This window comes from Olea europaea, unplaced genomic scaffold (genome assembly GCF_002742605.1).
Source record: "Olea europaea var. sylvestris unplaced genomic scaffold, O_europaea_v1 scaffold393, whole genome shotgun sequence".
NCBI lineage: Eukaryota > Viridiplantae > Streptophyta > Magnoliopsida > Lamiales > Oleaceae > Olea > Olea europaea.
The window spans coordinates 483752-555840 of NW_019258828.1; the positions used below are offsets into that span (position 1 = coordinate 483752).

A 72089-nucleotide genomic window follows, 5' to 3' on the forward strand; every position below is an offset into this window, starting at 1 on the left:
AGTTTCTAAGTGGACCTCCTATTTGTCCAACAATCAAGCTATACTAACATAATTGTTGACATAATTCTTGACATACATACAACGTCCCATAATTGGACTATTTTAAACACAGTCAACGCTCTCATCAAATATCTATTGCCAATTAGGATTATGTCATTGCATCAGTTACAATTGTTCTATCAAAGTGGCAAAATCCTTTGTCCAAGGTAAATGAAGTGGCATGAAATTGACCAATTGATTGGTGATGAGATCGGGGTCCAAGATGGACTATGAGAGTCATTCATGCGGGGTCGAAGACCTAGATGACTCTCGGTCGAGCCTAAGAATTATAGCATTATCAATACCCAATCTAATCTTGTGAATTAATTCTGCAAATTTTATCACTCCCAATTTTATTTCTTGACATTATTCAAAAAAATATGAGATAATGGCATAATGCTCCAATACGATTGCAAAATATGTTATTTGGAGTGTGGTCTATCATTTGAGAATGTTTAATTAATTAAAAACGATTTTGGCGCGTGATTTTACGTAGAGGAATTCGTGGGGGGAATCTGTGCGGTTCTCATTAGTTGATCAGGCTTTTTAAATTAGTGTTTATGAAAGAATAATAATATGCTTACCTAAATATAGAGCGTGCATGAAATGTACTTGCTCAGACAGTGGCACTTTAGGAATTTTAGTTAAAAGTGGCATTTTAGGAATTTTAGTTTGTACTGTTAGGACGGCTGAAGGGGCATGAATCGTGTGGTTTTGCAACTTGCACGATTAACTATTGTGGCGTTTAGCAATTTTGTTGGTGTTATATATTATATGGGCTTTTTAATCATTATTAATAAATTAATTTACGATATTAGATATATTAATTTTGAGATAATCAGAATCGGTCTTGAGATTTTAGGTGCTCTGTGCGAGATTTTAAAATGGTGCCTCCTTCAAGTAACTAAAACATATATTTAAAAAAATATTTCAATAATATTATTTCATTGTGAAAATATAATAATTAAATATTTTTTTTTAACATACATGAACAAGAAAAACATAAGTAAACCTAAAAAAAATCTCTCGAACTTTATCATAATTCATATGTTATCAAAAAAGAACCATCCTAACTAATTAGTTAGTAATTATAAATTATGAACAGTAAACCCATTTTCATAGTTAATTGATTTCACATATTAAATTAGTAATTATAAATCATGAACGGTAAACCCATCTTTAGAACATTCAAAAAATATTAATGAATTTATATTTTCTTGAATATTTAGAGAAATTGTTGAAGAAGAGATATGTTGAGGAAACAAAAACTCACTTGTAAGTGTTCAACTTCTCCGGAGGAAATTTATGTCGTGCTTCCTCAATCCTCAGCCCCCAAATTTAGGCAAAGCGAATTCAGATTTTAACAAGTTCTTGCAAAGCGAATTCAAATAAGTGAAATCACAGAATGAGATTGACGAAAAGATAATAAAGAAAAGATAACATGTAATTTAGATTTTCAGCGAGGGTTTACTGAAAAATATGAATCATTAATCGTCGCTTAAGGAAAAGAGAGAAGTTTTTGGAGTCAGATCAAAGATAATTGGAGAAAAAAACGATTTCTCCAAAAAAGGCGATTGATTTCTTTCTTTTTTGAGGCAATTGGAAAATACAGTTTGTTTATTTAATTCTTTTTTCCAAAAAAAAAAAGGCGATTGGAAAAGGCGGTTGCTCAATTTGTTTTCTCTCAGTTCTCTGGCCGTCCTGATCTATTTTTGACTTTTCCCTTTTTCCTCGCATTATTTAAGGTAAGAATATTATTTAAGAATATTATATTAAAGGAAATTATAATTATTTAGTCACATTATTCTTAATTTTAATATCTTATGCATAATAATAAAAAATTTATATTTTAAATATTTGATTATAAATAAATACACAAATATAAAAAATATAAATTTGGTGCCCCTACAATTTTGAGGCCCTATGCGGTTGCTCAACTCGCTTATCCTCAGGGCCGCCTTTGAAGAGAATATTATCACTCTTCATAATATAAGTACTATGCCATAATTCTGAGGGCAGCGACAGGATTATAGTTTGGTGGAAGCGAGATAGAAAATAGGCTAAAATAAATTGTGAAAGAAATTTAAAAAAAATCTGAATATTTTAAGTTAAAAAAAAAAAAAACTTGGTCGAAGGTATTTGAAAATTTAGTGGGAATGACTGCACCCACTTGACCCTTAATGTGTCCGCCCTTGTCCTATTCAAAGAATCATCTTATTTCTTAAATTTACAGTTTACTTGTTTTTGTTATTAATTTTGGTCAAGAAATTGAATATCCCAAAAATTTCTACGAACAAATCGCAGAGATGCCTTTTTCACAAAATCAAACTTAACATGAATAAGCTATAGAGTCAACATGTACAAAAATAATGGAGTTATCAATCAAGCACAAGTTCATAATTAATTACAACTTAGTACTTAAGCACCATGGTGAGCTAAGAACACTGTGTTTTGCGAAAAGACTTTGTGCATACTTTAACGATTTATGTCACTTGTGCAAATCTTATCGAAAGTCCTAAGAATATAATAACATATAAAGTTTCATTTTTGGAACGCACAAGTACGATTTAATGTCTTCCTCATTTGCTAAAAAAAAATTAAAATTCATTTTTTCTCAAATTCATATGCAATCACATATTCTTTCTATAAAATAAATTTTCAGGTAAAACTATAATTTTTTATTATTTTTGACCTCATAGTCTAAAATAAATTAAATAGAATCCATTTTCATAAAATTAGATATTAGATATTAATTTCCAGTCTTGTTATGTCTGAGATTGTAAGCAGAGTTTGGCATTTTATATAATGCTCTTCCAAACATAATACAAAACTCCCATAGAACCGAGTCCCAAATAATAGTGATACATGGAGAATATCTTGTCTAGTACGAACAATAAAATGAAAATATAAAACAACTGAATTGGGCCAATCAATGACCTGACCTCTATTCTGGATATATGCTTCATGATCTAGAATTATCATTTTTTTTTACACATAAAGCATGCACGTCCTTCCAATATTCACACTAATGAATCCAATTCTAATTATGAATCCATGTGTAAAAATATTTTATTAAGAGAATGTGTGATTAAAAATGAATTTTGAGAAAAATGTATTTTTGAAAATAGGGACCAAACAAGAACCGTATATTCTCATATTATCGCCTCTCAACAACTACCATCTTCATGTCCTACAATCGACATTGGATGGCATGTGTAATAACACATATTTACATTTTGTGATCCTCTTTATAAATTTACTAAATAGCGACATAATCTTCTTTATATAAAATCTCAATGAATTTTTGAAAAAGATTATTACACTTTAGGTCTATAAGGGTTATGACCAGTGTTCTAATAAATAGCGAAAGTGTACAAAAATCGTTGACAAGTAATAAGTGATGAGATGAGTATCGTCCCACGAGAAATGAATTCTTATTGAAGTGTGTTTGTTTTCTATCAAATTCGAGTTATTATAACATAAAAGAGATGATTGTTTTGTAATTATTCTAAGTTATTCTATGAATTCTGAAAATGCGTTGCTCTTTTCAATTATCAACTTATGCAGTTTAGTGTTTTGACAAGTGATAATCTACTTATATTTAATTATCTTTTTCAAGGTAAGTTAAACATATTCCAAGTAAGATTCGATCATATTCTTAATCCGAATTCATCTATAAAGTAATACATTCAAGCGCATGATACTTTGATAAAATTGCACATGTCATACATGTTATTCCTAACATTTATGCTACGTGTGTTAACCATGCAGTATTATGGACCAAACAAGAATTGTATAATCTAATTCTAATTATGAATCCACGTGTAAAAGTATTTTATTAACAGAATGTGTGGCTAAAAATGAGTTTTGAGAAAAATTAATTTTACAAAATAGGGACCAAACAAGAGCTGTATATTCTCACATTATCGCCTTTCAACAACTAGCATCTTCATGTCCAACAACTTACATTGGATGGCATGTGTAACAACACATTTATTAATCATAAATTTCATGATCCTCTTTATAAATTTACGAAATAGTGACATAATCTTCTTTGTATAAATCTCAATGAATTTTTGAAAATATTAATAATGAATAGCGAAAGCATACAAAATTGTTGACAAGTAATACATGACGAGATGAGTATCAACCCACGAGAACTAAATTCTTATTGAAGTGTGTTAGTTTTCTATCAAATTTGAGTATTATAACACAAAAGAGATGATTGTTTTGTAATTACTCTAAGTAATTCTATGAGTTATGAAAAAGCGTTGATTTTTATAAAATTATGAAATGAATGTATTGAATTTTCGAATCCACTTACTGATATCTCTTTTCAATTTTTGACTTATGCAGTTTAGTGTTATGACAATCAATAATCTACTTATATTTAATTACTTTTTCAAGATGAGTAAAACATATTCCAAGTATGACCCAATCATTTTTTTAATCCAAATTCATATGTAAAGTAATACTTTCCATCACATGATTATCAATAAGATTGCACATGCCATATATATTATTCCTAACATTTATACTACGTGTGTTAACCATGCAGCATTAGTAGTAAGCAATCAAATAATAGAATATCAATGCAAGATTAATCAAGAACGCGCAAATACTCTGAATTACTTGTCTTTAAATTAAAACTTGGATAATCAATGGTTTCATCTTCATCCAATATATTAAATAAGTTAGCCTAGCACGTTCTTATAAAGATTGCACCACAAAGTTATGAAAAAACATTGCCCGGAATAAAGAACAATAAAAGAAAGTTGATAAATCAATTCCTTCATCTTGAATATGAACCTTGATTCTTCAATTCTTGTGTTAATTGCCTTCAATTCTCTTGCTAGACTTCTTCTTGATGTTAGAATATTATCTATCTTGTTCAACATTTAGATTGATCAAATCTCCACTACAATCAGACAAATAATCAAACATTCTTTTTAGATTGTATGTTTTGCATAAGTCTAGTTTTGAAAATACAAGGATGGGCTTTGGGGAGAAAAAAAAAAAAACCTAAAGCAGGTTGTGAAGGACTTGAGCCACTACTTTTGGTAGTCACCTTTGATGTAGCTAATGGTGGCGTGACTGGAGTCACCATTCCTCATAGCATGCATACATTCTATAGAGTGTATCTTCACCTCTTTTTAATAGCATTTTTACAATGTCTACATTATAAATAAGTTCAAACCCGACCTTAAGAAGTTTCAACTTACATCTTGGGTCAAGACCTACTGCAATGAACAACAATTGATTAAACTTTTCAACATTATCCCAATACATATCATATTTTTTTCACATACTAGTTGTAATGGATCCCATCAATATGTTAGGTTCTTTACTTAATTCATTCAACTCTCCATGAATTTCACTTATTTTATGAAAGAAAAGTTGGAAGTTACATACTTTGAACTACTAAATTTTAAAGTCATTTCATAGAAAGTCATCAAGAATCTAACTAATACTTTTGCTCAATCCCAATCAACACATGTTGGTGGTCCATTTATATTTTTTCCCATTGGATCTATCTTCACTAAAATAGTTTTCATCATTTTCCAAAACAACATATGCCTTTTAAACTTCATAGCAGCTTACAACATCAAGTATATGGAATTCTATCTAGTTGTAACATCCAAACACAACAAAGCTCGAGGCTCAATATTTGCTTCTTTGCAACTCTTCTTGAACCTTTTTAGTCATTCTGGGAAGATCTAACAAACCTCACCGTATTAAAAATAGCTAAAATAGGATGGCTTATTTCTTTCAAGCCATCACAAACAATAAGTATACGACCACAGCACCTCATGTGAAGCATTTCTCCATCAAGCACTAGATCATTCTTCTTCTCCTCGTAACAACTCTTCAATTTCAGTAATGCTATATCATTGGAGAAGGCTTTTTTAACAGATACGCAAAAAATATTGCTGGTTTTCCACCTTTTAAGACAAGAAATCAACTCATTTTCCCCATATGTCCCTTATGGCTTAGGACTTGAATAAAATTAAGTCTCCAATCATTATCAACCCAATGAGCAGTTAAACAAAAATAACTAACATTATGTATAGACATCCAACAATCAATAGTCAAACAAACTCTATGTTGACCTAAACCTTTCTTTTTCTTTAATGTCTTTTTCTCATTTAGGAACAAATTATATATATCCATTGCCACTGTCATCTTTAAAGGAAATACAAATTTGGAGAAAAAAATACATTGCATAACACTCTAAATCTTCATCTTTCGCATGTTTAAAATGTAACTCAGACACTATGAAGTACTTTATAATTTGTTCTCTAACCTCTTTTTGAACAAGCTTGATAGGTTCTTCATGGTTACAAATAATACCCTTAGATAGCTCAACAGTTTTATTCATACTATAGCCAATCATTCTTTTGCTTTTTGTCTTGAACCCTATATGGATACTTTTTGTACAACTACGTGAGATGATTCCACAATATACTAGTTTAGTAGTTTTTATTATGATGCTTGTATGTTTGTTTACAATAATTACTTTCATCTCCACGAATTTTAAAATGATCCTAGACCTTAGACCTTTTGTTTCCCTTCTTGTCGTTTCCATCGATTTTCATATATTTAGGGTCATCCACTATTGAAATTTCATCATTGGATTATTCTAGATTGGGATCCATATTTGTAAAAAGAAAATGAAACAATGGAAGAAGCTAAGCTACAGAAAAAAAAGGGTAATACTGGTTAGTAGTAACTAGCTAAGAAAAAGAACAAATAGATAGTTAAAATAGTCAATAAGTATATAGTTAATAGAACAAATATATAGTTATAAATGAACCATAAATGCAATAGCCAACAAGCCAAAATGAAAAAAAAAAAAATTAAGAAACTAATCGCAAAAATTCGTAGAACCAAAAAATTGAAACAATATCTGAAATTTTAGAGGTGCTAGCGCGACGGAGGCGCGATGAGCCGGATACCAGAGTAGCATAAGCGTTGTTGTGCAACAGGTGGAAAATGGTTCAAAAATAAAAAAATAAAAATTTGAAGTAAAATTTATAATTTAATATAATCAATCTTTAATTAAAAAAATTAGAAAAAGGTTTTGTTCGATTTTGTATTTTTGAAAATTGAAGCATAAACCAAACCATTTTGAAACAGTTTGGTTCGATTTGAAGGAAATAATTTCAAGTCCACATGGACCAAACCAATGGATTTGTTTTGATTTGCGATTCTATTGATCAGTCCTAATACTATATTTCATTTGAGTATAATAGTGATCAACCGAAACATTTCATCACATAATCGCGTCGAATTCCCAATAAATTTCACATTTCGTTATAAAGAACCCAAAAGAGTTCACATTTTATTATAGTTCCACTGATAATTCATGTATATATCATTGAATATATAAAAGTATAAGGAAACAAACCACTTGTACGTTAAGTATCTTTAGGGCTTGACAAAACTTTCAAACCGAATTGAGTAGTTCTTCTTAAGTTAAATCTTCAAACGGGTATCTGAATCGAGAATCGATGGGTTCAGTTTGGGTCTCAGTTCTAGATCAAGAACCGAATAAGAATCGAATCTCCATAATTTTTTAATTTATCTATTTTAAATAAGTTAAATTATTTTATTTTTTCTAAATAAATAAATAAATTTATTAACTAATTAATTTAGTTCAAACCTAAAAATATGATTTTCCTATTTCTAATTTTTAGTTTAAAGCCAACTTAATTAAATTGACCTAAGTTTTATCCAACTATGTTACTCTACCGTAGTGCTATTTCTACAATTTTGGAGAAATCGCATTGAAACTCGACAATGCCACTCTTAATTATTTTGAGCTCACTATATTCCTCTTTCTGTGATTTTAACAATCAAATTTATGAAGAACTTAGTAAAGAGATTTACAAAAGACACATAAGATTAGACTACGTTATTTTGTAAGAGCTAAAATTGAACATATCATTAGTTGAATTAATATCACTTTGTAAATATAAAAAGATTTAATTATAATACGGAACATGGGAACCGAATGGAATCGAACCAATCCGAATTCAAGGAGAATTGATTGGAGCACATAAGAGACAAGACTACACCAAAGGAAGCATGAGACATTTTGACCTCACTGTTCTCGAAGAAAAACGATATGAGGTTACAATTGTTGGAGAACGAGCTTCTCTTGATCACTCAAGTAGAATTAACGGTAAGTCAATAATAAAGTTAAATCTCTATGTTGTGAAATTTCAGAGTTAGATGCTTCAAGTAAAATTTCGGAGTCTCGAATGAGATAAATAATCACGCACGGTTTGAGACATGAATTTAGAAGTTTTATAGCTATAATACAAGGTTGGCTAGAGCAACCTTCATTAATTAATCTCGAAAATTTGCTGACCAATCAAGAAACGTTAACCAAACAAATGTTAGGGGTCTCAATAAAGAAAGAAGCACTATATAGTTATAATTATAAAAGGAGAGGTCGGCCCCATCAACGAAATAATGAAGAATTTAATGAAAATAAACATGAAGAAAATTCTGTGATAAAGGGAGCCCAACAAAATCGCAATAAAAGAGGCCAATTGTCTAAGAGATTTCAATGAAATAAAGTTCCACGCTTTGAATGTGAAAAACGAGGTCATTATACCAGAGACTGTTGATTCAAAAAAAAGACTGACAGAAGGAAATATGGCAACCTCTAGTGACTGAGAAAAATATAATAGTGAAAAGAGTAGGATGCTGTAGCATTGTTCGCAGAAGAAACACAAGAGGGAAAATGTAGTCAAGCCTCCGAAGAAGAATCGACACTAGTAGTTATGCTTCCTAGATAAATAAATTATGAAAGTGGTTGGATTGTCGATTCTGGATGTTCTAACCATATGACAGGCGATAAAGAGAAGCTGCTAAATACAACGGAGTACAAAGGAAGTCGAATGGTGGTAACTGCCAACAATATAAGATTGTCAATATCTCACATTGGTAAGACAGTTATTACGTCTTGCTTTAGTTCTAGTCAGGTACAATTACAAGACATCTATCATGTGCAGGCATGAAGAAAAATCTCCTATCAATGGCGATTTAACGTCATTAGGTAACCATGTTCTGTTTGGACCATAAGATATCAAGGTGTATTAAAATATCACAATTTCAGTTATATCAATAATAGAGGGACAAAGATTAGAGTCCATCTACATAATATCATTAGAGTCTGCATACGTAGATAAGACTCGAAAGAACAAGACAACAGATTTATAGCATGAAAGACTAGGACATGTAAGTTATCATAAACTAAAGGCGATGATGAAAAAGTCGATGCTCAAGGGTCTCCCTCAACTTGAGATCAAAGATGACATAGTATGTGCTGAAAATCAATACGGTAAAGCACATCAATTACCGTATCAAGAGTCAAGTTATAAAGCAAAGAAACCATTGGAGATGAGATGTGTTTAGACCTGTCAAGCAATCATCAAATCGAGGGATGCGCTACATGGTGACATTTATTGACGACTTCTCAAGGTGTGTTTGGGTTTTCTTTATGAAAGAAAAAAATCGAGACATTTAAAAATTCAAGGAGTTTAACGATAAAGTAGAAGGAGAGGTCGAACATAAGATTCGATGCCTACGTACAAATAATGAAGGAGAGCATGCATCAAGAGAATTCTCCTAATATTTAAGAGAACAAAAGGTACACCATCAATTAACAAAGGTGTAATATAGAAAGAAAGAATCGACACCTTGTAGAAACGTGTTGAAGTATTTTACACTCAAAGAATGTGCCGGGAAGGTTTTGGGCTAAGGATATGAGGACAGCAGTACATGTGACCAACATGCTACCACAACCTAAGCTGGAGTTCACTTCACCATTTGAGAAACTATGGAAAATGAAGCCAACAATAAGCAAATTTCGTGCCTTTGGTTGTGTATGTTATGTTTCTATAGCTGATCACTTAAGGAGCAATTTTGATAAGAAGGTAATTAGGTATATATTTGTGGGATATGACAGTCAAAGAAAAGGATGGAGATGCTGCGACCCTACAATAATCGTTGTTACACATCAAAGAACGTGGTGTTTGATGAAGCATCTTCATGGTGGACACCGCAGAAAGTAGAGTTACCAGATTTAAAGGAAAGAGATGGCAAATTGGAAGAAGATATCACAAAAGCACAATGAAGCCCTAAGAAAACAAAAGATGTACAAGAATCAAGTGACGAGAAAAAGTCTAATGGCGCAATACAAAGTGCTTGGCAAACAGGTGTACATCAGACTACACCATGAGAGAAAAGGCTGAGCCAACAAGAAGATGTTGAGGTAAGCCCACAACCACAGTTGAGAAAATCAACTAGACAGAGAAAACCAAACCCCAAGTATGCTAATACAGCAGTAAAAAAAGATAATAGTGCCAAAGAGCCAGAAACCTTTGAAGAAGTGATCCAACACAAAGAGTGTAGAAAGGCAATGGAAGAAGAGTTCATGGCTCTAAGGTAAAATGAGACTTGGGATTTGATGCTAAGGCCTAATGGAATAAAGCCTATATCCTACAAATGGGTCTACAAAGTAAAGAAATGTTCAGATGAATCAATTGAAAGATACAAAGCTCAGCTAGTAGCTCGTGAATTTTCTCAGCAATGTGGTCTAAACTATGATGAGATATTTAGTCCAGCGGCAAAGATTACAACAGTAAGAGTACTTATAGCTCTAGTTGCAAGCAAGTCCTAGAAGTTGTGACAGATGGATGTGAAAAATGCATTTCTCCATGGAGAACTTGATCGAGTAATATACATGGAGTAACCAAAGGGATTCGAAAGTAAAGGAAAACCAGGATATGTTTGCAAGATAAAGCAAGCTTTTTATGGGTTGAAGCAGGCACTATGAGAATGGTATGTAAGATAGTTGAATTCTTAGTTCAAAGTGGATACTCGATAACACCAGCAGACTCGAGTCTATTTGTTAAAGCACAAAGAGGAAAATTAACAATAGTGCTAGTATATGTGGATGATTTTATCATCTCTAGAGACGATGAAGATGAAACCCAACGGACCAGAAAGAATCTATCAGTAAGATTCCAAATGAAAGAGGTTGGAGAACTAAATCATTTTCTGGGACTCGAGATGGAAAAAATGAAAGAAGATTATTCTTGTGTCAACACAAATATAGCAAAGATCTCTTACAAAAGTTTGGAATGATCGACTACAAACCAATATCGACACCAATTGAAATTAACTCCAAGCTATGTGTAGTTGAAGGCAAGGACTTGGAGAATATAACCATGTATCAATAGTCGGTAGGAAGCTTAATCTATTTGATGCTAACATGACTTGATATTACATATGTAGTAGGATAGCAAGTAGCTTTATGGAAATGCCAAAGAAGCCACACCTTGAAGTAATGCGACGGATCCTAAGGTAAGTAAAATGAACAATTGATTATGGACTACTTTATATGAAAAATAAAGATAGCAAGGTCATTGGCTATTGTGATGCGGACTATGTTGGATGTCGAGATACAAGAAGATCAACAACTGGGACGTGTTTAATCTTGGGTAAGCTGTAGTATTATGGTGCAGTAAGAGATAACTAACCGTGTTCTTGTCAACCGCAGAGCCTAAATATAGAATAGTAGTAATGGCAGCTCAAGAAAGCACATGGCTAATATAGTTGATGAAGGATGTACATCAACCAGCAAGCTATGCAGTACATTATATTGCGATAATCAATTAGCTATTCGTATAGCAGGAAATCCAGTATGCCATGCAAGAACTAAGCACGTTGAAGTACACTACCATTTCATTAGAGAAAAGGTGCTCAAGGGGGAGATAAACTTGAAACATGTTAACACTAAAGAACAAGTTGCAGATACGTTAATGAAAGGACTCAATACTTCAAAATTTGAAGAGTTTCGAGCTCAACTGGAATTATAAAAAGAAAAGAAAAGAAAAGTCGGTGCTGAAGGGGAGGATTGAAGAAATCATCATCGACTTTGGCATGAGTTTTCCAGATTCATCTAGGATTTTACCAACTTTATTATCCCTTCTCAACCATAGAAAAATCTAGAGAATACATTGAAGACATTGTCCATCACCATTCTAGATCTCTCTAGAAAAATAGCTTATAATCAATCAATGGAATTATCTAGAATCATCATCTTTTATGTAGAAGATTTGTCACCACCAACTTCCACCCTATAAATAGGGGATGGTGCATAGTGAAGCTATATAGTGTTTAGTGATGGGTGATTCCATATAATTAAAGTGTGTCCAAAAGTGTGTAAAACATATTTCATAAATAAAATAATATCTCTCTTTAAGTCTTAAATACAACACTATTAACAACATTAATTGGAGGTCGACCCTGAATGCTTAACAAGGCGGACAAAGATGCTTACCCAATAGGGGCAAATAGACAAGGCCTAGAACTTTCTTAGGGGTCATCAAGAACATCTTACACTCAATGTCGTTACAATACTCCTCGACAAGGTGCAATCTGTCACTTCAATTTTTATAAGTATAGGATTGAAAAGTGGTACAATCATATTACCTCATGTGATGTCGGAGACCTACTAGAGGTGAAAATGCCCAGATTACTTGGATATTGGGAGTGGACGTAGAAGCTTGAGATCTATTAAGGATCTACATAGGTAGAAGCGAGAAATAACTTAAAAGGCAGCCAAGAAAGCTAAAGTTATGGCTAAAAGCTGCCAAATTGAAGCAAATCGAAGTTGAGGTAAAGTTGAACTCTACAACCGTTGAAATAGATCATTTGAGGGAAGAAGTCTACAAATCTCAATGTGAGTAGAGGCCTCCAACAATTATCAAAAGATAGTAGGCCAATGCTTTGGAAATGACCAATAAAGAAAAAGGAGAGCTGAGGTTGAAGTGGGAGGTTCAAGAGAGGAGGTCGAATACTTGAGGCTTCAACTGCAAACACTGGGAAAGACGCTGTAAAGAATCATATCTATAACTTTCATTTAATATAAGACTATAACTACTTCAATAGTTACTAGAGGAACTATGCTTATAAGAAATTGTTGAACCATACTCAAGAACTCCTTTTTAGTTTGGACACTGGTCCCTTAAGCATGAAGTTCATTGGCATTGATGCGCCTTCCACCCCAATGAAGGTGAGGAAGACGCAATTGACCCTCAGAAGATATCGTACAAAAGATTTTTTGGATGAAGCAGTACTATAGAAGACGCCTTGTGGAACAAAGGCTTGTCGCTTCGAAAATATACTGCAGTAGTTTGTAACACATCGCTTCAGACATGGGAGTTCGACTTCTACATATCTCTTCGGTTGAGGTGCTTAGTTCACTTTGACTTCCTTTCTTTGATGGAATCGGTTAGGTTAGGTAAGGAAATGATGTGTAGTGTGAGCCTTAGGTAACTTCTTGTTATTTCCTAGATGGCTATCACATGGCCAACCTTGTACACGAGGCATAACAATATTCATAAAATTTTCTCCAAAATATGTTACTAGTATATCAAGTGTTATCCTCAAGCCACTCTTTTGCAGTGGTTGTTTTCTTACTTTTCAGGGACATTTGGTTATTGGAGATGAAGAAAGACGATGATCCCTTTGCTATTTCTTCATTCTTGAGTTACATTTTATTTTTATTTTTTTGTTTCTCTTTTTAATTTTTCTTTTCTTTGCTTTTGTCTTTTCTTTTTCATTTATTTAAAGAGAGGGGCGATTTTATCTTTTTATTTTTTATTAACAGTTGAAATGGATGAATTCTGTTGTTAGGGATCTTCCATGCCCATTTCCTCAAACGTTGGGATGTTTACTGCCATTTTATAAGGTTCGGAGTATTTCCCATACAATTTAATAAATGAAAAGATAGAGTCGTATTAATTAAGTAGATTTCATAGAATTTACTTTAAGATAAAGATAAATATTATGTAACACTATTGGTGTGAAGTAGTCATAAATAACGACGAGGTTCATTGCATCGTTATCCGAATTATGAAACAATACGATTCCAAGGAATTTATTTAACAATAAGGTTCACCTCACTATAACCTACACTTAGCAACAGCACCAATAATGGTGCGTGACATTATCCTAAAATAAACTTTATTTGGCCCTACTTTCCTTTTTCCTTTGGTCATACTTCATTTTTTAATTATACAGAACATAATATGGATTCCAAATTTATTAGAATTAAAAAGAAATGAATCCACAACATCGCAATCATGCTGCCCAGCACGTGAAATTGGCCCTTGTGACACCCATAATTAAAATGATAAATTGCAATGGCTTTCCTCAATCTATACTTCTATTTTTAACACTTTTGCTCTTAATCTATTTTCCTATTCATTAAGCTCCTCAATCTTTTTTTTTAGTAGGCACGTCTCTGTGCAAAAATACTATTAATTTAATGTAAAAATTCAATTTCGCTCTTAGCTTAAATACATAAAATAGATTATACATCATTAGTTGTAACCATTAAGTGATACTGAATATCTGATTCATAGTTCGATGTATTAAAATACATTACAACTCCATTAAACAATAAATCAATGAAATAATACTGCTTAAATGGATGATGATCACCACTACTAATGAATAACTTTACTCAAAATAATAAATAAAATTTAAAATAATATTAAAGATTTCCTCTAAAATACAACCAGTACCACTCTCATCGCCAATTCTCAATCCCTTCTTCCAACCAATATGTCATGAAACCTTACATATGGAAAGCAAAATGGGATTCTGCATTCTATTGAGAATTTTTATGCCCTATCCATATACCTGTCCTAGTCTCTGCTTTTGGTAAGCTAGGGGGAGGTGGTAAGGAACCCATTCCCTACCCGTTACCCACTTTATAACTTAAAAATATAAACATCTACTTTTCTTAGAACTTTTTAATAAAGCATGTATGACAATCCGAACTTAAAGAAATGCATAACAAACTGAAGATAGTGTAAATCTACAAAAATAAAAAAATTGCAAGAAGTACACAAAATAGTGATACAAAAAGTGTATATATCAAAGAATTTTATTTATTTCAAATCACTGGTATTCGATAGGAATGATTGATTTTTAATTACCTCAAATCACGGGTCTTTGATTGGATTGACGGATGAGAGGAAAATTAGGGGAGGGTCGAGAGTTGTGGCTTCTAGATGAGATGTCGAGAGATAAGGGGAAGGCGAAGATTTGTTGATGTGAAAATTGTGAAGAAAGAATGATGATGCAAATTAGTCAGGGATTGTAGGTGCAATTATTATAATTAATACCCTATCTTACCGAACCCAGGGTGGCATATGAATATACCCTCTCTCTCTCTTTCTCTCTCTCACACACACACACACACACAGAGTCCACATCAGAATGAAATGATAGCCGTTATATTAAATCTCTCTCTAAAAATTTCTAGCCAATTTCTACTCTCTCTCTCTCTCGCCGTCTCTTTCGTGGACTCGTATTGGCAGTAGTTGCAGTCAATCTCAAAGCCTGTAAAGAACCTTCTAATTTCCTAATTATTATCGATCCAAACCCTGTAATTCCATGAGCGACTCCCAGTCTTCTTCTTCTTCCTCCTCCTCCTACGACTCGGCCTCGCTTGGGCTCCCACCGCCGGTACATTTACGTGTATTTGTTTGCGGGTTCTGAATTGATTATGATTTAGTGAAATTTTTGTCACAGTTAGACTTGTGACTGGTTAATTACTCGAATTCAATCGCCACTGTTGGTTTGTGTTTGATTTGTGGAAAACAAGTGTGATTGTGTATGCTTATTTGAAGTACACGAGTTTTTGAGAAAAAAAGTAGTTATTTGATCTTTGATCTATTATTTGGCTGTCCAGGATTGGCGTTTGAGATTGAGACAAAAAGTTGTGCACATGAAAAAATTAGTTGTTTCGTAGTAAAAGTACTTGTAAGGGGAAACTATTGTTTTAAAGATTTTTTCTTTTCATGTTGTTTGTTTTATCTTGTTCCACAGATAAATATGAGAAGCGTTTTCATTTATTTTTTATTTTTATGTTTTATTTATTTTTTAATATTAACATTTATGTAAATGTATTAAAAGTTGTGAATTTCTTCTTGGAGTAAAGGGAATTCTTTACTAACTTGCTCTATAGGCTTGATTTAAAGTTCACTTCCTCAAACTTCACTTTTTCTCCCTAGGATTTTAGTTTTCTTACCAGCATTTTTGATTTATTGATTAGTTTGGTAATCCTTTCATTTCCTTTTGTTCTTGCTCTTGAGGTATTAATTTGCACTTCAACTGTGTTCAAATTTTGATATATGCAGAGGCAAAGATATTGGAAAAAGGAGAAAAGCAAAGTTTGTGGCATGAAACAAAAATATAAAAATTTTATCTTGCAAGTTACAAACTTTTATGCATATATAAATTTTCTTTTGAGAAGAGAGAGAGGAAAAAACTAGGCTGTGTATATGTGTTGAAATTTTTTTTGATATTTATATGCTGGATGCAGAATGTTGATGGGAATCATAGACCTTCAGATGACAGTCGTTCATTGTCTCAGGGACTCAATCCAACAGTTTCACGTCATTGGCGGGACGTGTTTTGGTTGTTGATATTCATGGTACATTTGACTGTGGTAGGTTTGGCTTTAGGGGTTCTTGGGCTCAATAGGTTTAAGACAAAGGATAGGCTGAACATTGATAGGTACACAATGGGTTTCCTAGAGAATAAAGATGGTCTAACTGAGGATTACTGGCGGTTTTATGCTGTTGCTGGTGGAGTTGGAACAGTTCTTGGGTGGATTTGGTTGTTATTGCTCAGTTCACGTGCAACTCAGATAATGAAATTCTCAGTGCACATCTTGACTACTTATCTTGCTGTTATTAGTGTGCTGTGTTTTTGGTGTAAGCAGTTCTTCTGGGGTGTCGCATTTGCCATTGGTGCTTCATTGCAGTTCTTGTATGTTATATCAGTCATAGACAGGTAAAAATTGTGACTGATTGGTATATATAATATTGAGTTGAAGTTCTTGTCATGCTTTATTTTGAGACTGGTTGCAATGATTTCTTTAAATAGAATATATGAGAACAGAAACCTGTTGTAAAATGATACTATTGATGGAAGTTTTTGAGTAACACATCAGTAGAATTACAATGTGCATGAATTTTTTTTGTTTCCGAACTCATTTACAAAGTTCAGCAAAGTTCGGTAATTCATCAATATGTGCAAAGAAATCTGAATACTATAATTTGATTGTTCTTGTTAAGGTTTCTTTCTTATTGCCTGGAGAATTAATGGTTGATCTTCATGTTATTGGTCTGGTCCTTCATGCTATTCTTTAGTTTTAACTAATTTCAAACATTCGAACAATATTTGCTGCATAATAAGGTTGCAACTTAGATTCCATGTTTTTCTTAATATTGTTAATTTACTCGTAGTTTGTCTTACTTTATAGAATTTAAAGCCAGACACATGCTAAAAAATTTAGAGTGTGATTGCTATAGAATCCTCTAGTTATATCATAACACTTCCAGGATGGAATTAATTGAAAACTGAAGAATTGGCCCAAAATCTTTTTTGCTTTTAACTGAACAGAAATGACACTTTCTTATTTAAGTATGAATATTTGTTGCTGCCCTAGAATATCTGAATCTGTATGTCAAACAATGCATCTTCTGATATTATTAAAGTTTCTTAGATTGGTTTACAAGTCATGATTATTAGAAGTCATTCTGGACTGTGATATTTATGTGTTGTGTAGTTTGTTGAAGCAAGGATCATCTGGCCAGTTTATTGCTTGTAAGCTTCACATTACCTCAAAAAACTTTGAAAGAATGATTTGATATCGTTTTCAAGTACCAGTCTGTTCAATTAATTTATATATTTATTATTACTTGATTAATTTTTAATTTCTAGTTTAGTAGAGGATACAAACTAGCAAAATTTTTGTATATTGACACTTCTTATATGTAATGAATTTAATATAGATAAGATTCTATCAGGACTATTGACATTATCCAATGACTATTAAAGGTCGAACCAAATTAATCATCCGTGAAAGAGTCATCCCATGCACATATGGCTTATCCAAACTAATCTCTTCTTTGAACCAAATGTGGATCCTCCCTCCTACTCTCCTCTCTCTCAAGTGGTGGTAGTTTTTGCATATTTAGGAATAATCCAAAATCAGAAAATAAAAACTAGGATAAACAAGCTACAATAAGATGTCTGTTTTTCTTTCACAAAATTTGAATTGCTTGGTTTGGATGTTGAACCATTCTGAAGTTGGGTTTTCAAGAGAGAAACCTAATCTTGAAAGAATCGATCTTGCAGATCTTAATTTTGAAACAAAAATTTAATGAATTATATGTATGACTCTGGATCCATGTGATAGATAGTTGAACAGTCTATTAAACTTCTGATTGTGTTGCTCTGAAATTGAATTTTAAAAGTTTTTCATGGATTTCTCCCGTGAATTTATCTTCTAATATATATGCACGTTTTCAGTTTTATATGGTTTTCTTTGTCTTCCAGTAGACTTCCATTTACAATGCTGGTACTACAAAGAGCAGTGAAGATGGTGTGGAACATTCCTGAGGTCTTGCAAGTAGCATGCATATTCATGCTATTCATGCTTTTATGGCTTGCACTTTGGTCCTTCGGTTCTGCTGGTGTTGTTGCTTTAAGTATTGGTGACAGTGGACGTTGGTGGCTTCTTGTGGTGAGCTGGCAAGTTTTTGCTTTTCATTTCATCTTCTTTTGGCATAATTGCAACATATATTTCTATTAAACCAATCATCTGGCAACACCAAAAACTGTTCTTACTTCTATGTCAGGTTTTGTCTGTGAGTTTGTTTTGGACTGGTGCTGTTCTCTGTAATGTTGTCCATGTTATAGTTTCTGGAATGGTGTTTCTTGTCCTATTCCATGGTGGTCAAGAAGCAACATCAATGCCTCCTAAACCTCTGATGAATTCTTTGCGCTATGCTTTCACCACTTCTTTTGGAAGCATATGCTATGGATCACTCTTTACAGCTGCTATACGAACATTGAGGTGGGAGGTAGGCAATCCAATGTTGTTTGATTTGATTTGAGTACTAATACTTATTCACTGGAGAGTGATGACATCATGCCCACATGATTCACTGCACGAGTCGCAGCTATTATAACTAACAACGGGATTGAATGCGTTTTACAGATTAGGGGATTGAGGTCAAAGATTGGCAAAAATGAGTGTTTGCTCTGTTGTGTTGATTTTCTATTTCATCTGGTAGAGTTTCTAGTTCGTTGGTTCAACAAGTATGCTTATGTCCAGGTACTTGTTCAATTTATATTCTGGAAGTTTTTCTCCTTAAATATTCCATGCCACTGTGACATTTATGAGACAACATACTTACATATGGAACTACATGCTTGGACTTCGTTTGGGAATTAATATGTCAATGAGATTGTTGAAGATTGTGTCTATATTATTATTATAATTGTACTAAATATAGATAGATTGTTTTACCATATTTAGTTTTGATTTGGTTCTATATAAAGAAAGAACCTCTCATATTGAGAGGCATCGAGTCTTATTGAGTATGTTTGACATGGTATCACAACAGGTTTAATTTTATTTAGGTTAAACTTGCAAGCTTCTATTGGCGCTTGTCCAGTCAAATTTTCGTGTTTTTGTTTTCTCTGTTGATGCTAGTTCTTGCTCGCGTAAACAGCTGCAGATAGCTGCTTGAACGCTTTCCATCAGCTTCATCTCTCTTCCTGAAAACCCCTCAGTTTTTGCTGCAGATTCCTTGAGAATGTCACCGTTTATACTCACGATCTCAGTCTTCTTTTGATCTTTCTGAAAACAAAGGAGAGAAAGAGAGAGTGAGAACAAGCCCGGTTTTCTTGCCCCATCTCGAGCTATATACTTGTCCAGATATAGTTTCAGTAATATGAAGCATCTGACTTTGCCAGGTAGAGGGAATTCCAGGACCTCATCAATACAGTTTGCCATGACTGAATCAAGATCACCTAGGTGATTTGTTGCTCTTGAATGAGAGAGTATATTGTAAAAAATAATTCTCATTAATTCATCTCATAGGTACATAGTAATATTTATATTTACAGCAGAAAAAACAAAAAAAAGAACGAATAAAGTAAGAAAGAAAAATTAAATGCTAATTTTAAGGAAACTAAATCTCCTAGAACATGGCAGATTTGGAAGCTTTCCAACACTCTCCTCAAGTTGGTTTAAAGATATCTTCTATGGCCAACTTGCTGATTAAGCTTTCAAACTGTTTCTTTGGCAGACCTTTTGTAAGTATGTCTACTTATTGCTTGGCTATAGAAATATAGGGCATAAAAATTACTGTACTATCTATTTTCTCCTTGATAAAGTGCTTGTCCACCTTCACATGTTTTGTTTTGTCATGATGAACTGGATTGTGAGCAATAACTATTGCTGCCTTATTATCACAATACAATTTCATTGTTATTGAATTAGTAACTTTCAACTCTTCTGGTAATTTTTTAATCTATAGTACTTCACAAATTCCATGAGCAATAGCTCTGAACTCAGTCTCAGCACTAGTCCTTGCCACACTTTGTTTCTTGCTGTGCCATGTTACTAAATTTCCTCCAACAAATGTACAGTAACCAGATGTTGATCTTCTATTAGTGACACTTCTAGCCCAATCTGCACCAGTGTATATTTCAACTTGTAAATTCTCATAACCTCTAAACAGTAGGCCTTTACCTGGAGTCCTCTTTAGGTACCTTAAAATCTTGTAAACAACATCAAAATGTTCAGGTCCTGGTGAGTGCATAAACTGGCTTACTACATTTGTTGCAAAAGCTATATCAGGCCGTGTATGAGAGAGACATATAGGAGTTTCGCTACTAATCTTTGGTATTGTTCTCTATTGATTACTTCTTCTAGGTTAGCTGGTTGTAGTCTTATATTCGGCTCTATGGGTGTCTCTGCAGCTTTACACCCTAATAAACCTATTTCTCCAAGTAAATCAAGAATATATTTTTGTCGAGAAACAAATATACCATTCTTTGACCTTGCAAACTCCATACCAAAAAAGTAATCTTTGATTTCAAACTTCTTAGCAAGAATCTTCTTTAATCTCTCAATTTCATTGCTATCATCGCCTGTCAGAATAATATCATCAACATAAACAATAAGTATAGCTAATTTGTCTCTGACAGTGTGTCTATAGAACATAGTGTGGTCAGCTTGCCCTTGATTGTAGCCGTGACTCTTTATCGCCCTTCCAAAGTGTTCAAACCAAGCTCTCGGAGATTGCTTGAATCCATACAAAGACTTCCTCAATCTGCACACCTTCCCTTTGCCTCCTTTGTTTTCAAATCCCTATGGTAGATCCATAAAACTTCCTTATCTAGGTCTCCATTTAAAAGACATTCTTCACATCTAATTGATACAAAGGCTAGTTGAAATGGACTGCTAGAGAAAGTAACGCACGGAATTCATCTTGGCTGCAGGAGCAAAGATTTCCTGGTAGTCCATTCCGTATGTTTGAGTGAACCCCTTTGCCACAAGTCTTGCTTTGTACCTATCTACACTACCATCAGCCTCGCATTTGATTGTAAACAGCCATTTACATCCAACAATTTTCTTCCCCTTTGGTAGATCACCAATTACCTAAGTACCATTAGCAATTAGTGCATTCATCTCTTCTTGAACAGCCAATATCCACTCCGGGTGATCCAGGGCTTCCTAAATGATTCTTAGAATAAACAAATGAGAAATATAGGATGTAAAAGCCTTATGAGCATCAGAGAGTCTATGATATGATAAATATTTTGCAATAGGACGTGTGGTGCAGGTTCTAACTCCTTTCCTAAGGGCTATAGGTAGATCTAGATTAGCAAAATTGTCAACAAAAGGAATAGAAATGGAAGAGTTACCTTGTGCACTGGAAAGACCAACTTGTGGAGGTGATGATGAATGGCGTTGCTCCAAATTGGAAGAAGGATTTCTATTATTTTGATGATCTCTTTTTCTAGTATAAACACGAAGTTCAAATGAGGTAATACGTGGTAGTATTTCTTTCCCTGGTGGAGAATCACTTATGTCTTGTATAAGTGGACTCAAGTTTTCATTATTTTCACTAGATAAATTTTCCTTTTCCCGACTCTTTAAAAGAGTATGGATGTTCGGGTGAATGTCAGGGAAAACCCTAGGAAGATGACTAAGATTAGAAACATTAGGAAGAAGATTAAGATCATAAATTTGCCAGGACCCCTCTTCACTTTTTTCTTTCTCCCCCTGAAGATAGTCATGGTTAAAGTAAGGTTGTTTTTCAAGGAAAGACGCATCCAAACAAATGTGAATTTTCTTTGTAATATGATTGAAACTTTTGTACCTTTCTTATTATGAGCATATCCAAGAAAAACACATTTTTTTACCCTAAGGTCAAGTTTGGACTGAAGATGGGTTGATATATGAATAAAAATAGTACATCCAAAAACCCTTAGTTGTAAATCCGATGTTATTCACCAAGTAGGAAAAATATTCTTTAGACAGGCTAACGGAGTGATGTATTTTAAAATATGAATAGGCATTCTACTAATAAAGTAACAAGCAGTCAAAATAGCATCACACCATGAGTATTTAGGAACATGCATAAAAAATATTAGGGCTCGTGCAATCTCTAAAAAATGACGATTTTTTTCTCGCGACAATACCATTTTGTTGCGGGGTGTCATGATACGTAGACTGGTTTTGAATGCCTTTTGCTAATAAAAAAGTTCTCAAACATTTATTAAAATATTGAGGAACTGATTTGTGTTTGGAACTGATTTTCTATCATGTGATAAAAATCTTTGAAAAATTTTCAACATTAGATTTATCACTCATCAGATACACCCAACACAACCGTATATGATCGTTAATAAATGTTACAAACCATTTTTTTTCCAGATGCAGTAATGATATTTGAGGGAACCCGAACATCATTGTGAATTAAATAAAAGGGTTTTGAAGCATGATAACCTATTGATCGATAAGTGTTTCAATGATTCTTGGATAACTGACAAGTATCACAATAAAGGGAATTGTAATAAACAGTTTTAAATTAGGGAACAAATGTTTTAAATAGAGAAAATTAGGATGTCTTATCTAAGATGCCAAAGTATAATTTGTTCTCGTACAGGTATTAAACTATTACCATTAGTACTTAACCCCTGGACTTGTTTATTGTTGAATAGGGTATCATCAAAATAATAGAGTCCATCAATCATCCTAGCACTGCCAATCATCCTCCCCAATAGTTGGTCCTAAAATTCACAATAGGAATCAAAGAATATGACACGACAATTAGAATCACGTGAGAGTTTACTAATAGACAGCAAATTACAAACAAGTTTAGAAACATGAAGGATATATTTTAGTGCAATTTTCTCTAAGATTTGGACAGAACCCGTTCCTGCAATGAATAAGAGACTTCCAACTGCAATTCTAACATTTTTATTACCTGGAAAAGGGTAATAAGATTGAAAATATTGTGAAGTACTAATCATATGGTCGGATGCACTAGAATCAATAATCCATGGTGCAAGAGTTAAAGCAAAAGAGTATGTAGTAGGGAGATCATATGTTTGGGCCAACGAACCAGTAGGAGGATCGTATGTAGGAATGAATTTCAGCCATTGAAGAAGGTGATCCACCTACTCAGCACTTAGGGAATTAGCCATGGATTAGAATTTTTTAATCAAACCCGTAACTTTAAATAATTAAATCAATCTTAGAGACACAAGCCCAATCAAACATGGTCCGATTAAAAAAAACACCAAAAGTCCAAATCAATAGCCTACAACCACATACCTGGAGGAACCAATAACCTTCAACTGCAATCAAATCCATGTAATGAAATCAAACTCTCACAGGTCACGACAGAGTGACGACGCCTCCAGGATTGCTGGACATCGACCTGTAGAGAGAGAGGAAAGACGGATTCCGAACTAAAATCAAACCCGCTGTAATTCTTGGAAACGTGACCAAGCTGAAATAAAAAACAGCAATTATTTCTTCACGTATAGATTCGGAAATTGGAGGTGCGAAATTGTCAAATCTGAAATGATCTTCAAATTCCAAAAAAGGTCACTAGAATTTGGACTTCACAAGCCCAAATTAATGAAGCCGAAATCACCTTAATGATGCCGACTGATGTAACTGTCGACCAAAGGCAGAGAGAAAATTGAAAAGAAATCGAGGATTTAGCTAAGGATTCGAGAGGTAGGCTCTGATACCATCTTGAATGAGAGTATATTGTAGAAAATAATTATCATTAATTCATCTCATAGGTACATAGAAATATTTATATTTACATTAGAAAAAACAAAGGAAAGAATAAAATAGGAAAGGACGAATAAAGTAAGAAAGAAAAATTAAATGCTAACTTCAAGGAAACTAAATCTCCTAGAATATGCAGATTTGGAAGCTTTCCAACAGTTGTAAAAGCTAGAACAATATCTTTGGATTGTTCACCTGTCCAAAATAAATAGGAGTGCATTGAGTGCGCTTCTTTGAACTTCACTCATATAGGTTTTGTTCCTCTTGCACAAAAATGCACCTGCTTCATCAATGAAAAGCAACAAATTTTTATTTTTCTATATGTATTTATTCTTCCATTGAATGGAGGGCAAATTTTTACTTCAGTTGGAATGGGAACTATACTCTATGGATACATCTACGCTGGGAGAAATATTTATTTTTATATATGTATTTACTAGTTACCCGTGAATGCTGCATATGATGATGCTTTTTCGTTCCAGATCGCAGTTTATGGGAAAAACTTTAATCGCTCTGCGAAAGATGCGTGGGAGTTATTTCAGTCAACTGGTGTTGAAGCACTTATTGCTTATGACTGTTCAGGTGCTGTTCTATTGATGGCAACGCTCTTGGGTGGGCTTATTGCTGGAACTTGTGCAGGAGTTTGGGCGTGGATTAAACATTCCGACCGAGTGATGATGGTGGGATCTACAGCCATGTTGATGGGAATGATCTTGGTACGCTTACAATTGCTCGATTAGTTTCTCTTAACAAATTTAGCATATATTCTCTTTTAAAATTTATCAGTGCTAACCTGGGTTATACGAGTGCAACATCTGCAGTTAAAAACACTGTTGGTCACACAACTCGTAACGAAGTTTCATGTTAATAACTGAACTTTATTTTAATTTAAAGTGATCGGCCAAGTTTGCTTACAGTTTGCTGGCGGCTATTGGCGGTGGCTAGGCTGGGGTTCCATTCCGGGCAGGTTGCTAGAAGAAAGCGGCTGAATTTTTCTTGTTTTATTTTTTTATTTTTTTTGCAGCAACAGATTCTATAATGGTTGCTGTCGGTAAATTTTCAGTTTGTGAGTTGGGAAGGTGGAAGCGGTGGAGGAGAAACTGAATGACTCATTTATAGGCGAAGGCGGCTGGTGATAGGTTTAAATACTGGAAAATAATGCAAACCTAGGGCCAAACCCAATACACAAGTCCATAAAATTAAAATAACCTAAATCCAACTAAAATAATTAAAACTGCTAAAATTAATTAAAGCTGGATGTCCTCATCAGTCCGTGCTTCATAGTTGGGTACATTTGTTCTCTCATTCCAGATGAACGGCTTATTTCTTCTGTCTGCTAATAGATGTCGAGTTCTATTCTCAGGTTGGCTTGGCAACTGTAGTTGTGGAAAGTGCAGTAACATCCATTTACATATGCTATGCCGAAGACCCCTCGTGTTCTCAGCTTGGTCATTCAGTTAAAATCTGTTATTTTCTCTAACAGAATGTGGCATGGAAGACGGCAATCTAACATGCTTCATCCCCGAAGTCTTGCACGTTGGACATTCTGCTAGAGAAAGTAACAAATTTTGACTGATTGATCAAATTGAAATTCACTACTTTGAAACAAAGTAAATTTCAGTCAGTAACATGTAACTTCACTATAAACTGAGTAGCTAACCGTGTTTTTACTCTACATCTGCAATAGGTTTACGGACAAAAAGTATTGATTTCCTGGTTTTTTAGTGCATTACTACTAAAGAAGCAATGGTCTATTTTACATTAGCTTGTTCCGTAGCTAAGAAGCATGGACAGGTACATCACAACACATTTGAGTAACTATTTGTTATAATAGAATAACATGTACTATGTATATGTTACTATTGACAAAGAAAGGAAGATGCATATAGAAGAGTATTGATTGAGTCGTGGCGGTCTCTGAGAAAATTCCCTAATAGGAGTGTCCGTGCTTCATAGTTGGGTACATTTGTTCTCTCATTCCAGATGAACGGCTTATTTCTTCTGTCTGCTAATAGATGTCGTGTTCTATTCTCAGGTTGGCTTGGCAACTGTAGTTGTGGAAAGTGCAGTAACATCCATTTACATATGCTATGCCGAAGACCCCTCTCTAATAAACAGGTGGGATTCAGCCTTTTTTACTCTGATCTCAGAAAAACTACATCAGCGATTGCAACATGGAAGTGCAAGGGCAAGGGCAAGGGAAGTATTAAGTCATAATAGAGATTATCAAATCCAAGAAGCAGGTACTATTTGACTTCCTTTTGCACAAGCAAGCACTGTGCAACTTTTTATTGCATTTTATGGACAGAAATTTAGACTACAATTGATCACACAGTGACTCCTTTTTTCAACTATAATATTTTCATTACATTATAGTTCAGCCTACCGAACAAGTCATACATTTATAACATGTGAAGCAGACAATAAAAATAATACACTAACAAATGCCCCATATAAAATTTCAATTGAATGCTCAAGGATAGTTCGAGGGTCGAATGTTTGTATTGTCAGGATGCTTATCTCTGCACATGTCTGAATAGATCTTACTATCCTCGGCTCATTGTCAACTCGATAGTCAGACTCCTGTAGATTAACTTACATCGATTTCTTTGAGACGTGTATCGTACAAGTTTAATGGGACTGAATCTTCCAAACTTCGTACGGACCATGATATGGATGTTAATTCTTTTGTTTTTTCTCCTTTCCTTCCCTCTGTTTCTGATTATTCGTCGTTGCATTTTAGTGGTTGGTCTGGTATGAGTGTGTTAAGGGAATATAATCCCACATCGGTAAAATACCGAAACAATGACCAATATATAAAAAGGATTGGGACACTCCTCTTAACAAGGTTGACCTTATTAAGATGGACCCCAAGTCTTAACATGGTATCAGAGCCCATTAAGCTCCAACGAGCGATTTGATCCGATATAGTCTCTAAAAATGAGCACACGGATTTCAAGATTGATCTGCTCAAAAGAGCCACATCTTGCGGGGGCATGTTAAGGGAATATAATCCCACATCGGTAAAATACCGAAACAATGACCAATATATAAAAAGGATTGGGACACTCCTCTTAACAAGGTTGACCTTATTAAGATGGACCCCAAGTCTTAACAGAGTGGTTATGGGAAAGAGTCTATTGCAGCATATTTAATTCGTGAATTTCTAATGATTGCCATGTTATGCGATCAGCATAAACCTTTCAAATATATATTATTATGCATTAACGTCTGAAAAAATAATAGGCTGCAGAAATTTACATCTTAATATCTTATTATTTTTTTAATACATTAATTCAAGAATCACTTTTTTTCCTCCAGCTTCTGCGTTTTTCCTGTTTCATTGTTCTTTCTTCCTGCAACCATATTTAACAGAAATTTCATTAATTAATAACACCAGATGAGTAAATGAATTAGAAAAATTAAATAAAAATGCGCATACTTGGTCTATAATTTCTTCTTCTACTAGACTTGACATTCTGTGGTATAAAAACTCCAGTTCCATTCCCTTTTCCATTAGTTCTCCATAAGCTCAATAGCCATGGAGGAGTTGCATAGTTCTCTGTCCAGTTGTAATGAGATCTACACTGTGGCATCAAAAGAGGGCTACTACTTAACCCTTTTCTCCGGGTATCGACCAAGCTCGGAAATCTAACATTAGCATAGAATTCATCATCTTCTTCTGCCGTCAACTGGAAAACTTGCCTTCTATGTTCATCATAGAAAACATCATCTTCATCTTCAAATTCATTATATGAATTTGTAATTTCTTGCACAAGACTACAATGCATATCCATCAAGGGAGAAATTGATTTCAATGTGTTTGGTTTTTCACATGATTATGATATTTATAGTTAAATTAAGTAGGATTTTGGTCAAAGTTTGAGGCAAGTGGAAAACAGTTTTGTAATGGATCTCCACTTGGCTTCAAATGCAAACAAATATACCAAGTTTTGTTTTATTTTTATACGTTTCCAAATTAAATTTATTATTTCTTATGTCATGCTTATGTACAAATAATGTGTCCCACTATAAATTAAGGATAGGATGTAATCACGTTGGAACTACTTTTAATTGTATTAATGATCTCAGTATTTATTAGTATTGCACTTATTTCTCAACCTTCTTTTTGTCTCAATGTTATTATTAATTTTTTATTAATTAGGACATATGGTTCTATGAATGACGATTTATGTCTAAATATTGGATTAGTGTGCTTCAGAAAATGAGAGACAAATCATTTTTTGCATTTTTGTATTTGTTATTATTATTATTATTATTTGGTATATTTAACAATATAAAGGGGAAATAAGTCTTTTTATGCCTCCCACGGACTTTTCGAATGGAACCGTCATCAATGACAATATGTGCTAATTATGAATGGTTAAATATAAGAGTGAAATGGAAAAATTAAAAAGTGGTAGAAAGAAAGAAAATTACTGTAAGGCTATGTTTGATAAGCCAAAATTTTTCTTAGAAAATGGAAAATCAATTCTAACTTTCACTTTTGCATTGTTTGATAGCATTTTTTTTACTAAAAATTTATTTTCCACTTTTTTTGCCACCTAAGCTGAAATTCACATTTTCCTTAAATTGGAGATTCCAATTCCGGTCACTGTACCAATTTTATTTATTTATTTATTTATTTTTGACAATGAAAACAAATTCTAAGAATTATTGTAAAAAAAATATTTCACTTTAATTGACAATTTTCATGTAAAAAAAGTCAAACGAATACGAAAAGATAGATGATTTTCTATGATTTTTTTTTTGTGGCAATGGAAACAAGTTTCATACCCAATATTAGTAAATTCCATTCCTTTAATTGACAATTTTCATATAAAACAAAGTCAAACGAATATAAAAAAACATTTTTATTTTAACATTTTTCACGTAGAAAATTATACCAATCAAATACAATAATTTGCAATTCTCAGAAAAATAATTTCTAGACAATTAAATTCCCTAAAATTCATTTTCTTTTTACTCAAATTCCATTTTCGTAATCAAACGGACCCTCAATTCAATTTTCAAAATAAGACCAGTCACTCAAAATAATTAAACTGACTAAATATTCTGTATCAAGCATCGAATTTTATAAATTTTGTACCTTTTTTTTTTTTTATTTTTTATGGGTCTCAAGTTTCCATTACGGTCAATTAGTTGACTAATTGCTTGGCCGATTAGGGCAAAAAAGATTATGATTCCTTTAAGTGACATTTGGAAAATATTGATGCTAAATAATCAGTGGTTTGACAACTATTTTGGATGTTATCAATAATCCCAAATAACTATACTTACTGAAGAAATTGCGTCATTCACAAATTCCTACCAATCGATTGAATCTTAATCAATTAAAAGAAGGATTTAAAAAAATAAATAAATAAATAAAAGAACTATTTCTACAACTACAAAAAAGGAAATTTCTAGATCTAGCTAGAATTCTTATTTTTATTCTTTCATTTTCTTGTATAATGACATGTTCACATCAACCTTGACTGGATTGAAAAGCAAATGAAATACTCTTCGTATTGTTAAGACCTCTTGGTTTCTAAACACATGCAACGTTATTAGAAGTTAGGAGTTCAATAATATCCGAACTCATTTTGGAAGAGGCGAGCCTCCAAGGGAGAAGCCATATGCATGCTCAAGTGACCTCGTGTTCGCCGTGATCTTAGTTGTAGTCAGTGGCGAATCCAGGAGTTTGAGTCAGCACGGGCGGCCGTTGACCATCTACCGTTGGCTGCAATAAAATATTAAAAGTCCTTTTGGTTTCCATTTTTTTTTTGCAAAAAATGCATTTTGGAAGGTGATTTGATGGAGAACGTCCGAACGCGTGACTAAAAATAAAGAAAATTTTTGAATTTATGTGTAATATTATTTTATTGAAAAATGTATGGATGAAAAGAAGAAAGAAAAATGTAATTTAAAAAAAAAAAAGAATCGAACAAGGCCTAAAGTGTAAATATAACAATTATTTTGTTCAAAATGAATATATACAATTCTATTATAATAATAAATAGAACTCATCAAATAATATTGTTGCCAAGTTTTGTATAATTCAAAGAAAAAGTGTGAATTCGAATATTTAAAATTATTCGCATTAAAACAATCAAAACCTAACAAATATTATTTTGTTAAATCTAGTAACACAATTCAAAATGTACCATAATGGTTAAGTTTACCACAACTCTTACTTGATATCATAGGTTTAAATCCTCATTGTCCCACCCTCATTGAATTTTGGTAAAGATTATAGAGTAAAAATAATGCATAACAAATTTATTGACAAAGATTCGAACCTAAGACTTGAAATATATCAAGGCTAGCTCTCACCAAGTAAGCTACAGAGAAGTTTGAAAATAAAATTAATTACCAACAATATAAGGTAAAAATTTTATATATTACTAACAAAAAAATTATATGCCGGTGGATCCAGTTAGGGCGGCCGCTCTAGCTAGCTGCCCTCTGGATCCGCCACTAGTTGCAGTGGAACACTTAACCCTCTTTATAGATCATGGAAATGCATTTTTGGGGCATGTAGACAAACAGGAATTGTGAGGTCTCTAATAAGAGTGCCGTATTGATACAGCATGTCCTATGCTATAAGGGAGTTCCATTCGACGAGTTGGACTACTTACCCTAACAAAAAAAGGGCTTCGGGCATGGATTTCTGTCCTTGAAACCATGATATTGATTCCTACTACTTTTTACCAGTAGAATATTAGCAACTACAAATTCGTTATTAATTTGAGGGTCACTAATGGTGACCAAGCAGATCGTGTCGTAGGTAAAAAGTTTTTACCAATGAATTTTTCATTGGTAAAGAGTGAACCTTTAGCTACAGAATTTTTGTTGATAAAAATCTTAACCATTACCAATGGACTTTCTGTTAGTAAATGTTTACTATTACAACTAGTAAAAATCAGTGTTATAAATAGCAGCATAGGTGCGAGGCATGGCAAAAATAAATAAATAAATAAATAAATAAATTATTATTATTATTATTATTATTATTATTATTATTTATTGAATAATTATAAACTTCAAAGTTTTAGTCAACTAAATTGAAGGGTCCAAAAAGTTGTTTAACCACTTATTGGACAACAAATTTATAGAGAGCAACTTCAAAGGCTTTGTTGTGAACTTCCGATATGGTATAAGAATTCATTTGATTGAATTGTAGTATATTGTACGTTTAGTTTGACTGTAGTGTATTATACTATTGTGTAAACGATTATTTATATTTTATTACACTTCAGTTATGTATATTTAATAGGTGAATGATTGATTTTTTTTCTTTTAAATTATTAGAATTGATTAATATCATCAACATATTTTTCGTAGGTAATATGAATTAATCTTCATCTAAGGAATTTTCGTTGGTGATGAGGCTGATTTTATTTATTTATTTTTTGGAAAAAATTAATTACCCTTCATGTAAGGATATGCCATAGGAGAATGTTTAATTTTTTTAATTATTAAAATTGATTAATATTAGCAACTGCAAATTCCGTTGGTAATATGAACTATTCTTCACCCACGAAAAATTCGTAGATGAAAGGTTGACATGGTTTTTAGAAAATAATATTTTGAATTACATCACCTGCGAAAATATTGTTGGTAAATGGTACGTATATGAAACAATAACATTAGGCACGGAATATTTGTTGGTAAAGAGCTATCACTTCTACCAACGAAAATTTGGTTTATGATTTTCGTAATTAAAAGTCTAATACTTTTACCAATGGATAATCCTTTAGCCGTAAGTGAAAAGCTGATTTTTAATAGTGTTAGATATCTTTTCCTCCTAAGAATTAGTTGGACGTGTTGGCAAAACCCACAGTCAAAACTCTTTTTTTATTGGTAAATGTAAAATCTTGTAGATCAAAACCCATTTACAAGTACACCGGGCATACTCAGACAAGCAAAGATCAAATAACAAATACATGCACTCCAGTCATATCCGAGTAAACAACATAAAATGATGTACCAACGATAGTCTAAGGGCTCCCCACTAAAGACTCAAATTCAATCAAAACATACAGATACAAAGCAAACATAGCTTTGTGTACATGTGTTTTAATCCTACTTACAATAAAATCAACTTGTGGCCTAAGATTTTCAAACATACTTCTATTCCTTGCCATCCAAAAGTTATACACAGTAGTAGAAAGTCCTATACGTTTTGCTTTACTTTGCCAACTCGTTCCTCAGGCTTCTTTTTCTTCCACTATAATGAACTCAACAAAGTAGACATGTTGTGCCTAATAGCCAACCAACCACGGATTTGCTCCCAAACAACCTCGTTGACTATACATGAAAAGAACAAGTGTTGTGCAGTTTCCTCCGTTAGCCCACAAAAACAGCAGTTTTGGTCTAGTTGTAGGTTATGTAATCTGTACTTCATTTGTAATCTGGCCTGAACTCCTAACCAAAGGGTGAAAGCATGTTTTCGATTGCTAGAAGTGGTCCAAACTAAAGGTGCCCAAGCTACCTTAATACCTTGTGGCTTGAAAAACTCATAAAAAGCCGTGGTGCTAAAAATCTACCAACCTCCGTCCAACATAGTAATCTATTCAAACTAGCTTGCACTGCGCAGTCCAACCTAATAATGTTGTCCCTGATTTCCAACACTTTTTTGAGTAATGGAGAGTCATCCATTTTCACCTTATGTTCCCAAACGTCTATACCTCGAAGGTGTACCTAATTTATCCCTTTAATCCAAAGAGTGTCCTTTTTGCTATGGATATTCCAAAGTGTTTTGGAGAGTAGTGCAACATTCCAACTTTTGATGTTTCTAAAACCAAGTCCTCCTTTGTGCTTTGAGAGGCAAATTTGATTCCAAGCAAGCAATGGTTTTTTGGATCCCCATTGGAAGTTCCGGCATAAAATAATGATTTTAGAAGCCATCGTTGCCAGAATGGGAAAGATGGATAACCAAAAACATTCCATTCTTTGTAGAACGGCTCTCACAAATTTCGCTCTCCCCACATATGATAATGAAGAAGTTAACCATGCACCAAAATAAGTAGAAATTCTATTGATGAAGGAATCATATGAACTTACTTCAATTTTTTCACTACAAGTGAGATGCCCAAGTAGCGAAACGGCATGATGCCTTTAGAGACGTTGGTTAATGCAAGGATATGCTCCAATTCTTTACCATGAAATCCCTCGGTGTACAATCAAGATTTTTCAAATTTATATTGAGACCCGACACAGCACCAAAGTTTGATAGACAATTCATCAAGATATCAACTGACATCACATCCCCTCTAGCAAAAAACATCAAATCATTTGCAAAAGCTAAATGCGTGATCCTTAGAGGTGCATATCTAGGATGAAAGTTGAAGTCATTATTTTTAGTAGCCTCTTTCACCATTCAAGAGAAGTATTCAAGGCATAAAATAAACAAATAAGGAGAAAGAAGATCGCCTTGTCGAAAACCTTTCTTACCTTTTATAAAACCATGAAGGCTTCCATTAAGAGCAATAGAATAAGTAGGTGTTGTAACACACCCCATTACACACTCCACGAATGTAGTAGTGAATCCTAACCCCTCATGCACTTTCTTAAGAAAATTCCTATTCACCGAGTCATGGGCCTTCCTTGAGTCAATTTTAAGAAGGCATCTTGGAGCTACCCTCTTACAGTTGTATTTCTCCAAAAGCTCTTGAGCCAAGTGAATGTTCTCAATCATGCTCTTGCCTTCCATAAACGCAGCTTGTGCTTGGTCTATAATTAAACCAAGCATAGGCTTCAACTGAGAAGAGACAATTTTGGCGATGACTTTATAAAATACATTGCAACAAGCAATATGCCTATAGTCTTCTACCGAAGTAGAATGGTTTGTCTTCGGTACCAATGCAATGACTGTGTGGTTGGTTTGTTTGAGAAGAGCCCTTAACTCAAAGAATTCTTCAATTGCCTCCATAAACTCATTTCCAGCAATATTCCAAGACTTTTGAAGAAGCAAAACATATATCCATCTAGACCCAGTGACTTGTCATCCCCAATAATAAATAAAGCATATTTGATCTCTTGTCTTGTGATGTCCCGAACTAGCAACATAGCATTATCCTTCGATAAAATAGGTCCTCTCCTTAAAATTTCAGTATTAAAGGGCTGTTCAAAACTATTTTGTCCCAACAAATCATTATAAAAGTGAATGAATTCAGCTGACACCTCTTCTTGAGAAGTAGAATAACACCCGTCCCTCTTAATTACGGCTGGAATATAGTTCCTTTTGGCATTCCTCTTGACCAAGGAATGGAAGAACTTCGTACACTTATCACTATTCTTTGAGTGCACACACTTTGCTTGTTCGTAATAAAAGCTCCTTCCTGCTTCACAAAGAATCATGCTTCCTTCCTCAACCTTGAAACATCAAAATTTAATCGATGATTCGTCAGGTCATCATGCAATTCAACTTGTGCCAATTTCCAATTTTTTTGAAGCAAAATCAGCCCTTGAGGATATATGNAATTTTTTTTTTTTTTTTTTTTTTCGCAAAAAATGTATTTTGGAATGGTGATTTGATAGAGAACGCCTAAACGTGTGACTAAAAGTAAAGAAAATTTTTGAATTTATGTGTAATATTATTTTATTGAAGAATGTATGGATGAAAAGAAGAAAGAAAAATGTAATTTAAAAAAAAAAAAGAATCGAACAAGGCTTAAAGTATAAATATAACAATTATTTTGTTCAAAATGAATATATGCAATTCTATTATAATAATAAATAGAACTCATCAAATAACATTGTTGCCAAGTTTTGTATAATTCAAAGGAAGAGTGTGAATTCGAATATTTAAAATTATTCGCATTAAAACAATCAAAACCTAACAAATATTATTTTGTTAAATCTAGTAACACAATTCAAAATGTACCATAATGGTTAAGTTTACCACAACTCTTACTTGAGATCATAGGTTTAAATTCTCATTGTCCCTCCCTCATTGAATTTTGATAAAGATTATAGAGTAAAAATAATACATAACAAATTCATTGACAAAGATTCAAACCTAAGACTTGAAGTATATCAAGGCTAGCTCTCATCAAGTAAGCTACAGAGATGTTTAAAAATAAAATCAATTACCAACAATATAAGGTAAAAATTTAATATATTACTAACAAAAAAAATATATCCCGGTGGATCCAGCTAGGGCGGCCGCTCCGCCATTGGTTGCAGTGGAACACTTACCCTTCTTCATAGATCATGGAAATGCAATTTTGGGGCATCTAGACAAACAGGAATTGTGAGGTCTCTAATAAGAGTGCAGTATTGATACAGCATGTCCTATGCTATTAGGGAGTTCCATTCGACGAGTTGGACTACTTACCCTAACAAAAAAATGGCTTCGGGCATGGATTTCCGTCCTTGAAACCATGATATTGATTGCTACTACTTTTTACCAGTAGAATATTAGCAACTACAAATTCGTTATTAATTTGAGGGTCACTAATGGTGACCAAGCAGATCACATCGTAGGTAAAAAGTTTTTACCAATGAATTTTTCGTTGGTAAAGAGTGAACCTTTAGCTACAGAATTTTTGTTGATAAAAATCATAACCATTACCAATGGACTTTCCGTTAGTAAATGTCTACTATTACAACTAGTAAAAATCAGTGTTTATAAATAGCCGCATAGGTGCGAGGCGTGGCAAAAATAAATAAATAAATAAATAAATTATTATTATTGTTATTATTATTATTATTATTATTACTTATTGAATAATTATAAATTTCAAACTTTTAGTCAACTAAATTGAAGGGTCCAAAAAGTTGTTTAACCACTTATTGGACAACAAAATTATAGAGAGCAACTTCAAAGGCTTTGTTGTGAACTTCCGATATGGTATAAGAATTCATTTGATTGGATTGTCGTAAATTGTACGTTTAGTTTGACTGTAGTGTATTGTACTATTGTATAAATGATTATTTATATTTTATTACACTTCAGTTATGTATATTTAATAGGTGAATGATTGATTTTTTTTCTTTTAAATTGTTAGAATTGATTAATATCATCAACATATTTTTTGTAGGTAATATGAATTAATCTTCATCTAAGGAATTTTCGTTGGTGAAGAGGCTGATTTTATTTATTTTTTTTTTGGAAAAAATTAATTAGCCTTCATGTAAGGATATGCCATAGGAGAATGTTTAACTTTTTTAATTATTAAAATTGATTAATATTAGCAACCGCAAATTCCGTTGGTAATATGAACTATTCTTCACCCACGAAAAATTCGTAGATGAAAGGTTGACATGATTTTTAGAAAATAATATTTTGAATTACATCACCTGCGAAAATATTGTTGGTAAATGATACGTATATTAAACAACAACATTAGGCACGGAATATTTGTTGGTAAAGAGCTCTCACTTCTACCAACGAAAATTTGGTTTATGATTTTTGTAATTAAAAGTCTAATACTTTTACCAACGGATAATCCTTTAGCCGTAAGTGAAAAGCTTATTTTTAATAGTGTTAGATATCTTTTCCTCCTAAGAATTAGTTGGACGTGTTGGCAAAACCCACAGTCAAAACTCTTTTTTTATTGGTAAATGTAAAATTTTGTAGACCAAAACCCATTTACAAGTACACCGGGCATACTCAAACAAGCAAAGATCAAATAACAAATACATGCACACCAGGCATATCCGGGTAAACAACATGAAATGATGTACCAACGATAGTATAAGGGCTCCCTACTAAAGATTCAAATTCAATCAAAACATACAGATACAAAGCAAACATAGCTTTGTGTACATGTGTTTTAATCCTACTTACAATAAAATCAACTTGTGGCCTAAGATTTTCAAACATACTTCTATTCCTTGCCATCCAAAAGTAATACACAGTGGTAGAAAGTGCTATACGTTTTGCTTTACTTTGCCAACTCGTTCCTCAGGCTTCTTTTTCTTCCACTATAATGAACTCAACAAAGTAGACATGTTATGCCTAATAGCCAACCAACCACGGATTTGCTCCCAAATAGCCTCGTTGACTAGACATGAAAAGAACAAGTGTTGTGCAGTTTCCTCCGTTAGCCCACAAAAACAGCAGTTTCGGTCTAGTTGTAGGTGATGTAATCTGTACTTCATTTGTAATCTGGCCTGAACTCCTAACCAAAGGATGAAAGCATGTTTTCGATTGCTGGAAGTGGTCCAAACTAAAGGTGCCCAAGCTACCTTAGTACCTTGTGGCTTGAAAAACTCATAAAAAGCCGTGGTGCTAAGAATCTACGAACCTCCGTCCAACATAGTAATCTATTCAAACTAGCTTGCACTGCACAGTCCAACCTAATAATGTTGTCCCTGATTTCCAACACTTTTTTGAGTAATGGAGAGTCATCCATTTTCACCTTATATTCCCAAACGTCTATACCTCGAAGGTGTACCTAATTTATCCATTTAATCCAAAGAGTGTCCTTTTTGCTATGGATATTCCAAAGTGTTTTGGAGAGTAGTGCAACATTCCAACTTTTGATGTTTCTAAAACCAAGTCCTCCTTTGTGCTTTGATAGGAAAATTTGATTTCAAGCAAGCAATGGTTTTTTGGATCCCCATTGGAAGTTTCGGCATAAAATAATGATTTTAGAAGCCATCGTTGCCAGAATGGGAAAGATGGATAACCAAAAACATTCCATTCTTTGTAGAATGGCTCTTACAAATTTCTCTCTCCCCACATATGATAATGAAGAAGTTAACCATGCACCAAAATAAGTAGAAATTCTATTGATGAAGGAATCATATGAACTTACTTCAATTTTTTCACTACAAGTGAGATGCCCAAGTAGCGAAACGGCATGATACCTTTAGAGACGTTGGTTAATGCAAGGATATGCTCCAATTTTTACCATGAAATCCCTCGGTGTACAATCAAGATTTTTCAAATTTATATTGAGACCCGACACAGCACCAAAGTTTGATAGACAATTCATCAAGATATCAACTGACATCACATCCCCTCTAGCAAAAAACATCAAATCATTTGCAAAAGCTAAATGCGTGATCCTTAGAGGTGCATATCTAGGATGAAAGTTGAAGTCATTATTTTTAGTAGCCTCTTTCACCATTCAAGAGAAGTATTCAAGGCATAAAATAAACAAATAAGGAGAAAGAAGATCGCCTTGTCGAAAACCTTTCTTACCTTTTATAAAACCATGAAGGCTTCCATTAAGAGCAATAGAATAAGTAGGTGTTGTAACACACCCCATTACACACTCCACGAATGTAGTAGTGAATCCTAACCCCTCATGCACTTTCTTAAGAAAATTCCTATTCACCGAGTCATGGGCCTTCCTTGAGTCAATTTTAAGAAGGCATCTTGGAGCTACCCTCTTACAGTTATATTGCCTCAAAAGCTCTTGAGCCAAGTGAATGTTCTCAATCATGCTCTTGCCTTCCATAAACGCAGCTTGTGCTTGGTCTATAATTAAACCAAGCATAGGCTTCAACCGAGAAGAGACAATTTTGGCGATGACTTTATAAAATACATTGCAACAAGCAATATGCCTATAGTCTTCTACCGAAGTAGAATGGTTTGTCTTCGGTACCAATGCAATGACTGTGTGGTTGGTTTGTTTGAGAAGAGCCCTCAACTCAAAGAATTCTTCAATTGCCTCCATAAACTCATTTCCAGCAATATTCCAAGACTTTTGAAGGAGCAAAACGTATATCCATCTCGACCCAGTGACTTGTCATCCCCAATAATAAATAAAGCATATTTGATCTCGTCTTGCGATGTCCCGAACTAGCAACATAGCATTATCCTTTGATAAAATAGGTCCTCTCCTTAAAATTTCAGTATTAAAGGGCTGTTCAAAACTATTTTGTCCCAACAAATCATTATAAAAGTGAATGAATTCAGCTGACACCTCTTCTTGAGAAGTAGAATAACACCTGTCCCTCTTAATTACGGCTGGAATATAGTTCCTTTTGGCATTCCTCTTGACCAAGGAATGGAAGAACTTCGTAAACTTATCACTATTCTTTGAGTGCACACACTTTGCTTGTTCGTAATAAAAGCTCCTTCCTGCTTCACAAAGAATCATGCTTCCTTCCTCAACCTTGAAACATCAAAATTTAATTGATGATTCGTCAGGTCATCATGCAATTCAACTTGTGCCAATGTCCAATTTTTTTGAAGCAAAATCAGCCCTTGAGGATATATTTGCAAAGTGTTTATCATCGAACTTTTTAAGCACCTCTTTAAGATTTCGTAATTTCTTATAAAGTGAAAATTGTTTTGATCCCCAAAAAACTTGATTCCAACTATTAGATACTACATCATGGAAATCTTCATGGCTCGTCCACGTGTTGAAAATTTTGAAAGGCCTATTTTTGCGTCTAGCTTCCCCAAGAGTGAGACAACGCAAGGTGAGTGATTGAAAAGACACCCCGAAGGGAGAGCTATCAAAACCCCCCTTGCATCCAAGCTTCATTCACCATGGCTCTATGAAGTTTCCTCCAAACAAAGTTATTAGTCCAAGTATAGAAGCATCCTGTAGATCGCATATCCACGAGTCCAACACTAAGGCAACAATTTTCCAAATCTTTCACCTCATAGGGAGTAACATCCACACCGTTTCATATTTCATCAAACTTCAACACATTATTGAAGGCTCCCAAAACTAACCATGACCAAGAGCAATTGAGACCAAACTTCGCAATATTATTCCAAAGTGGTTTCTAATTCACAATAGTATGGAACGCATAAACGAAGCTAACAAGAAAAGTAAGTGAAGATATCTTACAAGTAATGGAGCAACAGATGACTTGCTGCATAGTCTCCAATACTTCCAAGACGACTTTCATTGCATTCCACAAACTAAAATCGGTCAACTTGATGAGTGTGAAAATTGTTGACCCATGAAAATCCACCAAATTTATTCCTCATAATTCGGCCCAACTTCGTCTCACCCAAATTTGTTTTCAAAATACCCATAACATCTATATCATGTTGCTTCATAAAGTTCTGAACCCTGTTTTGTTTTAGGGGAGGGCTGACGTCCCTAATGTTCCAAGTTCCAATATTCATAATAATGAAGCAAGGGATACGCCCTTCTTCTTATCTTTCATAACTGTAGCCCTTCTTTGCTCCTCAAGCTCCCTTTAAGCTTATCATTGCTAGTAGCCTTAGTTGTAGTACAATGCAGATTGGATAAACAATCAGCCCCTGTTTTAGCCACATGATTACTTTCCTTTTCCATAGCCCGTATTGGAGTAATATTGGTCAGTTTATGGCCATGGTGTATTCCCTTTTTCTTGTTGGTCACCTTAATAAATGAACTTTCATGTTGATCTGCCTGCTGCCCCCTTATTGCTTAATTCCCTTCTCAACCTGCTGTAGTTGTGGCCGGTTATTACACTGTTGGCCACCCTATTCACCCATTTCTGCCATTTTTTTTTAATTTATACTATAACTATTCCAATTTCATTACTTTATTCCTTTATTTATTTATTTATTTATTTTTTTGCCATTTTCTTTGAGCGTCTTCTTTGTTCTATCTCCTTTTCCTTCAGATAAATCTTTTGTGATTGTTCCAGAAGAAATGAAACAAAAGATATGACTTCACACACCTTAAAGTTCATAGGACGAAAAGACATTTTTTGAGGACCTTATACTCATGAAGTGCACTGACCTCGTCATTCTGTCCAATCCGTTTCAGCAGTAGTAGACAGGATCAGATGTTCCCCAGTAAGCTGTCCATTATCCTGGGTCGAAGTCTGCTTAGTATTAGTCTCAACAGCCCGAGATTGCTTAACAGCCTGACTTTTGGAGATGTATGTGGCTATCTTGTGTCCGAACATCCTACAATTTCCACAAAATTTTGGATCGTGCTCACAAACCACTACTTGTATTCTATCTTTACCCGTGGGCAAAGTCATTTCAATGGATCGAACCAAGTCTTTGGATGCATGAACCTCCACTAACATCTGAGCATAAGATAATCTTTCTTTGAAACTTATTTATTGACTTGTAGTGATGCTTTTCGAGAGAAAAATCGAGTGATTATATATCTTACAACAATTGCTTGTCTTACTTGCAAATCATAGATGGCTGTCCCGACACTGTACCATAAGTTGAACATGGCGATGCGGAAGAAGGTTGGTCAAGCACGGACGTGTGAAAAATGTGAAGGAATTCATAACGTCTTTCTACCTACCAAAGAGAATTCCGACAATCCAATTTCAACACCATATCCACTCAATGACAATTACAACAAACCAAAACCCTAGGGTTTTTAGATACTCGGCCAAATTTAACATATTTTTATTTTTATTCCACGTTAACACAAAGTCGATATTTAAATTACACAAGTAAGACATTTATCATTCAATTTCTAGTTTCTTCAAAATAGTACTTAAAATTTACATATATTCAATTATTTCGAACAAGGATTCTCATTCTCATCAGAGACACTAATGTAACAGGCTTCATCGAAATGTAGTATGTAGCGATATACGATACTCCACTAACGATTTTCCTTCGAGGAAGGGAAAACACCAATTGAGTTGTCTAACAGTAATTTTTCCATTCATATTATGGAGCTCACAATTGAACAATTCGTTGCTACAGATGAGGAGATTAAGATAGACTTAACTAAGTTAGTGAATTAAAAATAATAATATTCGAATCAAATAAGCTCAAATATTATCCAAATATAATGTTAGTTTCGAACTACTCCTTATCACACAATATGGTGAACTTTTCGAATTACTAGCTATGTGGAATTGCTAATTAATTTTTGTAGTTGTTTGTAGAACACTACTTTATTTCAAGAAAAGAAGGAAGTTTTATATTACCTATTACTTTAAATGTTTGATTTGTTTTGCCCGCTTGTGTGGAATATAGAGATGGAGAGGAAATTACTATAATGTTTCCCGTGATTTTGTCAGGTAGTCACTCTAAAGAATTTTGTTGGCTATGAATTTAGAGATTAGACTTAGAAAAATACGATGTTGTGGTCTTTCTACAATTTGGACTGACAGTATTGCAGTCTTTATTAGTAAAGTGCAAGATGAAGAAGACTAGTTGAACGAGTGTGTGTGTGTGTGTGTGTGTGTTTTGTAGCTTGTAGAGGATGGATATTCTTATAGTTTGTAAATTGAGTTTCTGAAATATAAAGACAACTTCTCATAGAAGTTAAGTTATCTATTGGCCTTGAACTATTTGCACATGTTATTACACCCAAACAATAAAATGGTAGTTTTAATACAGCTTTAAGGTTTTGATTCCACAAGTAGATAGCTAAAAATACTTAAGATCCGAAAAGGTGAATGTTCTTTCGAATGTCTGAAAAGAATTTATTTGTTTGATTGAAAATAAAATCATGGTTTAAAATAATAAAGTGCTGAGTTCTCTCAATTGGACTTGGCCATTCCACATCAATGATTCATTCTTATAACTCAATTAGAGTTGTTCAACCTCGTTTCTCCCCTCAGAAGCGAAGTCATTAAAATCAATTTAATTCAATTGTAATTTTAATGATTAACTTTCCTACCACGCATTCATACTTCCGTTCCCTAGAATAAGATTAAAAAGCAACCATATACTTAAAGCATAAAGTAGTAATAAATCATACCAGTAAAAATAGATAAATGAGATTAAAACTTAAATGAGTATTTCAATCATTCAATAGAGAATGCGTAACTGAATCTGTGGAGAATTTAATAAAAGTTTAGCCAATCTCAAAGCACTTTTATGAAAAGAAGTTCTAAACCATAGATGTGTTAAAAATAAAAATCTAAATTTATGAATCAAATAATGTTGAAATCACCAAATCCAATTGAGTTCCTCTCTATCTTCACCAAGATGTCTAGTTCTCCATGTAATTTTCGATCATTTTCTCTTGTTTTTCATCCTTGATTGTTGTTCAAAAAGTGTCATTTAGGAACGTCTTCTTGTGCCTTTAATATTCCTAGAAGATTTGAATTCGAACGGGCCACAAAAAAGTCTAAAAAGTTGAAAATTCTTCTCCTCCGCAACTAGCGCCACACTACAAACACTGCATCGCTGACATTCTGGTCGTTCTGTGCTTTTCTAACTCTACGGTGTAGGCTCTGGCCAATTTTTTATTATTTTTATTATTTATTTATTTATTATTATTTTTTTTTAAGATCCATCCTTCATTTGGACGAAAACTTGAAATTAAACACATGAATCGACTTAAAAATTATATTAAAGTAAACTGAACAACACTTCAAGAACATGAATTAATTCCTATGGTTTCTATTCATTTTTTGGCATTTTGGCTTAGTAATTTGGTGTTTAAAGTACACTTTCGTGCATTTATCACCTCTCCAAACTTGCTTATTGCTAGTATCTAGCAATCTATGCAAAACAAGACAATCAATGAATGGTCAACAATACAATTTAAATAGTCAAGTTCCAATTCAGCCACAATTCATACCTTTCGAACTCAACACTACAAGAAGTTAATAGTGTCATCAATTTCAAAATATTAAAAGCACTTACAGAAATTGTGAGTGTGGGTCAAGCCATAGCCATCTCACCACCAACCCTAACACATATAACGTCAAGTGTGTCTCAAGCTAAAGGTTCAACTCTATAACTCACGGGAATTAAAATGTTCAGTGCAATGATTCTCTCTATGGAGCTGATAAAAGATGTACACTCAAAAACTTGGAGGTTTAACCACTTATCAACAAGCAACAAACAAACATTAATCTTATGATAGGAACACTTTCAAATGAGAATTCATCTATTATTTCCACAATTCTACTTGGGATCAAAACATTCAATGCAAAAAGGTTGTAATGAGGCCTAGGCCGGGCCATACGAAGAGAAGGGTTAAGGATTCAAATAGTTCCAAGTACATAGCTAGGGATCTCATCAAACATTTCAGATCAATACCCAAAATCAATCCTCTTTCTTTTTTTTTTCTTTCTTTTATTATTATTAATTTTTTATATATTTTCTCTGCTTTTAGGTCGCTTCTCTTGAACACTTACCAACTCTTCTCATTTTCCTTAATTCTAGTCTTGACAAATAAACATCCAATACCTAAAACACACTTGGAAGTACGTAAAAGGGTATGAAAATACGTGTATAGGTTATACTCCAATATGGAAAGGTATGGATTACATAGATGCATAAAGAAAAAGGATATATATGTGTGTTGGCTCAAAGTGACTACTAGGGATTGTAATCATTTAAAGGGTTTAGCTTAAAAAGGCTCAAATGTCAATCATAAATTGACCTTCATCATTTTCCAAATATAATCCACCATCTTACCACAAACTGTATAGTGTTATTCTCAAAAGAAGTTTCAAATTCAAGAAATCAACGAACACTTATTACCATTTTTACTATGTGATAGCTCTCAATTCTCACCAATGCTCTCACATGAAAACTTAAGCAGGAGACTCCTTTAGCTACATGTGTCAAACTACCGTCTTACCACAAAGATTGTGTGCATGAAATGAATTTAGTAAGTGTCTTGACATCTCGATTCTAAAACATAAACATGCAACTAATCAGAAATATTTTAGAACCAATGAGCAAAATCAAAGCCAAAATTCCATTATGAATATACAATTTACAACACAATCCAAATTAATTCTTCCCCAACCAAATCTGACATTGTTCTCAATGTCTAAACATGTCTACCGAAGGAAAAAAGAAAGGTACCATCTGAATACTGAAGTGAATCAACATGGAATTTGGAAGATAGTTAACCTGAGAAGTGCTCAATTGAAAAATAAAACAGGAAATGAAAATAGACCTAAAAAGGCTAACATACGAAAAAAGAAAATTGAAAGACATATCTGAGTGATGTCAAGGATGGTAAATAGAGTATGCAAGAGAAGTTTCTTCCGTCGGATGAACCTATTTAAATTATCTTGAAATGTTGCCCATTTACTTTAAATACTCTCCCATCGCTAGGATCCTCAATTTCAATTGCCCATTTTCAAAAACTTGTTTGACCACAAAGGGCCAATCCACCTAGATTGAAGTTTACCTGGATACTTGTGAGATCTAGATCCTATAATTACTCTTTCTTATTTGTTCAAATATTTTCCTAAGAATATTTTTATCATGAAGTGCTTTCATTTTTTACTTAGGGTTCGTTTGATTTCAAGAATAGAATTTGGATAGAAAGAAAACGAACTTCAAGAAATTGAATTGTCTAGAACTTGTTTTACTGGTAATTATAAATTAAGGGGGTGTTTGGGAGCCATTTTTATGTAAGAATACATTTTTGAATAGTAAATTAATGGGAAATATGTGGTTGAAAAATAAAGAAATGTTTTAATATTATTTTAATAAAGAATGTATGGTTGAAAAGAAGAGAGAGAAATGCATTTTGAAAAAAATGGGTACCAAACGGCTCCTACTTGTGTTTGATTTGTATCATTTTTCACCTAGAAAATATTAAAATTTTGGATCTTTTGGTGTTCGTTTGGCTTTGTTTTTCATTAAAATTATCAATTAAAGAGATAAAATTTGTTACAATTTGGGATAGAATTTGTTTCAATTGTCAAAAGAAAAAAAGCTAGAAAATGTAAAACCACCAAACCCATGGGAAAATATTTGCCTTAAAAAGGAGAAAAATGGTACATAAATGGGTTGTACCAATAAAACCAATTCCATGGAAATTTTTTGCCATCAAACATGCATTTGTAGATGGAAATGGAAAATGTTTTCCATTTTCATGAAAAATGGAAGTATCAAACAGGCCCTTATAGATTTTAGAGTTCTCATGTGCACCATTTCTTAACTCCTTCAACTCAGCTAACTAAAATTTCTTAAGCTTACATCCCTCTCCTAGATCAAAGTTAAAATGTTTGATGGCCTAATAAGCCCGGTGTTCAAGCTCTACAGGTAAATGGCAAGGATTTTCAAAAATAATTCTATAAGGTAACATATCTAAGGGGATCTTAAAAGCTATACGATAAGCCCAAAGTGCATCATTTAGTCTTAAAGACCAATCTTTAAGATCTGGGTTCACTGTTTTCTCTAAAATTTGTTTAATTTCCCTATTAGCCAATTCTACCTGTACACTATTTTGGGGTGACAAACAGTAAAAATTTTATGAATAACCCCATACTTTTTCATTAGTGCTTCAAATGAACAGTTGCAAAAGTGCGTGCCTTTGTCACTAATAATAGCTCATGGTATCCAAACTTAGACAAGACATTTTCTTTAAGAAATTTAACAACCATTTTATTATCAGTAGCCCTAAAAGCTGCTACCTTTACTCATTGAGATGCATAGTTTATTGTCACAATGATATATAAGTAACCAAAAGAAGGTGGAAAGGGTCCCAACATCTCAACATGTCATTGGGACAGTATTTAAATAGATATAGGTCAACCCAATAAAATTTTCGTACCTCAACCATGAACTTTCTCTTATCTTGTGCACTTCACTCTCCAGAAATTTCACCAGCAGCCAAATGACTTATAATGTGAGCAAACCATGATAGGGAGGAAACAAAAAATAAAGGCTCGTCTTGAAAGTCATCTTTAATTGGCAAGGGGTTCATGTTGTCCCCAAAACTTAGCCTTGACAAATGATTTGTTACCATAATCTCCACTCATTTTTTTTAATCTTTGATGATGATGTCAAATGCCTACAAAAGTAAAATTCATCGTATTAAACATACCTTAGCATCCTTCTTTGTGAGAAGGTACTTAAGGGCTCAATGATCTGTGAAAATGTAATAGGATAACCAATCAAACAAGAGTGAAACTTATTAGTAACTCTTTCTCAGTAATGGAGTAATTCATTTAAACACTGTTTATATTCCTACTAGCACAGTAAATGACGAAAGACTTACCTTTCCTTCATTACCGAAGGATAGCAACTACTGCATAATCAATTGCATCACACATATTCTCAAATGGTAATGTCCAATCAAGTGGCTGCATTATGGGAGCTGAAGTTAGCTTTCCAATCAGCGTTTCAAATGCCTCTTGGCAAAAAAGGTTATAGATGAAAAATTCTATATGAATCTCCTGTAGAAGACCGCATGGCCAATAAAGGATCTAATATCTTTTACTATCTTAGTTGTTGGAAATTTAGAGATTAATTCAATCTTAGATTTATCAACCTCTATCCCTTTAAAAGATATATGTCGTAAGGTAATGACAAAAGGTAGCATGAAATGGCACTTTTTCCAATTTAAAACTAACCCATTTTCCTCACATCGGGTCAAAACTATCTCTCAATTCAACAAGCATGCATCAAAAGAAGTCCCAAAAACAATCAGGTCATCAATGAAAACTTTCATGCAATTTTCTATCATGTCACTAAATATGCTGATCATGTATCTTTGAAATGTAGCGGGAGTGTTACATAGTCCAAATAGCATCATGCGAAATGTACAAGTACCAAAAGGACAAGTAAATATGGTCTTTTTCTAGTCTTCTAAGACTATTTCAATTTGATAATAATCAGAATAGCCATCCAAGAAACGATAAAAGTGATGGCCAGCTGTACGCTCTAAAATTTGGTCCAAAAAGGAAAGAGGAAAATGGTCCCTATGAGTGTCAACATTTTACTTCCTATAATCAATGTACATGAGCCATCCAGTCATAGTTTTTGTGGGAATCAATTTACCCACTTCATTCTTTAGCACTATGACACCTAACTTTTTAGGGACTACATGTGTAGGACTAACCTATTTACTATCTACAATTAGGTAAATGATAAACGCATCTAACAATTTTAATACTTAATTTTTCACTACTTCTTCTGTTGTGAAGTTTATCCTACATTGTGGGTCTCTTTTAGGGCTTGCTCTATCCTCTAGGTGAATCTTATATAAGCAAATTACTAATACACTTAATGTCAACTATAGTCCAACCTAAAGCAGATTTATGGTAATTCCGAATATTTTAAAAATGCTCATATTGTAATGCATTCAATTCTAAAGATTTAATTACTTAGAAAAGTATGACATGGCTCAAGAACACACATTTCAATCCTGGGGACAGTGGTTTCAACTGTGGTTTGAGACTCTAAATGTCTGACGGTTGATATCATCACTCTTTTCTAGCAATTTTTCAAACTTGGGCTACCATGTTGATATCCCCTAGTCCTGAAATTTCGCAAAAAATGTTAGCTTATCCTTCATTATTGCAACTTGCTAGAATTTTAGAATTTAAGAGAAAAGAGTTCAAGGGGTCAAAATCAGCAGTTGCACGTGCTTTTCCCTAAATGAGTACATCAATCATGTATGTTTGATAACACTCATCATCCTCACAAAGCTACTAAGTAATGTGAGAAATTTTGAATTCTAAAGTCATGTTCTCAAAAGATAACTTCATTAGATCATTCATGAAACTTAAAAATCATTAGCTGTAACAAGAAATGGTCTACCAAAATCGATAGGAATTTTTGAATCAATATTCAAATCAAGTAGTATGATGTAACAAGAAAGGGTCTCCTTGCGATCCTCTTTTTGCCCTTGGAAGCAGAAGCGTCGTTGTGCTCGTCCCTTAGGTTAGGTAATATGATGGATTTTATTTTCATAAGAGTTTGTGTCAAAAAAGGAATCTATCCGATTTTTTCCGAAAAATGCCCTCGCGCGTGCGGTATACTTCCTTGCGCGAGCGCCGCATATCACTTCTATGTTCTGCATATGAATTCAAGCCCGTGCACGCACGAAAGTACAGGCTTGCGCGCCACTATGAGATTTTTCCATGTGTTGCACTTTGATCCCTATAGTTCATTCTTCGTTCCTCTTGGTTCATATTGATATATTCTTGATCATTCATCCTCCAATACTATTTAATTGCTTCTAGCACTTCTTAAATCATTAACATTAGGTCTGAATCAACTCTTAGTACTTTGCAAATTAGTCCCCAAAATTTTTATTAAGTCCAAGTTAGTAAATTTCTCGTTCTTCTGTCCAATTTCATTGTTTTGCCTCGAGTTACACCTAGCAAACGAAATATGTATAAAGTTAAGCATCAATTCATCCTAAATAACAAAAATATCTCTAATTTAATCAATGAGATAAGTGTATAAAATACACTAATAAGTTAACACGTACCATTGAAACAAGAGAAAAGAAGCAAAAACAATTTAGATGTGAAATGAGAAATTGAGAATGCCATTTAGCAATGGTGAAGATCCTCCATTTCAGGATAAAAGGATCTAAAGTTAGTGGATCGGATCTATCCTAATTGTTTCTCCCTAAATTTGATTCGAAGAATACCCTTTGTGAAGGGGGAGAGTGAGGGGTAGGGGTGGGATTGAGGGACTTGGTCACAATCATTGTCCAAAATTCTTCAATTGAATGGAGGGCAAATTTTTATTACAGTTAGAATGAGAACTATACTCTATGGATACATCTACGCTGGGAGAAATATTTATTTTTATATATGTATTTACTAGTTATACGCTGGGACAAACCCGTGAATGCTGCATATGATGATGCTTTTTCTTTCCAGATCGCAGTTTATGGGAAAAACTTTAATCGCACTGCAAAAGATGCGTGGGAGTTATTTCAGTCAACTGGTGTTGAAGCACTTATTGCTTATGATTGTTCAGGTGCTGTACTATTGATGGCAACGCTCTTGGGTGGGCCTGTTGCTGGAACATGTGCAGGAGTTTGGGCGTGGATTAAACATTCCGATCGAGTGATGATGGTCGGATCTACGGCCATGTTCATGGGAATGATCTTGGTACGCTTACAATTGCTCGATTAGTTTCTCTTAACAAATTTAGCATATATTCTATTTTAAAACTTATCAGTGCTAACCTGGGTTATACAAGTGCAACATCTGCAGTTAAAAACACTGTTGGTCAGACAATTTGTAAGGAAGTTTCATGTTAATCACTGAACTTTATTTTAATCCAAAGTGATCGGCCAAGTTTGCTTTGTTCTCAGTTTGGCCATTCAGTTAAAATCTGTTATTTTCTCTCACAGAATGTGTGGCAGGGAAGACGGCAATCTAACATGCTTCAATCCCGAAGTCTTGCACGTCGGACATTCTGCTAGAGAAAGTAACAAATTTTGACTGATTGATCAAATTGAAATTCACTACTTTGAAACAAAGTAAATTTCGGTCACTAACATGTAACTTCACTATAAACTGCGTAGCTAACCGTGTTTTTACCCTACATCTGCAATAGGTTTCGAGACAAAAAGTATTGATTTCCAGGTTTTTTAGTGCATAACTACTAAAGAAGCAATGGTCTATTTTACATTAGCTTGTTCCGTAGCTAAGAAGCATGGACAGGTACATCACAACACAATTGAGTAACTATTTGTTATATTAGAATAACATGTACTATGTATATGTTACTATTGACAAAGAAAGGAAGATGCATATAGAAGAGTATTGAGTCGTGGCGGTCTCTGAGAAAATTCCCTAATAGGAGTGTCCGTGCTTCATAGTTGGGTACATTTGTTCTCTCATTCCAGATGAACGGCTTATTTCTTCTCTCTGCTAAGATGTCGAGTTCTATTCTCAGGTTGGCTAGGCAACTGTAGTTGTGGAAAGTGCAGTAACATCCATTTACATATGCTATGCCGAAGACCTCTCTCTAATAAACAGGTAGGATTCAGCCTTTTTTACTCTGATCTCAGAAAAACTACATCAGCGATTGCAACATAGAAGTGCAAGGGCAAGGGAAGTATTAAGTCATAATATAGATTATCAAATCCAAGAAGCAGGTACTATTTGACTTCCTTTTGCACAAGCAAGCACTGTGCAACTTTTTATTGCATTTTATGGAGATAAATTTAGACTACAACTGATCACATAGTGACTCCTTTTTTCGACTATAATATTGTCATTACATTATAGTTCAGCCTACGAACAAGTCATACATTTATAAAATGTGAAGCAGACAATAAAATTAATACACTAACAAATGCCCCATATAAAATTTCAATTGAATGCTCAAGGATAGTTCGAGGGTCAAATGTTTGTATTGTCAGGATGCTTATCTCTGCACGTGTCTGAATAGATCCTACTATCCTCGGCTCAATGTCAACTCGATAGTCAGACTCCTGTAGATTAACTTACATCGATTTCTTTGAGATGTGTATCGTACAAGTTTAATGGGACTGAATCTTCCAAACTTCGTATGGACCATGATATGGATGCTAATTCGTTTGTTTTTTTTCTCCTTTCCTTCCCTCTGTTTCTGATTATTCGTCATGATATTGACTGCATTTCTGATCCCTATTTGCATTTTAGTGGTTGGTCTGGTATGAGTGGTTATGGGAAAGAGTCTATTGCAGCATATTTAATTCGTGAATTTCTAATGATTGCCGTGTTCTGCGATCAGCATAAACCTTTCAAATATATATTATTATGCATTAACATTCTGAAAAAATAATATGCTACAGAAATTTACATCTTAATGGCTTATTATTTTTTTAATACAAATTAATTCAAGAATCACATTTTTTCCTCCAGCTTCTGCGTTTTTCCTGTGTCATTGTTCTTCCTTCCTGCAACCATATTTAAACGGAAATTTCATTAATCAATAACACCAGATGAGTGAATGAATTAGAAAAATTAAATAAAAATGCACATACTTGGTCTATAATTTCTTCTTCTACTAGACTTGATATTCTGTGGTATAAAAACTCCAGTTCCATTCCCTTTTCCATTAGTTCTCCATAAGCTCAATAGCCATGGAGGAGTTGCATAGTTCTCTGTCCAGTTGTAAGGAGATCTACACTGTGGCACCAAAAGAGGGCTACTTCTTAACCCTTTTCTCCGGGTATCGACGGAGCTCGGAAATCTAACATTAGCATAGAATTCATCATCTTCGTCTGCCGTCAACTGCAAAACTTGCCTTCTAAGTTCATCATAGAAAACATCATCTTCATCTTCAAATTCATCATATGAATTTGTAATTTCTTGCACAAGATTGCAATGCATATCCATCAAGGGAGAAATTGATTTCAATGTGTTTGGTTTTTTCACATGATTATGATATTTATAGTTAAATTAAGTAGGATTTTGATCAAAGTTTGAGGCAAGTGGAAAACTGTTTTGTAATGGATCTCCAATTGGCTTCACATGCAAACAAATATACCAAGTTTTGTTTTATTTTAATACGTTTCTAAATTAAATTTATTAGTTCTTATGTCATGCTTATGTACAAATAATTTGTCTCACTATAAATTAAGGATAAAATGAAATCATATTGGAACTATATTTTTCTTTTGTACTACTTTTAATTGTATTAAGGATCTCAGTATTTGCTTAGTATTGCACTTATTTCTCAATTTTCTTTTTGTCGCAATGTTATTATTAATTTTTTATTAATTAGTACATCTGGTTCTCCGAATGACGATTTATGTTTAAATATGGATTAGTGTGCTTTAGAAAATGAGAGACAAATCATTTTTTTTGCATTTTTGTAATTTTTTTTTTTTTTTTTTTTTTTTGTCTATTTAACAATATAAAAGGGAAATAAGTCTTTTTATGCCTCCAACGGACTTTTCGAATGGAACCGTCATCAATGACAATATGTGCTAATTAAGAATGGTTAAATATAAGAATGAAATGGGCATCAATAAACAAAAGATTGGAAATATTTTATACAATTAAAAAGTGGTAGAAAAAAAGAAAATTACTGTAAATTCAATTTTCAAAATAATTAAACTGACTAAATATTCTGTATCAAGCATCGAATTTTATAAATTTTGCACTTTACAATTTTACTATTATGAGTATCAAGTTTCGATTATGGTCAACCAGTTGACTAATTACTTGGCCGTTTAGGGCAAAGATGATTATGATTCCTTTAAGTGACATTTGGAGAGTATTGCTGCTAAATAACCATTGGTTTGACAACTATTTTGGATGTTATAAATATTCCCAAATAAACTAACTATACTTACTGAAGAAATTGCGTCTTTCACAAATTCCTACCAATCGATCGAATCTTAACCAATTAAAAGAAGGATTCCAATCCAAAAAGAAAAAAAGAAAAAAAAGAACAACTGTTTCTACAACTACGAAAAAGGAAATTTCTAAATCTCGCTAGAATTTTTATTTATGTTCTTTCGTTTTCATATAGAACCACATGTCCACATCAACCTTGACTCGATTGAAAAGCAAAAGAAATGCTCTTCGTATTGTTGAGACCCCATGGTTTCAAAATACATGCAACGTCATTAGAAGTTAGGAGTTCAATAATATCCGTACTCATTTTGGAAGGGGCGAGCCTCCAATGGAGAAGCCATATGCATGCTCAAATGACCTCGCGTTCGCCGTGATCTTAGTTGCAGTGGAACACTTGCCCCTCTTAGGTCATGAAAATGGGATTTTGGGGCATCTAGACAAATAGGAATTGTGAGGTCTCTAACAAGAGTGCCTTATTGATACGACATGTCCTATGCTATTAGGGAGTTCCATTCTACGAGTTGGACTACTTACCCTACAAAAAAGCATGGCTTCAAGCAAGAATTTTCCATTCCTGAAACTACGATATTCGTTAGTATTACTTTTTACGAAATGAATATTAACAACTACAAATCCGTTATTAATTTGAGGATCGCTGATTGTGACCAAACGGATCACGCCATAGGTCGAGAGTAAACTTTTCGCCAAAGAATTTTTAGTTGGTAAAGTATCAATCTTTGACAACGGGGTTTCCGCTGATAAAAATTTAAATTATTATCAATCGACTTTCTGTTGGTAAATGTCTACCATTACAACTGGTAAAAATCAGTGTTGTAAATAGTTTGGAGGAGTGGCAAAAAAAAAAAATAATAATAATAAATTATTTATTTTTTTATTATTTTTATTATTATTTATTTTAATAATTATAAAATTTTAACTTTTAGTCAACTGAATTGAAAGGTCCAAAAAGTTGTTTAACCACTTATTGGACCACAAATTTATGGAGGGCAATTCTAAATATTTTGTTGTGAACTGATGTGGGATAAGAATTCATTTGATTGGGTTGTAGTGTATTATACTATTGTATAAATGATTATTTATATTTTATTACACTTTAACTATATATATTTAGTAGGTGAATGATTGAATTTTTTTAATTATTAGAACTTATTAATATCATCGATGGATTTTTTTGTAGGTGAATTAGCCCTCGTTTGGCCCCCATTAATTCCATTTTATTTTTCTCTCTCATATTTTCAAACTTACAATCTTCTATACAATAATATTACACTTAAATAAAAAAATTCATTTTTCCTAACCACTCTTTTTTTTTTTTTTTTTTAAAGAAAAATGCTATTCTACCCATTTTCACTTCAAAAAATGGGGACCAAATGGGAGCTTAATCTTCACCTACGGAATTTCTATTGATAAAGAGGCTGATTTTTATTTTATTTTTTTGGTGGGGGTGGGGATTAATAACCCTTTACCTGAGAATACTCCGTAGGAGAATGTTTAAATTCTTTAATCATTAAAATTGATTGATTTTAGCAACTGCAATTCCATTATTACGTTGGTAATATGAACTACTCTTCACCCACGGAAAAATCCGTAGGTACACACAATGTTTAGAAAAAATGCTAATTACATCACCTATGCAAATGTTGTTAGTAAAAGGTACGTCTATTAAACAACATTAAACATGGAATATCCGTTGGTGATGAACTTCTACTTTTACCAACGAAAATTTCATTTGCGATTTTCGTAGTTAAAGGTCTAATACTTTTACCAACGAATAATCCGTTAATATATACACAGACAGAACTTGCAAGAGTGACTACAAGTTGATAAACAAGTTTCACAAGTGCTAGGCACGGGACACTAGGAGGGGCTATGTCAAGGTTCTTACGTAATGTCGTCAATGGTCTCCTTTCCCATCCTGTCTTTGGAAGAAACATCGAGTAATTATATGTCTTTCAACAATCGCTTGTCTTGCTTTGCAAATCATAGATAGTCCCAACACTGTACCATAAGTTGAACAAGGCGATGCGGAAGAGGGTTGGTTAACCACGGATGAGTGAGAAACGTGAAGGAATTCATAATGTCTTCCTACCTACCGAAGAGAATTTTGACAATCTAATTTTACTTCCCTAGCCACTCAACGACGATACCACAAACAGGAACCCTAGGGTTTTTAGATACTCGACCAAACTTAACATAGCGAATTGAAAAAATATTAAAATCAGATAAACTCAAATATTATCCAAATATAATGTTAGTTTCGAACTACTCCTTATCACGCAAATGATATGGTGAACTTTTTGAATGACTAGCTCTGTGACATTGCTAATTGAATTTTGCATTATTTCAAGAAAAGAAGGAAGTTTTTATGTTACCTATTACTTTGAATGTTTGATTTGTTTTGCCACATCCAAATGAGTGTGACATGTCAAACTTGGAATGTATCGATCATCCAAATTCCATGATTGAATTTTCCTCGTTGGAGAGGAAATTACTATAATATTTCCAGTGATTTTGACAGGTAGTCACTCCAAAGAATTTTGCTTGTTATGAATTTGGAGATTAGATTTAGAAAAAATAAAACAAACTAAAGAAACATATTAAAAATACAGCGTTCATAATCTACAATGTTGTGGCCTTTCTACAATTTTGACTGACAGTATTGCACAGTCTTGATTAGTAAAGTGCAAGATGAGGAAGACTATAGTTGAACGGGAGTGTGTGTGTTTTGTAGCTTGTAGAGGATGGATATTCTTATAGTTAGTACATTGAGTTTCTGAAATATAAAGACAACTTCTTATAGAAGTTATGTATTGGCCTGAACTATTTGCACATGTGATTTCACCCAATCAAAAAAGCGGTAGTTGTAGCACAACTTTAAGGTTTCGATTCCGCAAGGAGTTAGTTAAAAATACTTTAAGGATCATAAAGTGGATGTTCTTTTGAATGTGTGAAAAGAGTTTATTTGTTTGATTGAAAATAAAATCAAGGTTTGAAATAATGAATTGCCAAAGTTCTCTCAATTGGACTTGGTCATTCCACATCAATGATTCATTCTTATAGCTCAATTAGGGTTGTTCAACCTAGTTTCTCCAGTCACAAGAAATGTCATTAAAATCAATTTAATCCAATTGTAATTTTAATGATTAAGTCTCCTGCCACACATTCATAATTTTGTTCACTAGAATAAGATTAAAAAACAACCATATACTTAGGGACAGACGCAGAGATTCTTAATTGGGGCACAATCAAAATCTTTACAAATCGGATACTTTGTTTTTTATTTTTAAATGATTTATAATTGATCGAGAAAATGCAGATTTACATTTAAAAAATATTTCTTCATTAATATTTTTCTCATCATTTTCATCCGTTTGATCATTTTATTAATATTTTTCTCATCATAAGAAAATACATGTTTATATTTAAAATTATATAACCAATATTCAATCAAATAAAAATAATTCTTTAAATATAAGTTAAATTGAATATAATGAATTCAGTCACATTCTATGTATACAAATATGATAAAAGAAAATACAAATTTAGGTTCTAATTATTTGAAAATTTGATTGGAAAGTAAATTTAAAAAATTAGAAGGGTTAAAGTTTTGATGGTGAGCGTAAGATAGAACAAGAGAAAAGAGAAAAAAATTCAAATTTATTGTGATTTTGTCCCTATTTGGTGGAGGTTAAAATTAGATTTTTAATATATTTTGATAAAATTTAAAAAGTTAAGGATTCTATGAAATATGTTATTAAAATTAATTGTTAACTTTGATTTATATTAAAATTTAGATTTCAATTAATATCAAACAGAACTTACCACAAAAAAATAAAAAAATCAAATCTCAAAAGTTGGGGGGTCACATGACCCGTCAGGACCCGCCTTGAGTCCGCCCATGCATATACTTAAAGCATAAAGTAGTAATAAATCATACCAGTAAAAATAGATAAATGAGATTAAAACTTAAATGAGTATTTCCATCATTCAATAGAGAATGCGTAACTGAATCTATGGAGAATTTAGTCCCCGTTTGGCCCCCATTTTTTTTCAAATTTTAATGGTTGGACTAATATTTTTTTTTTTTTTAAATGTGTGATTGAAAAGAATGAAAATTTTTCAATTTACGTGTAATATTATTTTATAAAAGATTGTACAGTTGAAAATAAAAGAGAAAAAAATGAAAGAGAATGGAGGCCAAACAGGGGCTTAATAAAAGTTTAGCTAATGTCAAAGCACTTTTATGAAAAGAAGTTCTAAACCATAGAATTGTTAAAAATAAAAATCTAAATTTATGAATCAAATAATGTTGAAATCACTAAATCCAACTGAGTTCCTCTCCAACTTCACCAAGATGTCTAGTTCTCGATGTAATTGTCGGTCATTTTCTCTTGCTTTTCCTCCTTGATTGTTGTTCAAAAAGTGTCATTTAGGATTGTCTTCTCGTGCCTTTAATATTCTTAGAAGATTTGAATTCGAATGCGACAGAGAAGAGTCTAAAAATTTGAAAATTCTTCTCCTCCACAGCTAGTGCCACACTACCAACGCTGCGACGTCGACATTTTGGCCGTTTTGTGCTTTTCTGACTCTACGGTGCAGGGTCCGACCAAATTTATTTTTTTATTTTTTATTTTTTTTTAGATCATCCTTCATTTGGATGAAAACTTGAAATTAAACACATGAATTGACTTAAAAATTATCTTTAGAACAACACTTCAAGAACATGAATTAATTCTTGTGATTTCTATTCATTTTTTGGCATAGCAATTTGGTGTTTAAAGTACACTTTTGTGCATTTATCACCTCCCCAAACTTGCTTTTACTAGTCTCTTTGAATTCTATGCAAAACAAGACAATTAATGAATGGCCAACGGTACAATTGAAATAGTCAAGTTCCAATTCAGCCACAATTCATGCCTTTCGAACTCAACATTACAAAAAGTTAATGGTGTCATCAATATCAAAAGCACTTATAGAATTTGTGAGTATGGGTTAAGCCATAGCCATCTCGCCACCAAACCTAACATATGTAACATCAAGTGTGTCTCAAGCTGAAAGTTCAACTCTATAATTTACGGAAATTAAAATGTTTAGTGCAAGGGTTCTCTCTATGGAGCTGATAAAAGATGTACGCTCAAAAACTTAGAGGTATAACCACTTATCAACAAGCAATAAGCAAACGTTGATATTATGATAGGAATACTTTCAAATGAGAATTCATCTATTCTTTCCACAATTCTAGTTGGGATCAAAACATTCAATGCAAAAGGTTGTAATGAGGCCTAGGTTGGACCATATGAAGAGAAGGGCTAAGGATTCAAAGACTTCCAAGTACATAGCAAGGGATCTCATCAAACATTTCAATAGACCACGTCTTTAAATTAATGCATTCTTCAACATTCAATCCCCAAAATCAATCCTTTTTTTTTTCTTTCTAATTTTTCTTTTCCTTATATATATATATATAGGTCGCTTCACTTGAACACTTACCAACTCTTGTCCTTTTCCTTATTTCTAGTATTGACAAATAAACATCCAACACCTAAAAAACACTTGGAAGTAAAAGGGTATGAAAATATGTGTATAGGTTATACTCCAATATGGAAAGGTATGGACTACATAGATAAATAAAGAAAAAGGCTATATATGTGTATTGGCTCAAATTGGCTATAGGGGTTGTAATCATTAAAATATGGACTACATAGATAAATAAAGAAAAAGGCTATATATGTGTATTGGCTCAAATTGGCAATAGGGGTTGTAATCATTAAAAGGGTTAGCTTAAAAAGGCTCAAATGTCAATCCTAAATTGACTTTCATCATTTCCCAAATATAATTCACCATCTTACCACAAATCTTATAGTGTTATTCTCAAAAGAAGCTTCCAATTCAAGAAATCAACGAACACTTATTATCATTTTTACTATGTGATAGGCTGATAGCTCTCAATTCTCACCAATACTCTCACATGAAAACTTAAGCAGAAGACTCCTTTAGCTACATGTGTCAAACTACCGTCTTATCACAAAGCTTGTGTGTATGAAATGAATACAGTAAGTGTCTTGACATCTAGATTCTAATTAATAAAATTAACTTCAAGTGGCATATTTTGTCATTCAAGAATATAAATATTTAACTAATCAGAAATGTTTTAGAGCCAATGAGCAAAATCAAAGCCAAAATTCCATTATAACTATACAATTCACAACAAAATCCAAATTAATTCTCCCCCAACCAAATCTGACATTGTTCTCAATGTCTACACGTCTACCAAAGGAATCAAAGAAGGGTACCACCTGAATACTGAAGTGAATCAACATGGAATTTGGAAGATAGTCAACCTGAGAACTACTGAATTGAAAAATAAAATAGGAAATGAAACCTAAAAAAGCTAACACACAAAAAGGAAAAGTGAAAGACATATTTGAGTGATGTCAATGATGGTAAATAGGGTATGCATGAGGAATTTTTTCCACCGCATGAACCTGTTTAAACTATCTTGAAATGTTGCTCCTTCACTTTAAATACTCTACTATAATTAGGATCCTCAATTTCAATTGCCCATTTTCAAAAACTTGTTTCTTCACAAAGGGCCAGTCCACTTATATTGAAGTTTTCCTAGATGCTTGTGAAATCTAGAATGGTACAAGTATTTTTTGTTATTTGTTCAAATGTTTTCCTAAGAATATTGTTATCATGAAATGCTTTCATTTTCTACTTAGGGTTCGTTTGATTTCAAGAATGAAATTTGGGTGGAAAGAAAACGAATTTCAATGAATTGAATTACTAGAATTTGTTTTATTGGGAATTGTCAATTAAATATATTTAATTTGTATAATTTCCAACCTAGAAAATATTGAAATTTTGGATCTTTTGGTGTTTGTTTGACTTCATTTTTCATTAGAATTTGTTTCAATTTCCGAAAGGAGAAAAAAAAACTAGAAAACGAAAAATCACCAAACCTATAGAAAAACATTTTCCTTAAAAAGGTGAGAAAAATGGAGCATAAATAGGTTGTACCAAGAAAACCAATTACATGGAAATTTTTTACCATCAAACAAGCATATTTGGGTAGAAATGGAAAATGTTTTCCATTTTTCATGAAAAATGGATGTATCAAATAGGCCCCTATCGATTTTAGCATTCTCATGTGCACCATTTCTTAACTCCTTGACTCAGCTAACTAAAATTTCCTAAGTTTACATACCTCTCCTACATCAAAGTTAAAATATTTGATGGCCTAAGAAACCTGATGTTCAAGCTCTACAGGTAAATGGCAAGGATTTTCAAAAATAATTCTATAAGGTAACTTGCCTAAAGGGGTCTTAAAAATTGTACAATAATCCTAAAGTGCATCATTTAGTCTTAAAAACCAATCTTTATGATCAAGATTCACTATTATCTCTAAAATTTGTTTAATTTCCCTATTAGCCAATTCTACCTGTCTACTATTTTGGGATGACAAGCAGTAAAAATTTTATAAATAATCCCATACTTTTTCATTAGTGCTTCAAATGAACAGTTGCAAAAGTGCGTGCTTTTGTCACTACTAGTAGCTCATGATATCCAAACTTAGACAAGACATTTTCTTTAAAAAATTTAACAACCATTTTATTATCATTAACCCTACAAGCTACTACCTTTACCCACTTAGATGCATAGACTATTGCCACAATGATATATAAGTAACCAAAAGAACGTCCTCTATCAATAAAAATATCTCATGGTGTCCAAACCTAGACAAAAAATTTTCTTTAACAATTTTAATACTTCATTTTTCACCACTTCTTCTATTGTGAGGTTTATCCTACAATGTGGATCTCTTTCAGGGCTTGCTCGTTCCTCTAGGTGAATCTTATATAAGCAAATTACTAATACCCTTAATGTCAACAATAATCCAACCTAATGCAGATTTATGCTAATTCAGAATATTTAAAAGATGCTCATATTGTAATACATTCAATTCTAAAGATATAATTCCTTAAAAAAGTATGACATGGTTCAAGAAACACACATTTCAGTCCTGGGGACAGCGATTTCAACTGTGGTTTGAGACTATCAATGTTTGATGGTTGATGTGCTTCACTCTTTTCTAGCAATTTTTCAAACTTGGGCTACCATGGTGATATCCCATAACCCTGAAATTTTGCAACAAATGTTAGCTTATCCCTCATTATCACAACTTGCTGAAATTTTAGAATTTAAGAGAAAAAAGTTCAAATGGTCAAAATCAGCAATTGCACGTGCTTTTCCCTAAATGAATACATCAATCATGTATGTTTGATAACACTCATCATCCTCACAAAGCTGCTTAGTAATGTGAAAAATTTTGAATTCTAAAGTCATGTTCTCAAAGATAACTTCATTAGATCATTCATGCAACTTAAAAATCATTAGATGTAGCAAGAAAGGGTCTACCAAAATCAATAGGAATTTTAGAATCAACATTCACATCAACATTTAAGTCTAAAACTAAGAAATCAACAAGGTAGTAAAATTTATCAATCTGTATCAAAACATCATCAACTACTCCTCTTGGTCTTATGGTAGACCGATCAGGTAATTGTAATACTATAGATGTAGGTTTTATCTCACCAAAGCCTAACGACAAGTAAATAACATAAGGTATGAGATTGACACTAGCCCCCGAATCAAGCAAGGCTTGTGTAAACTCATGGTTACCAATGATACAAGAAAGGGTAGGACAACCAGGGTTCTTATATTTTGGTTGGATCCTTTGCTCAATCATTACACTCATTTTCTGAGTTAAAAACATTTTTTTGACATTGTGTTTCCTCTTAACAATACTCAAGTCTTTGAAAACTTTAGCATATGTAAAAACTTGGACAATCACATGCAAGAGAAGTAGATTAATTTTTACTTACTTGAAGTTTTTTAGGATCTCATTGTGTTGACCAATAGCTTTTAATAGGCTTGAGAGAAAGGTGCTCTAGCTAGATTTTCCACTACCTCTTTACTAGGGCTGCTCTTTTCAAAATTACTAGAGTCTTTTTCATTTTTCCAAGACTTGGGGATTGGTTCCATAACCTTCCCAGTTTGAGTGGTGATGGTATTCATTTCCTTAAGGTTGTTTTCTTCTAAACCTGAGGTTTGTATCATGTGTTGTCCCTTAAGATTTGTTTGAGCCTAAGTTGGAAATTTTCCATGTTCCACTACAACTAAGGCATTGGTCAATTTAAATATATGATTTTTCATCTCTTTGTTATCCTTAACAACTTGAGTAACCATAGTCTCAAACTTCTGATTGATCTTATCTTGTGCCTCTATAAATGCATGTAAAGTGTCATCTAAAGAATTCCTAGAAGATGTGAGCTGATATGAAGGTGTAGTGTAAGCTCTAGATACCTGGGCAGATTGTTGTTTTTTAGATTTTCAACTAAAATTAGAGTGATTCAGCCATCTTTGATTATAGCTATTAGAAAAAGGAGCATAGGGGTTTCTTTTACATAACTGAAGCATTACAATGTTCCTTAAAAACCCTTCTCATCTCAGTTAGAGTGCTTGCACTAGATGATCAATTCCACCACACATACACAAGGTCCACGGGACTCAACAGGGGCAACAATATGTCTAGGATTTGATTCCTTAGCATGTAGGCTTTCAAGTTCTCTCATAAGGGCTTCTACCTTGGCTTAAGGCAATTTTCCTCCCTAAGATGATCAATATTTGTGGTAGAAGAGTTTCCTACATGTCATAACCTGTTAGTGCTATCAAAAGTACTAAGTCCAATCTAAATGTGAGTGTCTTTAGTGAGGCCATCCAAGTACTCTATGGCCTCATTTGGGTCTTCTTGCAAGAACTTATCATCACTCATCATCTCAACAAATTGACACTCCTTAGGTGTCAATCCTTCATAAAAAATAAATAAATAAATAACTCATAGTACACCAACTCTCTTAACCATAATGGGAGCAAAAGTTTTATAATTCTTTCTATCTTTCCCATGCTTGGTATAAGGTCTCACTATCTTTTTGAGCAAAAGAAGAAATTTGCTTTTTCGGGCACTAATCTTATGATGGGAGAAGTATTTACTGAAAAAAGCTTGATCCGTTTCACCCCATATTCCAATCAAAGGTGGTCCAGTGAATACATCTAGCTTTTGTTCTTTGTTTAAGTGAAAATGGAAAAAAAAATTAAGTCTGACTGCATTCACTGTACCATGTTGACTTAGATTTTAATCACACATTGCATACAACCAGATTTTGTTCTTTAATTTTAATCACACATTGCATAAAGTCCACAACTTTATTAACTTTTCAACTACATAAATAAACTTTTATTAAAATATAATAAAACATTTATTAAAACGTTTGTCAAACAACTTCTGAGTATCTTTTTGAAAGTAAATATTGAATAAATAAAAGGGTCATTATATTGATAAATAGAAGGTTGCAACCACCTCCTCACTTTCTAATATACACATACAGGTTTTCAATTTCAAGTCTGTGAAAGTGGAAAGAAGTTGAATCATTCTTCAGTTTAAAATCCATACGTGGCATATTAGGTGGAAAAATAATAGATGATGATATGGATGTGTGTGTGTGGGACGAAGATAATCCTAAGAGTTCTCTAAGGCAGATTTTCGTGCTCACTTTTACTCATGGTGTTGTGTAATATGGTGTCTGTGTCAATAGATGCAATATCGAAAATAGGTATAAAGAGATTCGAACGCTGTGTAGGGTCTACGAGAATCTTCCTTGCTCGTCTTGATATTTGCTCATAAAACACAAAAACATAATAATGTGAAAATAAAGAATAAAAATAAATCAAATAAAGAATAATAAATGAACGAAGTCACCCTTTTACAATTAAATCCCTTAGTTTATTGTACTGACCCCGACAACGGTGTCAAAATCTGATTAAACCCAAAGAATAACGCGACTGTTGTAGCACGGCTTTGGTTTGTCAATTCCATGGAGAGATAGTTAAAAATACTTAAAGAATCCAAAGGTGAAAGCTCTTATGAATATGTGAAAAGAATTTATTTGTTTGAATGAAAATAAAATCAGGGCTTGAAAAAGTGAAGCGTCAGACTTTCCTTAATTGGATTAGGCCATTCAACATCAATGATTCATTCTTATAACTCAATTAGAGATGTTCAACATACTTTCTATAATCGGAAGAAATGCCATTAAAATTAGTTTATTTCAATTGTAATTCTAAAGATTTAGCTCTCCTACCACAGTATTCGTACTTATATTAATAGAACGAGATTCAAAAACAATCATATATCTAAAGCATAAAAAAGTAATGAATCATTTCGGTAAAAATTGATAAATGAGAATAAAACTTAAACGAGTATATCAATAATTTAAAAGAGAAAGCGTAACCAGGTCTACAAAGAATTTAATAAAAGTTTAGTCAATCTCAAAATACTTTTATGAAAAGAAGTTCTAAAGAATTGTTTAAAATGAAAATCTAAATATATGAATCAAGTAATGTCCAAATCACCGAATCCAATTGAGTTCCTTTCTAGTTTCACCAAGATGTTTAGTTCTTCAAAAAATTGTTGGTCATCTCCTCTTGTTTTTCCTCCTCAGTTGTTGTTCAAAAAGTGTCATTTAGAGTTGTCATTTCGCGCTTTTAAATTCCCCCAAAGATTTGAATTCGAATGGGCCAGAAAAGAGTCCAAAAAGTTGAAACATTTTCTCCATGACCGGCGTTGCTGCCCTTCATTCTTCCCGTTCTGTGCTTTTTCAGCAAAGTGCTGACCAAATTATTATTATTATTATTATTATTATTATTATTAATTTTTTTTTATTATTATTATTATTTATTTATTTTTGTAGATCTACTCTCCATTTGGATAAAACCTGAAATTAAACGCATGAATCGGCTTAAAAATTATCTTATAGTAACTAGAATAACACTTCAAGAACGTGAATTAATTTTTGTGATTTCTATTCGCTTTTCGACATTTTAGCATAATAATTTGGTGTTTAAAGTATATTTTCGTGCACTTTTCAACATATCATCATAGTACCTCGAATCTTGGTCACACAATAGTGTTTGTACTACCAACGTGGATGATATCTGGACCGCAAAATGTGGTGGACATTTATGGGGAAAAGGCAACTTAGACTTTTTGCATGCTATTCTAGGCATTTTTCGTTAAAATATGATAGTAGACATTTTTCATTTTCCACCACCCCAAAAAATTAAATAAAAAATAAAATAAAATAATAATAATAATAATAATAAATAAATAAATTCCATAAACTTCCCCTTGGTCATATTATTCTGAAGTTTACTGTATATTTCGGGAAACAAAATATAGAATTTAAACTATACTTTGACTGAATTCGCCCTTCTTGTTATAATGTAATCATAATATCTTAACAAGTAAGAAACTATATATGTAATTAGAGTTTCATCCTACAAGGTTGCATTATTATGTATCAAAATTCGCTTAATCCTAAATTTATCTCAAGAACCAAATTATGGTGAATCTTTGAATAAATATTAGCAAAATAACGAAAACTAAAGCAAGTCAATCAACAATATCAACATGAGAAATATCCTAATGATCAATGTTAAAGAGTACGGTTTTAACGTAGCTAATCATATTCAATCTGACTTATCAAGTTATGGCAATACGTAATAATCAATAAGGAAGATCGTACAAAAGTGCATTAACCAACAATAAAATTCACGAAGACGACCCATAAATAATAGGATTGTATCTCTTGACCAAATTCATGATATTTAAGAATCAACTAAAATTTAATCAGAGCTTAAACGCATTACGAATAATATTAAAAACTCAATATGAACTTTTACTTGAATATTAAAACTTGAAAGAAAAAAAAAATTAAATATTCATGGCTTGGTTACATCATACTCCTACACAAACAAAGATAGAGCTCCAATATTCACCTTCTCTTCTTCCTCTTCAAACCAAATCTCAAAAACCTCGTCAATGTGCTCAAATGAATATTCTGAAGTGTAAATAGTGATTGCCCTGCCTTTCTATGTCAAAGACAAGGTATATACAATCCTGTTTGGCTTAGATAAAAAAAAATCAAAATTTTAGTAAATTTTGATAAAAATTAAAGAAATGCATGGTTGAAAAATTGTGGGTCCCTTGAAATGTCGAGTTAAATTTCATTGTTAACCTTAACGTAAATTTTAATCCCTTTTTTTAGCTGAACAAAATTGGGGGACTGTCTAGGTTCCGGTTCAAGCCAAAAGTATACCGAAAACACCCTCGAAAGGCTTGAAAGACGTTCAGGTTCGAGCATGGTTCTGTTTATGATTTCAAGGCTATGAAAGTTTCCAGCCACTTTTGCTCTTCGCGCTACGAAAATTCTGAGCGACCAAAACCATTTTCATATCGAGAATTTTCATTTTAAATGTGGCTTTTAGATTCGATGAGCTCAAAACTCAACGGCATCTCAAAAGAGCACAAGTGTACCACCCTTATTGGACTATCAAAAAGAATAATTACAACTCAATTTGTTCTAGAATATGCGTATCTATTAAAAAATTATAATTATTTGTCAAATTCATTGATAACAAAAAGCATCCACATTATGCAATATCCAATCACATTATTCACCTATTAACTTTTGTGTGGTATATACGTTATCTTCTATCCTCAAATCTTCTCTTGAAAACATTGCAGCAGTCTTTATTGCTTTAAAGTTTCACTTACAAGTACATAAATAACTTGCTGTTTGCAATCGTTTACTGCCATAATCGTCTTACGTGTCATACATGTGACAATTAATGATTTGATACATTAATGTGATAATTTTATATTATTTTATGTAACAAATTACTAATCGTCACATGAATGCTATGTAGGACAACTGCGATAGTAAACGACTGCAAATAACATTATCCATAACTTCTTAATCTTCCACAGTAAAAACTGATTGCTTAACTTATGCTTAGAAATTTATTTTATTTATAACAATAATAAAAATAGGAACTCGTTTAACACATGCCAGGAATACCACATTCACATCATTTTTAAGGCCAAGAAGCAAATCTTGCCCTTTTCCTTAAAGATTAGCGTTTCCATAAACATGCAACCATTTTACAAGTAAAATGCTTCAGAAGCAAACAAACCGTCGTCTGCATTAGAGCCGCACACTGCTAAAAATAGTTGAAGAACTAAATAAAAAGGACATCCAAAAAAAAACTTCAGCAATAAAATTTCCAGAGAAGGAACTCGTCTAGCTTGACATCATGACATTATCAATTGACTGAAGTGCTTGATTGGCAAAAAAACGAACATCAACATCAGGGTCCTCGGCAAGCTCTACCAAACAGGGTCGGATGGCTGTCTCCACAACCTTCAGAGCAAGAAGAATCTTCAGAGAGTTGAAAAAAGCAGAGAAAAATAGATTCCAGGGAATAAATTTAGACCCCCAACACATTTTATGACACCTCGGGACATTACACTCTGGCGTCTTCCCATTTGCCAAGAAGCGTCGAAAATATATTGGATGGAGGGGGCAGCAAGTTCAAGATTGCAGATCCCAACTCATAGGGACCAGTTTACAAGTTAAATTTCAATAACGAGAAGCATATGAGGAACTGGAACTACATTGCATTAATGTGCCAAATAAAAGTACTGAGATGCAGAAACTAAACGCACCGGTCGATCGACGATGGGAACGAGGGACTGCAACACCTTGGCCACATTAAATTTAATGTTGGGCACTCTGTTAAATGACAGAATGACATGAATTATAAATAAAACCAAACATAAAACCAATGAAGTACCAGAAAATATAACTACCTGTCTTTTGATGCTGTAACGATCACAGGTAACAGCTGAGAACATGTTATCTCAGGACCCATGACTGGGGCAAGTAACGAGATTGCACTTAGAACAGTCATCCGGTACAAATAATGTGGATTTTTTATCATATCTAAAACCTGCACAGAAAATCTCTCTGTATTTCATTGTTTTTAAAGAGCCAGAATAATATAAAAATGGATGTCTCAATATGGCTATATCATACCAGTGTAATATATCTCAACAAACAGAATCATCAGTACCTCAATTCCCAATAACCTGCAACAAATTTTAAAACTATACGCTGAATCCTTCTTCCACTGTTCTTCTAATTTACTTAATTTTTCTCCTTTCATTTTTACTCACTTTTTTCGAGGGTTTCAATTGTAATTACAAATCGGTTGACAACCTTTTTAGTTGATGATATCATTTATTCTTATATATATATATATTTTTTTTATGAACGTGGGTGTCCGAGCCAACATACATGCACCTCAACTAATCTTACGAGGCCCTGAAATTTACAATCGAACACTCATCTCAGTGGCCCTGAGGGGATGCGAACTGGTGACAATTGGCTTAGTTGATGAAATCATAAACTCTACGGTTTGTCAGAAAAGCGCATGCTAATGAATTTTTCCAGCATAACAGGATTATTAGTTACTCATTGGATTTATTCGGGACATTTCCCACTTAATTTATATGAATTTGATATGCCCAACTATGCTATTTGAGCTTTGGGGGTAATTTGGGGATTGAGTAAAATAAATTTTGTAGGGTTTAAATTGTGAATATAAGGGGGGTGGGGTAGCTGGTCAGAGGCATTGAGAAGAATGTGGGTTTAGTGAGAGAACCAAGCCTCTTGAATGCCTGACATTGTTCTGTAATTCATTCAATTTCCATTGCAATTACTGTTTTACATACAATATACACACAAGGGTACAAAACAAATCAGGATCCTATTTGAATAATTAATCTTCCTTTTATAGAGTATAGTTCTCTATTTCAAAAAGAATCAAAACTTTTTAAGCACAATAATCAACCCAAGTGCTATTTTACCCAAAGCTTTGCTAATGCAGGTCTTTCAACTGAAAAACACAAATTTACTGTAAGACCCTTACAAGTCTTCGGCTCTAAAGGAAATGTCTTAAATCCCAAACAACAATCTTGAACCATGTAACAACAAATTTTTCCCCACAACAAAAGTTACCATCACCAACTTATAACCTTTCTGTATCCTGTAAATAACAACTTCTTTCTCTTGATTCACTGGTAAGGTGTTCCAACATTTGACCTAAATCAACTAAGCCCTTGTTTGAGCCCCATTATTTTCATCAAAACATATTCTTCAACAGTGATTTGACCCCATATCAAACACACATTCTTTATTAAAATATTATTACACGCAAATCCAAAATTTTTCTTTATTTTTTAACCACACATTTTCTATCAATACACTATTCAATTTTTATTATTTATTATTTATTATTATTATTATTTTTTTTTTTTCCCAGAATGGGACTCAAACAAGGGCTAAGCTGAAAACTATAATATGCAAAACATCTTTGACTGCATTTAACAGGAAAAAGATATGGGCAGATATATCAGCAATAAGTTATTTGAAAGGATTAGTATTTCCAATCCAAACACGCAAACACAATAAAATGGGAAGCATTTTCTAATAACGTCATCCACAAACCTGAGGAACTATATGCTGCATTGCCCACTCTGGACCAAATTCTTCAGCAAGACGTTTCAAATTATTAGCAGCAGCATCTCGAATAGAGTAAACCTGCATTGATACCCGAATGTTAGGCACAAGAGTTCTCCATTTGAATGCCTTTTCCCCTCAATTTGCATTAACAGATGACAAAGGGTAATAAATAAGAGAAGGTGTAGGGAAGAAAGATATTTGTTCATTCACCACATAAAATCAAAGCTATGTATGAAATGGAAAAGAAAAAGATGTCGCAGATAGACATATTTCAAATGGTAACAGATAGCTGCCATCAAATATTTTCCATTTTTGGTGCAAGGAAGCAGGTTTTAAAGATAATCTAAGGGTCCGTTTGATTGCAAAGATGGAATTTGGATGAAAAGAAAATGAATTTCAGGAAATTGATTTGCCTAAAATTGTTTTATGTAGAATTGTCAATTAATAGTTTTTGATTGGTATAATTTTTCACCTGAAACATGTTGAAATAAAAGTGTCTTTTGATGTTCGTTTGACTTTGTTTTTCATAGAAATTGTCAATTTAAGAGATATTCACTTCTACAATTGTTCCTAGAATTTGTTTCCATTGCTAAAAAATAAATTAATTAATTAAATTCAATTAAATTAAAAGATCCAAAAATATCTATATTTTGGTAATCGTTTGGCTTTATTTTACATGAAAATTGTCAATTTAAGGGATATCCTCTTTTACAATTGTTCTTAGAACTTGTTTTCATTGCAAAAAATAATAATAATAAATTAATTAATTAATTAAAAAGTTGCATGGAAAATTAATTTCCACCAACCCCATGAGAAAGTGAATTCCTCAAAACCAAGGAAAAGCCGGTCACACGAGGGCAAAGCTAGAAAACCAATTACTTGGAAAATTTGGCAAATCAAACTCTCAAAAACATGGAAAATGGAATTTCATTTCCAAGTTCCATGGAAAAAAAGGCCTATCAAACACGCCCTAAATAACTGCAAGGTGAAAACATGACCAACAGCAGATGGTTCTGTATCTTATTTTGTAGAACTCTACATTCCAACTTGGTAGATGATCTTGAGAGAGACACCAACCTTGTCCTGTAGCCACTGCATGCAAAGGGCACCAAGCTTATCGTCAAAAAATCCCACACCCAACTGACTGGCCAATAAAGGTATATACTCTATTATTGCAAGGCGAACCCTCCAATGCCTATCCTCTGCTAGCTCAACTATAGCTGGTAATAAAGATTGGGATAGCAAATCAATTCCAATAACCTGCAAGATTAAGAAGTTTTAAATTCAACACTAAGAATAATCATCTTGAATCCATAGGAACAAAGTAAAGAAAGACCAATTAAAAAAGGAGTTGCATAAGCCACAGATCGAAAAAAAATCAATATGGGGAACCAAGTAAAAATAGGTTGACAAAGTAATTGAGCAAAAAACAGTTGATTGGAACTAGGTCCACATCTCAAAACACCACAAACCTGATTGACTTGATCCAGTTTGCTAATAATATTGAGGCGTACATCAGGAAATTCATCCTTCAGAAGGGAAAGAAATATTGGAAGAAGTTGATCAATTGTAGCATCCTGCATCAACCATAGAACTAAATGTTTAAAAACCCACAGCAATCATGACAGTCCCACCAACAAATTGTAGATGAGAAAAAACCACAATAGAGCAATGATGGTGAAGCTGGGGAGAAAAAAATTCACATATTTCCATAACAAATTTCAATTGCCATTTAAGATGAAAAGAAGTTAAGAATTCTCCTCCTCTCAGGAAAGAGAGGAGTCCAACACAACTTTTCAAAATAGAGATGGAACAGCAATGGATCACAGCAAATCCCCACTCACCACCCACCCCCAAACCTCATCTCCAGCTAAGATGCATTAACACGGACACGCGGAGACATCCATGATAAGTTCTCTTCTTTTTTTCCTTGCATTCAAGTAACATTTACTATTAGTTTGAGAGCGAATATAACTTCTGTTTCCTTAGATACCAAGTGTGCACATCAAGAGACAGGTAAAATGTGACTCAGCACAAGTTTGGGAGCCATGTTTTCCTCATTTTTAGAAGAAAAATAACCCTTGCAATTTATTTTATAACATTATATCTGACACATATCTGACAACTAGAAGCACAAGATTAGGCTTTTGAATTTAAAGTTCCACATTTGCCCTTTGAATATTCAAACCGGATGGCAAGATGTCAAATTTAAAAAAAAAAAAAAAGGCACAAATAACAAAACATGGGTAATAAAGGAAAAATGCCATAAATATCAAACACTAGTATCGAGTGTGCCATACAGTGGCCCACTTGATGATTAATATATGCATTTTGGGAGCAAAAATGGCTCCCAAACAAAAGCTGACAACAGGTAGTTCCACAACCACAATATAGGCGCATGAAATAATTCTTATAAATATATATGAAAAACGTTGAAATTTTGTCATAATAATTCCCTAATCTTGTAAATT

General features: G+C 33.2%; 4 protein-coding genes across 7 annotated transcripts in view; 2 read left to right on the forward strand and 2 right to left on the reverse strand.

Annotated features, from left to right (window-relative positions):
• Window positions 1-15365: 15365 nt before the first annotated feature.
• LOC111387169 (CTL-like protein DDB_G0274487) lies at window positions 15366-26817 on the forward strand. 3 transcript variants are annotated; one of them, XM_023011709.1, is made up of 7 exons: window positions 15366-15597; window positions 16508-16929; window positions 18481-18667; window positions 18783-19007; window positions 19145-19261; window positions 24733-24966; window positions 26286-26658. In XM_023011709.1, exons 1-7 carry the CDS (start codon window positions 15526-15528, stop codon window positions 26502-26504), a joined length of 1476 nt encoding a protein of 491 aa, XP_022867477.1. In that variant the 5' UTR covers window positions 15366-15525; the 3' UTR covers window positions 26505-26658. The 3 variants fall into 3 exon arrangements, with proteins under 3 accessions (XP_022867477.1, XP_022867475.1, XP_022867476.1); XM_023011707.1 differs by having other exon boundaries at window positions 15374-15597; window positions 16457-16929; window positions 26286-26817; XM_023011708.1 differs by having other exon boundaries at window positions 15375-15597; window positions 16457-16929; window positions 18484-18667.
• A 22504-nt stretch (window positions 26818-49321) lies between these two features.
• On the forward strand, window positions 49322-51061 carry LOC111387183. The gene is made up of 2 exons (XM_023011722.1): window positions 49322-49924; window positions 50718-51061. The coding sequence occupies exons 1-2, from the start codon at window positions 49622-49624 to the stop codon at window positions 50724-50726; spliced, it is 312 nt and encodes a 103-aa protein (XP_022867490.1). The 5' UTR covers window positions 49322-49621; the 3' UTR covers window positions 50727-51061.
• Window positions 51062-51374: 313 nt separating this feature from the next.
• On the reverse strand, window positions 51375-52381 carry LOC111387182. The gene is made up of 2 exons (XM_023011721.1): window positions 51793-52381; window positions 51375-51705 (listed from the first exon to the last, which is right to left on the reverse strand). Exons 1-2 carry the CDS (start codon window positions 52145-52147, stop codon window positions 51653-51655), a joined length of 408 nt encoding a protein of 135 aa, XP_022867489.1. The 5' UTR covers window positions 52148-52381; the 3' UTR covers window positions 51375-51652.
• A 14711-nt stretch (window positions 52382-67092) lies between these two features.
• LOC111387184 (serine/threonine-protein phosphatase 2A 65 kDa regulatory subunit A beta isoform-like) overlaps window positions 67093-72089 on the reverse strand; it is a 15897-nt gene continuing 10900 nt past the window's right edge. Inside the window, exons 8-13 of one of the 2 annotated variants that reach the window (XM_023011723.1) lie at window positions 71091-71195; window positions 70696-70878; window positions 69604-69696; window positions 67905-68044; window positions 67761-67827; window positions 67093-67455 (exon numbers count right to left, since the gene is read on the reverse strand). In XM_023011723.1, coding sequence (XP_022867491.1) covers window positions 67336-67455; window positions 67761-67827; window positions 67905-68044; window positions 69604-69696; window positions 70696-70878; window positions 71091-71195 — 708 coding nt within the window. In that variant the 3' untranslated portion in view covers window positions 67093-67335. The remainder of the gene's footprint in view (window positions 67456-67760; window positions 67828-67904; window positions 68045-69603; window positions 69697-70695; window positions 70879-71090; window positions 71196-72089) is intronic. The other variant, XM_023011724.1, reaches the window with a different exon arrangement.

Bases quoted from the DNA above. Each gene is read 5' to 3' on its own strand.
- LOC111387169 (XM_023011707.1), top strand. From the start codon at position 15,526: ATGAGCGACTCCCAGTCTTCTTCTTCTTCCTCCTCCTCCTACGACTCG. The intron at 15,598-16,456 runs GTACATTTACGT...TGCTGGATGCAG, and splicing joins CGCTTGGGCTCCCACCGCCG to AATGTTGATGGGAATCATAG. The intron at 16,930-18,480 runs GTAAAAATTGTG...TTTGTCTTCCAG, and splicing joins GTTATATCAGTCATAGACAG to TAGACTTCCATTTACAATGC.
- LOC111387183 (XM_023011722.1), top strand. From the start codon at position 49,622: ATGTATTTACTAGTTATACGCTGGGACAAACCCGTGAATGCTGCATAT.
- LOC111387182 (XM_023011721.1), bottom strand. From the start codon at position 52,147: ATGGATATGCATTGCAATCTTGTGCAAGAAATTACAAATTCATATGAT. The intron at 51,706-51,792 runs GTATGTGCATTT...ATATGGTTGCAG, and splicing joins AAGAAGAAATTATAGACCAA to GAAGGAAGAACAATGACACA.